Raw genomic sequence first — 72089 nt, forward strand, 5'->3', positions numbered from 1 at the left:
TAAAGATGCAACAGCTTTGCATCGTATAACAGGAATAACTGCAAACAGTGTGATAGTACTGGTCATTACTACGTTCCGGGTAATCTAGGCTTCACTGTAGGGCGTTGCTCCACCAAATCGAATAGTTAGGGCCTTAGAAGTCAACGCCCGAAGCATAAAATACAATATAAATACAACAGCTTTTCCATCGTATAAAATGAATAATTGCAAACAGTCTGAAAGTAATGGTCATTTCTACGTTCCGGGCAACCTAGTCTGCACTCTAGGGTGTTGCTCCACCAGATGGAATAGCTAGAGCCTTAGAAGTCAACGCCCGAAGCATAAAATGCAAAATAAATATAACTGCTTTTCCATCGTATGAAACGAATAACAGCAACCAGTCTGAAAGTACTGGACATTTCTACGTTCCGGGTAACCTAGGTTTCACACTAGGGCGTTGCTCCACCAGATCGAATAGCTAGGGACTTAGAAGTCATCGCCAGGGGCATAAAATACAATATAAGTACAACAGCTTTGCCATCGTATAAAATGAATAATTGCAAACAGTGTGAAGGTAATGGCCATTTCTACGTTCCGAGCAACCTAGGCTTCACTCTAGGGCGTTGCTATACCAGATCGAATAGTTACGGCCTAAGATGTCAACGCCAGAAGCATAAAATACGATATAAATACAACAGCTTTTCCATCGTAGAAAACGATTAATGGCAACCAGTGTGAATGTTATGGTCATTTCTACGTTCCGGGCAACCTAGGCTTCAGTCTAGGGCCTTGCTCCACCAGATCGAATAGTTAGGGCCTTAGAAGTCAACGCCAGAAGCATAAAATACGATAAAGATGCAACAGCTTTCCATCGTATAACAGGAATAACTGCAAACAGTGTGATAGTACTGGTCATTTCTACGTTCCGGGTAACCTAGGCTTCAATCTAGGGCGTTGTTCCACCAGATCGAACTGTTAGGGCCTAAGAAGGCAACGCCAGGAGCATTAAATACAATATAAATACAACAGCCTTTCCATCGTATAAAATGAATAATTGCAAACAGTGTGAAAGTAATGGTCATTTCTACGTTCCGGTTAACCTAGGCTGCACTCTAGGGTGTTGCTCCACCAGATGGAATAGCTAGGACCTTAGAAGTCAACGCCCGAAGCATAAAATGCAAAATAAATATAACAGCTTTTCCATCGTATGAAACGAATAACAGCAACCAGTCTGAAAGTACTGGACATTTGTACGTTCCGGGTAACCTAGGTTTCACACTAGGGCGTTGCTCCACCAGATCGAATAGCTAGGGCCTTAGAAGTCAACGCCCGAAGCTTAAAATACAATATAAGTACAACAGCTTTGCCATCGTATAAAACGAATAATTGCAAACAGTGTGAAGGTAATGGCCATTTCTACGTTCCGAGCAACCTAGGCTTCACTCTAGGGCGTTGCTCCACCAGATCGAATAGTTAGGGCCTAAGAAGTCAACACCAGAAGTATAAAATACGATATAAATACAACAGCTTTTCCATCGTAGAAAACGATTAATGGCAACCAGTGTGAATGTTATGGTCATTTCTACGTTCCGGTCAACCTAGGCTTCACTCTAGGACGTTGCTCCACCAGATCGAATAGTTAGGGCCTATGAAGTCAACGCCAGAAGCTAAAATAGTATAAAGCTGCAACAGTTTTTCCATCGTATAACAGGAATAATTGCAACCAGTGTGAAGGTAATGGTATGTTCTACGTTCCGGGCAACCTAGGCTTCACTCTAGGGCGGTGCTCCACCAGATCAAATAGTTAGGGCCTAAGAAGTCAACGCCAGAAGCATAAATTACAATATAAGTACAACAGCTTTTCCATCGTATATAATGTATATTCGCAAACAGTGTGGAAGTAATGGTCACTTCTACGTTCCGAGCAACCTAGGCGTCACTCTAGGGTGTTGCTCCACCAGATGGAATTGCTAGGGACTGAGAATTCAATGCCAGAAGCATAAAATGCAATATAAATTTAACAGCTTTTCCATCGTATAAAAGGAATAATAGCAACCAGTGTGAAAGTTATGGTCATTTCAAAGTTCCGGGCAACCTAGGCATCACGCTAGGGTGTTGCTCCACCAGATAAAATAGCTAGGGCCTAAGAAGTCAACGCCAGAAGCATAAATTACAATATAAGTACAACAGCTTTTCCATCGTATGTAATGTATATTTACAACCAGTGTGGAAGTAATGGACATTTCTACGTTCCGGGCAACCTAGGCTTAACGCTAGGTTGTTGCTCCACCAGATGGAATAGCTAGGGCCTTAGAAGTCAACGCCCGAAGCATAAAATGCAAAATAAATATAACAGCTTTTCCATCGTATGAAACGAATAACAGCAACCAGTCTGAAAGTACTGGACATTTCTACGTTCCGGGTAACCTAGGTTTCACACTAGGGCGTTGCTCCACCAGATCGAATAGCTAGGGCCTTAGAAGTCAACGCCCGAAGCTTAAAATACAATATAAGTACAACAGCTTTGCCATCGTATAAAACGAATAATTGCAAACAGTGTGAAGGTAATGGCCATTTCTACGTTCCGAGCAACCTAGGCTTCACTCTAGGGCGTTGCTCCACCAGATCGAATAGTTAGGGCCTAAGAAGTCAACGCCAGAAGTATAAAATACGATATAAATACAACAGCTTTTCCATCGTAGAAAACGATTAATGGCAACCAGTGTGAATGTTATGGTCATTTCTACGTTCCGGTCAACCTAGGCTTCACTCTAGGACGTTGCTCCACCAGATCGAATAGTTAGGGCCTATGAAGTCAACGCCAGAAGCTAAAATAGAATAAAGCTGCAACAGTTTTTCCATCGTATAACGGGAATAATTGCAACCAGTGTGAAGGTAATGGTATGTTCTACGTTCCGGGCAACCTAGGCTTCACTCTAGGGCGGTGCTCCACCAGATCAAATAGTTAGGGCCTAAGAAGTCAACGCCAGAAGCATAAATTACAATATAAGTACAACAGCTTTTCCATCGTATATAATGTATATTCGCAAACAGTGTGGAAATAATGGTCACTTCTACGTTCTGGGCAACCTAGGCGTCACTCTAGGGTGTTGCTCCACCAGATGGAATTGCTAGGGACTGAGAATTCAATGCCAGAAGCATAAAATGCAATATAAATTTAACAGCTTTTCCATCGTATAAAAGGAATAATAGCAACCAGTGTGAAAGTTATGGTCATTTCAACGTTCCGGGCAACCTAGGCATCACGCTAGGGTGTTGCTCCACCAGATAAAATAGCTAGGGCCTAAGAAGTCAACGCCAGAAGCATAAATTACAATATAAGTACAACAGCTTTTCCATCGTATGTAATGTATATTTACAACCAGTGTGGAAGTAATGGACATTTCTACGTTCCGGGCAACCTAGGCTTAACGCTAGGGTATTGCTCCACCAGATGGAATATCTAGGGACTTAGAATTCAATGCCAGGAGCATAAAGTATAATATAAATACAACAGCTTTTCCATCGTATAAAATGAACAATTGCAAACAGTGTGAAAGTAATGGTCATTTCTACGTTCCGGGCAACCTAGGCTGCACTCTAGGGTGTTGCTCCACCAGATGGAATAGCTAGGGCCTTAGAAGTCAACGCCCGAAACATAAAATGCAATTTAAATATAACAGCTTTTCCATCGTATGAAACGAATAACGGCAACCAGTATGAAAGTACTGGTCATTTCTACGTTCCGGGTAACCTAGGTTTCACACTAGGGCGTTGCTCCACCAGATCGAATAGCTAGGGACTTAGAATTCAACGCCAGAAGGATAAAATACAATATAAGTACAACAGTTTTTCCATCTTATAAAATGAATAACTGTAACCAGTGTGAAAGTACTGGTCATTTCTACGTTCCGGGCAACCTAGGCTTCAATGTAGAGTGATGCTCCACCAGATGGAATAGGTAGTGCCTTAGAAGGCAACGCCAGAAGCATAATATACAAGATAAATATAACAGTTTTTCCAGCGTATAAAACGAATAATAGCAATCAGTGTGAAAGTTGAGGTCATTTCTACGTTCCGGGCAACCTAGGCTTCACTCTAGGGCGTTGCTCCACCAGATCAAACAGTTAGGGCCTTAGAAGTTAACGCCCGAAGCATAAAATACAAAACAAATAGAACAGTTTTTCCATCGTATAAAACGAATAATAGCAACCAGTTGAAAGTTATGGTCATTTCTACGTTCCGGGCAACCTAGGCTACACCCCAGGGCGTTGTTCCACCAGATCGAATAGTTAGTGCCTTAGAAGTCAATGCCAGAAGCATAAAATACAATATAAGTACAACAGTTTTTCCATCGTATGAAATGAATAATTTTAAACATTGCGAAAGTAATGGTCATATCTACGTTCCGGGCAACCTAGGCGTCACTCTAGTGCGTTGCTCCACCACATCTGATAGCTACGGCCTTAGACGTCAACGACAGAATCATAAAATGCAATAAAGATGCAACAGCTTTTCCATCGTATAAAACGAATAATTGCAACCAGTATGAAAGTTATTGTCATTTCTACTTTCCGGGCAACCTGGGCTTCACCATAGGGCGTTGCTCCAACAGATTGAATAGTTAGGACCTTAGAAGACAATGCCCGAAGCATAAAATGCAATAAAAATACAACAGTTTTTCCATCATATAACAGGAATAATTGCAACCAGTTCGAAAGTGATGGTCATTTCTACGTTACGGGAAACCTAGGCTTCACTCTAGGGCGTTGCTCCACCAGATCGAATAGTTAGTGCCTTCGAAGTCAACGCCAGAAGCATAAAATTCAATAAAGATGCAACAGCTTTTGCATCGTATAAAAGGAATAACTGCCAACAGTATGAAAGTACTGGTCATTTCTACGTTCCGGGTAACCTAGGTTTCTCTCTAGGGCGGTGCTCCACCAGATCAAATAGTTACGGCCTAAGAAGTCAACGCCAGAAGCATAAATTACAATATAAGTACAACAGCTTTTCCATCGTATATAATGTATATTTGCAAGCAGTGTGGAAGTAATGGTCATTCCACGTACCGGGCAACCTAGGCTTCTCGCTAGGGTGTTGCTCCACCAGATGGAATAGCTAGGGCCTTAGATGTCAGCGCCCGAAGCATAAAATGCAAAATAAATAGAACAGCTTTTCCATTGTATAAAACGGATAACTCCAACCAGTGTGAAAGTACTGGTCATTACTACGTTCCGGGTAACCTAGGTTTCACTCTAGGGCGTTGCTCCACCACATAGAATAGCTAGGCACTTAGAATTCACAGCCAGAAGGATAAAATACAATATAAGTACAACAGTTTTTCCATTGTATGAAATGAATATTTGCAAACATTGTGAAAGTAATGGTCATTTCTACGTTCCGGGCAACGCATGCGACACTCTAGGGCGTTGCCCCACCACATCTAATAGCTACGGCCTTCAATGTCAACGCCAGAAGCATAAAATACGATATAAATACAACAGCTTTTCCATCATATAACACGAATAATGGTAACCAGTGTGATAGTAATGGTCATTTCTACGTTCCGGGTAACCTAGGTTTCACACTAGGGCGTTGCTCCACCAGACCGAATAGCTAGGGACTTAGAACTCAACGCCAGAAGGATAAAATACGATATAAGTACAACAGTTTTTCCATCGTATGAAATGAATAATTGCAGACATTGTGGAAGTAATGGTCATTTCTACGTTCCGGGCAACCTACGCTGCACTCTAGGGTGTTGCTCCACCAGATGGAATAGATAGGGACTTAGAATTCAATGCCAGAAGCATAAAATGCAATATAAATATAACAGCTATTCCATCGTGTAAAACGAATAATAGCAACCAGTGTGAAAGTTATGGTCATTTCTACGTTCCGGGCAACCTAGGCTTCACTCTAGGGCGTTGCTCCACCAGATCGAATAGTTAGGGCCTTAGAAGTCAACGCCCGAAGCATAAAATGCAAAATAAATAGAACAGTTTTTCCATTGTATAAAACGAATAACTGTTACCAGTGTGAAAGTACTGGTCATTTCTACGTTCCGGGCAACCTAGGCTTCACTGTAGGGCGTTGCTCCACCAAATCGAATAGTTAGGGGCTTAGAAGTCAACGCCCGAAGCATAAAATACAATATAAGTACAACAGTTTTTCCATCGTATAAAATGAATGATTGCGAACATTGTGAAAGTAATGGTCATTTCTACGTGCCTGGCAACCTACGTGTCACTCTAGGGCGTTGCTGCTCCTCATCTGATACCTACGGCCTTAGAAGTTAACGCCGGAAGCATAAAATACGATCTAAATACTACAGCTTTGCCATCTTATAAAATGAATAATTGCAAACAGTGTGAATGTAATGGTCATTTCTACGTTCCGAGCAACCTAGGCTTCACTCTAGGGCGTTGCTCCACCAGATCCAGTAGCTAGGGACTAAGAATTCAACGCCAGAAGAATAAAATGCAATATAAGTACAACAGTTTTTCCATCGTATACAATGAGTAGTTGCTACCAGTGTGAAAGTTATGGTCATTTCTACGTCCCGTGCAACCTAGGCTTCACTGTAGAGTGATGCTCCACCAGATCGAATAGGTAGTGCCTTAGAAGGCAACGCCAGAAGCATAATATAGAACATAAACATAACAGTTTTTCGATCGTATAAAACGAATAATAGCAATCAGTGTGAAAGTTGTGGTCATTTCTACGTTCCGGGCTACCTAGGCTGCACTCTAGGGCGTTGCTCCACCAGATCGAATAGGTAGGGCCATAGAAGTCAACGCCAGAAGCATAAAACACAATAAAAATGCAACAGTTTTTCCATCGTATCGCATGACTAATTGCATCCAGTGCGAAAGTAATGATCATTTCTACGTTCCGGGCAACGTAGGCTTCACTCTAGGGCCTCGCTCCACCAGACCAAACAGTTAGGGCCTTAGAAGTCAACGCCCGAAGCATAAAATGCAAAATAAATATAACAGCTTTTCCATCGTATGAAACGAATAACAGCAACCAGTCTGAAAGTACTGGACATTTCTACGTTCCGGGTAACTTAGGTTTCACACTAGGGCGTTGCTCCACCAGATCGAATAGCTAGGGACTTAGAAGTCAACGCCAGGAGCATAAAATACAATATAAATACAACAGCTTTTCCATCGTATAAAATGAATAATTGCAGACATTGTGAAAGTAATGGTCATTTCTACTTCTCGGGCAACCTAGGCTTCACACTAGGGCGTTGTTCCACCAGATGGAATAGTTAATGCCTAAGAAGTCAACGCCAGAAGCTTAAAATACGATATAAATACAACAGCTTTTCCATCGTATAAAACGAATAATTGCAACCAGTGTGAAAGTAATGGTCATTTCTACGTTCCCGCCAACGTAGGTTTCACTCTACGGCGATGATCCACCAGAGGGAATAGTTAGGGCCTTAGAATTCAACGCCAGGAGGATAAAATACAATATAAGTACAACAGTTATTCCATCGTATAAAATGAGTAGTTGCAAACATTGTGAAAGTAATGGTCATTTCTACGTCCCGGGCAACCTAGGCGACACTCTAGGGCGTTGCTCTACCTGACCGAATAGTTAGGGCCTTAGAAGTCAACGCCAGAAGCATAAAATACGAAATAAATAAAACAGTTTTTCCATCGTATAAAACGGATAATTGCAACCAGTGTGAAAGTTAAGGTCATTTCTACGTTCCGCGCAGCCTAGGCTTCACCCGAGGGCGTTGTTCCACCAGCTGGAATAGTTAGGGCCTAAGAGGTCAACGCCAGAAGCATAAAATACGATATAAATAGAACAGCTTTTCCATCGCATAAAACGAATAATTGCAACCAGTGTAGAAGTTATGGTCATTTCTACGTTCCGGGCAACCTAGGCTTCACTCTAGGGCGTTGCTCGACCAGATCGAATAGCTAGGGCCTTAGAAGTCAACGCCCGAAGCATAAAACACAAAATAAATAAAATAGTTTTTCCATCGCATAAAACGAATAATTGCAACCAGGATGAAAGTTATGGTCATTTCTACTTTCCGGGCAACCTAGGCTTCACTCTAGGGCGTTGCTCCACCAGATCGAATACTTAGGGCCTTAGAAGTCAACGCCAGAAGCATAAAATACAAAATAAATAAAACAGTTTTTCCATCGTATAAAACGAATAATTGCTACCAGTGTGAACGTTATGGTCATTTCTACATTCCGCGCAACCTAGACTTCACTCTAGTGCGTTGCTCCACCAGATCGAATAGTTAGGTCCTTAGAAGTCAACGCCAGATGCATAAAATACGATATAAATACAACAGCTTTTCCATCGTATAAAACGAATAATTGCAACCAGTGCGGAAGTTATGGTCATTTCTACATTCCGCGCAACCTAGGCTTCACCCTAGTGCGTTACTCCACCAGATCGAATAGTTAGGTCCTTAGAAGTCAACGCCAGATGCATAAAATACGATATAAATACAACAGCTTTTCCATCGTATAAAACGAATAATTGCAACCAGTGTGGAAGTTACGGTCATTTCTACGTTCCGGGCAACCTAGGCTACACTCTAGGGCGTCCCTCGACCAGATAGAATAGCTAGGGCCTTAGAAGTCAACGCCCGAAGCATAAAATACAAAATAAATAGAATAGTTTTTCCATCGTATAAAACGAATAATTGCAACCAGAGTGAAGGTAATGGTCTTTTCTACGTTCCGGGCAATCCAGGCTTCACCCAAGGGCGTTGTTCCACCAGATGGAATAGTTAGGGCCTATGAAGTCAACGCCGGAAGCATAAAATACGATACAAATACAACAGCTTTTCCATCGTATAAGACGAATAATTGCAACCAGTGTGAATGTAATGGTCATTTCTACGTTCCGGGCAACCTAGGCTACACTGTAGGGCGTTGCTCCACCAGATCGATTAATTAGAGCCTTAGAAATCAACGCCAGAAGCATAAAATACAATAAAGATGCAACATTTTTTCCATCGTAAAACAGGAATAATTGCAACCAGTGTGAAGGTAATGGTCTTTTCTACGTTCCGGGCAACCAAGGCTTCACTCTAGGGCGGTGCACCACCAGATCAAATAGTTAGGGCCTAAGACGTCAACGCCAGAAGCATAAAATACAACATAAATACAACTGATTTTCCATCGTATATAATGTATATTTGCAAACAGTGTGAAAGGAATGGTCATTTCTACGTACCGGGCAACCTAGGCTACACTCACGGGCGTTGCTCCACCAAATCGAATAGCTAGGGCCTTAGAAGTCAACGCCAGAAGCATAAAATACGATATAAATACAACAGCTTTTCCATCGTATAAAACGAATAATTGCAACCAGTGTGGAAGTTATGGTCATTTCTACGTTCCGGGCAACCTAGGCTTCACTCTAGGGCGTCGCTCGACTAGATAGAATAGCTAGGGCCTTAGAAGTCAATGCCCGAAGCATAAAATACAAATTAAATAGAACAGTTTTTCCATCGTATAAAACGAATAATTGCTACCAGTGTGAAAGTTATGGTCATTGCTACGTTTCGCGCAACCTAGGCTTCACCCAAGGGCGTTGTTCCACCAGATGGAATAGTTAGGGCCTAAGAAGTCAACGCCGGAAGCATAAAATAAGATATTAATACAACAGCTTTTCCATCGTATAAGACGAATAATTGCAACCAGTGTGAATGTAATGGTCATTTCTACGTTCCGGGCAACCTAGGCTTCACTCTAGGGCGTTGCTCCACCAGATCGAATAGTTAGGGCCTAAGAAGTCAACGCCAGAAGAATAAAATACAATATAAGTACAAATGCTTTTCCATCGTATAAAATGAATAATTGCAAACATTGTGAAAGTAATGGTCATTTCTCCGTTCCGGGCAACCTAGGCTTCACTCTAGGGCGTTGCACCAACAGATTGAATAGTTAGGCCCTTAGAAGTCAACGCCCGACGCATAAAACACAAAATAAATAGAACGGTTTTTCCATTGTATAAAACGAATAATAGCTACCAGTGTAAAAGTTATGGTCATTTCTACGTTCCGGGCATCCTAGGCTTCACCCTAGGACGTTGTTCCACCAGATCGAACAGTTAGGGCCTAAGAAGTCAACGCCAGAAGCATAAAATACAATATAAATATAACAGTTTTTCCATCGTATAAAACGAATGATAGCAACCAGTGTGAAAGTTATGGTCGTTTCTACGTTCCGGGCAACCTAGGCTTCACTCTGGGGCGTTGCGCCACCAGATCAAATAGTTAGGGCCTAAGAAGTCAACGCCAGAAGCATAGAACACTATATAAATACAACAGTTTTTCCATCATATAAAACGCATAATTGCAACCAGGATGAAAGTTATGGTCATTTCTACTTCCCGGGCAACCTAGGCTTCACTCTAGGGCGTTGCTCCACCAGATCGAACAGCTAGGGCCTAAGAAGTCAGCGCCAGAAGCATAAAATACAATATAAATATAACAGTTTTTCCATCGTATAAAACGAATGATAGCAACCAGTGTGAAAGTTATGGTCATTTCTACGTTCCGGGCAACCTAGGCTTCACACTAGTGCGTTGCTCCAATAGATCTAATAGTTAGGTCCTTAGAAGTCAACGCCAGAAGCATAAAATATGATATAAATACAACAGGGTTTCCATGATATAAAATGAATAATTGCAACCCGTGTGGAAGTTATGGTCATTTCTACGTTCCGGGCAACCTAGGCTTCACTCTAGGGCGTTGCTCGACCAGATCGAATAGCTAGGGCCTTAGAAGTCAACGCCTGAAGTATAAAATACAATAAAAATACAACAGTCTTTCCATCCTATAACAGGAATAATTGCAACCCGTGTGAAGGTGATGGTCATTTCTACGTTCCAGGTTACCTAGGCTTCACCCTAGGGCGTTGTTCCACCAGATGGAATAGTTAGGGACTAAGAAGTCAACGCCAGAAGCATAGAACACTATATAAATACAACAGTTTTTCCATCATATAAAACGCATAATTGCAACCAGGATGAAAGTTATGGTCATTTCTACTTCCCGGGCAACCTAGGCTTCACTCTAGGGCGTTGCTCCACCAGATCGAATAGTTAGGGCCTTAGAAGTCAACGCCAGAAGCATAAAATACAAAATAAATAAAACAGTTTTTCCATCGTATAAAACGAATAATTGCTACCAGTGTGAACGTTATGGTCATTTCTACGTTCCGCGCAACCTAGGCTTCACTCTAGGGCGTTTCTCCACCAGATCGAATAGTTAGGTCCTTAGAAGTCAACGCCCGAAGCATAAAATACGATATAAATACAACAGTTTTTCCATCGTATAAAACGAATAATTGCAACCAGTGTGAAGGTAATGGTCTTTTCTACGTTCCGGGCAACCTAGGCTTCACTTTCGGGCGGTGCTCCACCAGATCAAATTGTTAGGGCCTAAGAAGTCAACGCCAGAAGCATAAAATACAACATAAATACAACAGACTTTCCATCGTATATAATGTATATTTGCAAACATTGTGAAAGTAATGGTCATTTCTACGTTCCGGGGAACCTAGGCGTCACTCTAGGGCGTTGCGACACCAGATCGAATAGATAGGGCCTTAGAAGTCAACGCCCGAAGCATAAAATACAAAATAAATCAAACAGTTTTTCCATCGTATAAAACGAATAATTGCAACCAGTATGAAAGTTAACATCATTTCTACTTTCCGGGCAACATAGGCTTCACCCTTGGTCGTTGCGCCAACAGATTGAATAGTTAGGGCCTTAGAAATCAACGCCCGAAGCATAAAATACAAAATAAATAGAACAGTCTTTCCATCGTATAAAACGAGTAATTGCTACCGGCGTGAAAGTTACGGTCATTTCTCCGTTCCGGACAACCTAGGCCCCACTCTAGGGCGCTGCTCCACCAGATCGAATAGTTAGGGCCTTAGAAGTCAACGCCAGAAGCATAGAATACAAAATAAATAAAACTGTTTTTCCATCGTATAAAACGAATAATTGCTACCAGTGTGAAAGTGATGGTCATTTCTACGTTCCAGGTAACCTAGGCTTCACCCTAGGGCGTGGTTCCACCAGATGGAATAGTTAGGGACTAAGAAGTCAACGCCAGAAGCATAAAACACTATATAAATACAACAGTTTTTCCATCATATAAAACGAATAATTGCAACCAGGATGAAAGTTATGGTCATTTCTACTTTCCGGGCAACCTAGGCTTCACTCTTGGGCGTTGCTCCACCAGATCGAATAGTTAGGGCCTTAGAAGTCAACGCCAGAAGCACAAAATACAAAATAAATAGAACAGTTTTTCCATCGTATAAAACGAATAATTGCAACCAGTGTGAAGGTAATGGTCTTTTCTACGTTCCGGGCAACCTAGGCTTCACTCTAGGGCGTTGCGCCACCAGATCGAATAGTTAGGGCCTTAGAAGTCAACGCGCGAAGCATAAAATACAAAATAAATAAAACAGTTTTTCCATCGTATAAAACGAATGATTGCAGCCAGTATGAAAGTTAACGTCATTTCAACTTTCCGGGCAACTTAGGCGTCGCTCTAGGGCGTTGCTCCACCACATCTAATAGCTACGGCCTTAGAAGTCAACCCCAGATGAATAAAATACAATAAAGATGCCACAGCTTTTCCATCGTATAAAACGAATAATTGCAGCCAGTGTGAAAGTTATGGTCATTTCTACTTTCCGGGCATCCTAGGCTTCACCCTATGACGTTGTTCCACCAGATCGAACAGTTAGGGCCTAAGAAGTCAGCGCCAGAAGCATAAAATACAATATAAATATAACAGTTTTTCCATCGTATAAAACGAATGATAGCAACCAGTGTGAAAGTTATGGTCATTTCTACGTTCCGGGCAACCTAGGCTTCACACTAGTGCGTTGCTCCAATAGATCTAATAGTTAGGTCCTTAGAAGTCAACGCCAGAAGCATAAAATATGATATAAATACAACAGGGTTTCCATCATATAAAATGAATAATTGCAACCCGTGTGGAAGTTATGGTCATTTCTACGTTCCGGGCAACCTAGGCTTCACTCTAGGGCGTTGCTCGACCAGACCGAATAGCTAGGGCCTTAGAAGTCAACGCCTGAAGTATAAAATACAATAAAAATACAACAGTCTTTCCATCCTATAACAGGAATAATTGCAACCCGTGTGAAAGTGATGGTCATTTCTACGTTCCAGGTTACCTAGGCTTCACCCTAGGGCGTTGTTCCACCAGATGGAATAGTTAGGGACTAAGAAGTCAACGCCAGAAGCATAGAACACTATATAAATACAACAGTTTTTCCATCATATAAAACGCATAATTGCAACCAGGATGAAAGTTATGGTCATTTCTACTTCCCGGGCAACCTAGGCTTCACTCTAGGGCGTTGCTCCACCAGATCGAATAGTTAGGGCCTTAGAAGACAACGCCAGAAGCATAAAATACAAAATAAATAAAACAGTTTTTCCATCGTATAAAACGAATAATTGCTACCAGTGTGAACGTTATGGTCATTTCTACGTTCCGCGCAACCTAGGCTTCACTCTAGGGCGTTTCTCCACCAGATCGAATAGTTAGGTCCTTAGAAGTCAACGCCCGAAGCATAAAATACAAAATAAATCAAACAGTTTTTCCATCGTATAAAACGAATAATTGCAACCAGTGTGAAGGTAATGGTCTTTTCTACGTTCCGGGCAACCTAGGCTTCACTTTCGGGCGGTGCTCCACCAGATCAAATTGTTAGGGCCTAAGAAGTCAACGCCAGAAGCATAAAATACAACATAAATACAACAGATTTTCCATCGTATATAATGTATATTTGCAAACATTGTGAAAGTAATGGTCATTTCTACGTTCCGGGGAACCTAGGCGTCACTCTAGGGCGTTGCGACACCAGATCGAATAGATAGGGCCTTAGAAGTCAACGCCCGAAGCATAAAATACAAAATAAATCAAACAGTTTTTCCATCGTATAAAACGAATAATTGCAACCAGTATGAAAGTTAACATCATTTCTACTTTCCGGGCAACATAGGCTTCACCCTTGGTCGTTGCGCCAACAGATTGAATAGTTAGGGCCTTAGAAATCAACGCCCGAAGCATAAAATACAAAATAAATAGAACAGTCTTTCCATCGTATAAAACGAGTAATTGCTACCGGCGTGAAAGTTACGGTCATTTCTCCGTTCCGGACAACCTAGGCCCCACTCTAGGGCGCTGCTCCACCAGATCGAATAGTTAGGGCCTTAGAAGTCAACGCCAGAAGCATAGAATACAAAATAAATAAAACTGTTTTTCCATCGTATAAAACGAATGATAGCAACCAGTGTGAAAGTTATGGTCATTTCTACGTTCCGGGCAACCTAGGCTTCACACTAGTGCGTTGCTCCAATAGATCTAATAGTTAGGTCCTTAGAAGTCAACGCCAGAAGCATAAAATATGATATAAATACAACAGGGTTTCCATCATATAAAATGAATAATTGCAACCCGTGTGGAAGTTATGGTCATTTCTACGTTCCGGGCAACCTAGGCTTCACTCTAGGGCGTTGCTCGACCAGACCGAATAGCTAGGGCCTTAGAAGTCAACGCCTGAAGTATAAAATACAATAAAAATACAACAGTCTTTCCATCCTATAACAGGAATAATTGCAACCCGTGTGAAAGTGATGGTCATTTCTACGTTCCAGGTTACCTAGGCTTCACCCTAGGGCGTTGTTCCACCATATGGAATAGTTAGGGACTAAGAAGTCAACGCCAGAAGCATAGAACACTATATAAATACAACAGTTTTTCCATCATATAAAACGCATAATTGCAACCAGGATGAAAGTTATGGTCATTTCTACTTCCCGGGCAACCTAGGCTTCACTCTAGGGCGTTGCTCCACCAGATCGAATAGTTAGGGCCTTAGAAGACAACGCCAGAAGCATAAAATACAAAATAAATAAAACAGTTTTTCCATCGTATAAAACGAATAATTGCTACCAGTGTGAACGTTATGGTCATTTCTACGTTCCGCGCAACCTAGGCTTCACTCTAGGGCGTTTCTCCACCAGATCGAATAGTTAGGTCCTTAGAAGTCAACGCCCGAAGCATAAAATACAAAATAAATCAAACAGTTTTTCCATCGTATAAAACGAATAATTGCAACCAGTGTGAAGGTAATGGTCTTTTCTACGTTCCGGGCAACCTAGGCTTCACTTTCGGGCGGTGCTCCACCAGATCAAATTGTTAGGGCCTAAGAAGTCAACGCCAGAAGCATAAAATACAACATAAATACAACAGATTTTCCATCGTATATAATGTATATTTGCAAACATTGTGAAAGTAATGGTCATTTCTACGTTCCGGGGAACCTAGGCGTCACTCTAGGGCGTTGCGACACCAGATCGAATAGATAGGGCCTTAGAAGTCAACGCCCGAAGCATAAAATACAAAATAAATCAAACAGTTTTTCCATCGTATAAAACGAATAATTGCAACCAGTATGAAAGTTAACATCATTTCTACTTTCCGGGCAACATAGGCTTCACCCTTGGTCGTTGCGCCAACAGATTGAATAGTTAGGGCCTTAGAAATCAACGCCCGAAGCATAAAATACAAAATAAATAGAACAGTCTTTCCATCGTATAAAACGAGTAATTGCTACCGGCGTGAAAGTTACGGTCATTTCTCCGTTCCGGACAACCTAGGCCCCACTCTAGGGCGCTGCTCCACCAGATCGAATAGTTAGGGCCTTAGAAGTCAACGCCAGAAGCATAGAATACAAAATAAATAAAACTGTTTTTCCATCGTATAAAACGAATAATTGCTACCAGTGTGAAAGTGATGGTCATTTCTACGTTCCAGGTAACCTAGGCTTCACCCTAGGGCGTGGTTCCACCAGATGGAATAGTTAGGGACTAAGAAGTCAACGCCAGAAGCATAAAACACTATATAAATACAACAGTTTTTCCATCATATAAAACGAATAATTGCAACCAGGATGAAAGTTATGGTCATTTCTACTTTCCGGGCAACCTAGGCTTCACTCTTGGGCGTTGCTCCACCAGATCGAATAGTTAGGGCCTTAGAAGTCAACGCCAGAAGCATAAAATGCAAAATAAATAAAACAGTTTTTCCATCGTATAAAACGAATAATTGCTACCAGTGTGAAAGTTATGGCCATTTCTACGTTCCGCGCAACCTAGGCTTCACCCTAGGGCGTTGTTCCACCAGATGGAATAGCTAGGGCCTTAGAAGTCAACGCCTGAAGTATAAAATACAATAAAAATACAACAGTCTTTCCATCCTATAACAGGAATAATTGCAACCCGTGTGAAAGTGATGGTCATTTCTACGTTCCAGGTTACCTAGGCTTCACCCTAGGGCGTTGTTCCACCAGATGGAATAGTTAGGGACTAAGAAGTCAACGCCAGAAGCATAGAACACTATATAAATACAACAGTTTTTCCATCATATAAAACGCATAATTGCAACCAGGATGAAAGTTATGGTCATTTCTACTTCCCGGGCAACCTAGGCTTCACTCTAGGGCGTTGCTCCACCAGATCGAACAGTTAGGGCCTAAGAAGTCAGCGCCAGAAGCATAAAATACAATATAAATATAACAGTTTTTCCATCGTATAAAACGAATGATAGCAACCAGTGTGAAAGTTATGGTCATTTCTACGTTCCGGGCAACCTAGGCTTCACACTAGTGCGTTGCTCCAATAGATCTAATAGTTAGGTCCTTAGAAGTCAACGCCAGAAGCATAAAATATGATATAAATACAACAGGGTTTCCATCATATAAAATGAATAATTGCAACCCGTGTGGAAGTTATGGTCATTTCTACGTTCCGGGCAACCTAGGCTTCACTCTAGGGCGTTGCTCGACCAGATCGAATAGCTAGGGCCTTAGAAGTCAACGCCTGAAGTATAAAATACAATAAAAATACAACAGTCTTTCCATCCTATAACAGGAATAATTGCAACCCGTGTGAAGGTGATGGTCATTTCTACGTTCCAGGTTACCTAGGCTTCACCCTAGGGCGTTGTTCCACCAGATGGAATAGTTAGGGACTAAGAAGTCAACGCCAGAAGCATAGAACACTATATAAATACAACAGTTTTTCCATCATATAAAACGCATAATTGCAACCAGGATGAAAGTTATGGTCATTTCTACTTCCCGGGCAACCTAGGCTTCACTCTAGGGCGTTGCTCCACCAGATCGAATAGTTAGGGCCTTAGAAGTCAACGCCAGAAGCATAAAATACAAAATAAATAAAACAGTTTTTCCATCGTATAAAACGAATAATTGCTACCAGTGTGAACGTTATGGTCATTTCTACGTTCCGCGCAACCTAGGCTTCACTCTAGGGCGTTTCTCCATCAGATCGAATAGTTAGGTCCTTAGAAGTCAACGCCCGAAGCATAAAATACGATATAAATACAACAGTTTTTCCATCGTATAAAACGAATAATTGCAACCAGTGTGAAGGTAATGGTCTTTTCTACGTTCCGGGCAACCTAGGCTTCACTTTCGGGCGGTGCTCCACCAGATCAAATTGTTAGGGCCTAAGAAGTCAACGCCAGAAGCATAAAATACAACATAAATACAACAGACTTTCCATCGTATATAATGTATATTTGCAAACATTGTGAAAGTAATGGTCATTTCTACGTTCCGGGGAACCTAGGCGTCACTCTAGGGCGTTGCGACACCAGATCGAATAGATAGGGCCTTAGAAGTCAACGCCCGAAGCATAAAATACAAAATAAATCAAACAGTTTTTCCATCGTATAAAACGAATAATTGCAACCAGTATGAAAGTTAACATCATTTCTACTTTCCGGGCAACATAGGCTTCACCCTTGGTCGTTGCGCCAACAGATTGAATAGTTAGGGCCTTAGAAATCAACGCCCGAAGCATAAAATACAAAATAAATAGAACAGTCTTTCCATCGTATAAAACGAGTAATTGCTACCGGCGTGAAAGTTACGGTCATTTCTCCGTTCCGGACAACCTAGGCCCCACTCTAGGGCGCTGCTCCACCAGATCGAATAGTTAGGGCCTTAGAAGTCAACGCCAGAAGCATAGAATACAAAATAAATAAAACTGTTTTTCCATCGTATAAAACGAATAATTGCTACCAGTGTGAAAGTGATGGTCATTTCTACGTTCCAGGTAACCTAGGCTTCACCCTAGGGCGTGGTTCCACCAGATGGAATAGTTAGGGACTAAGAAGTCAACGCCAGAAGCATAAAACACTATATAAATACAACAGTTTTTCCATCATATAAAACGAATAATTGCAACCAGGATGAAAGTTATGGTCATTTCTACTTTCCTGGCAACCTAGGCTTCACTCTTGGGCGTTGCTCCACCAGATCGAATAGTTAGGGCCTTAGAAGTCAACGCCAGAAGCATAAAATGCAAAATAAATAAAACAGTTTTTCCATCGTATAAAACGAATAATTGCTACCAGTGTGAAAGTTATGGCCATTTCTACGTTCCGCGCAACCTAGGCTTCACCCTAGGGCGTTGTTCCACCAGATGGAATAGCTAGGGCCTTAGAAGTCAACGCCTGAAGTATAAAATACAATAAAAATACAACAGTCTTTCCATCCTATAACAGGAATAATTGCAACCCGTGTGAAAGTGATGGTCATTTCTACGTTCCAGGTTACCTAGGCTTCACCCTAGGGCGTTGTTCCACCAGATGGAATAGTTAGGGACTAAGAAGTCAACGCCAGAAGCATAGAACACTATATAAATACAACAGTTTTTCCATCATATAAAACGCATAATTGCAACCAGGATGAAAGTTATGGTCATTTCTACTTCCCGGGCAACCTAGGCTTCACTCTAGGGCGTTGCTCCACCAGATCGAACAGTTAGGGCCTAAGAAGTCAGCGCCAGAAGCATAAAATACAATATAAATATAACAGTTTTTCCATCGTATAAAACGAATGATAGCAACCAGTGTGAAAGTTATGGTCATTTCTACGTTCCGGGCAACCTAGGCTTCACACTAGTGCGTTGCTCCAATAGATCTAATAGTTAGGTCCTTAGAAGTCAACGCCAGAAGCATAAAATATGATATAAATACAACAGGGTTTCCATCATATAAAATGAATAATTGCAACCCGTGTGGAAGTTATGGTCATTTCTACGTTCCGGGCAACCTAGGCTACACTCTAGGGCGTTGCTCGACCAGATCGAATAGCTAGGGCCTTAGAAGTCAACGCCTGAAGTATAAAATACAATAAAAATACAACAGTCTTTCCATCCTATAACAGGAATAATTGCAACCCGTGTGAAGGTGATGGTCATTTCTACGTTCCAGGTTACCTAGGCTTCACCCTAGGGCGTTGTTCCACCAGATGGAATAGTTAGGGACTAAGAAGTCAACGCCAGAAGCATAGAACACTATATAAATACAACAGTTTTTCCATCATATAAAACGCATAATTGCAACCAGGATGAAAGTTATGGTCATTTCTACTTCCCGGGCAACCTAGGCTTCACTCTAGGGCGTTGCTCCACCAGATCGAATAGTTAGGGCCTTAGAAGTCAACGCCAGAAGCATAAAATACAAAATAAATAAAACAGTTTTTCCATCGTATAAAACGAATAATTGCTACCAGTGTGAACGTTATGGTCATTTCTACGTTCCGCGCAACCTAGGCTTCACTCTAGGGCGTTTCTCCACCAGATCGAATAGTTAGGTCCTTAGAAGTCAACGCCCGAAGCATAAAATACGATATAAATACAACAGTTTTTCCATCGTATAAAACGAATAATTGCAACCAGTGTGAAGGTAATGGTCTTTTCTACGTTCCGGGCAACCTAGGCTTCACTTTCGGGCGGTGCTCCACCAGATCAAATTGTTAGGGCCTAAGAAGTCAACGCCAGAAGCATAAAATACAACATAAATACAACAGACTTTCCATCGTATATAATGTATATTTGCAAACATTGTGAAAGTAATGGTCATTTCTACGTTCCGGGGAACCTAGGCGTCACTCTAGGGCGTTGCGACACCAGATCGAATAGATAGGGCCTTAGAAGTCAACGCCCGAAGCATAAAATACAAAATAAATCAAACAGTTTTTCCATCGTATAAAACGAATAATTGCAACCAGTATGAAAGTTAACATCATTTCTACTTTCCGGGCAACATAGGCTTCACCCTTGGTCGTTGCGCCAACAGATTGAATAGTTAGGGCCTTAGAAATCAACGCCCGAAGCATAAAATACAAAATAAATAGAACAGTCTTTCCATCGTATAAAACGAGTAATTGCTACCGGCGTGAAAGTTACGGTCATTTCTCCGTTCCGGACAACCTAGGCCCCACTCTAGGGCGCTGCTCCACCAGATCGAATAGTTAGGGCCTTAGAAGTCAACGCCAGAAGCATAGAATACAAAATAAATAAAACTGTTTTTCCATCGTATAAAACGAATAATTGCTACCAGTGTGAAAGTGATGGTCATTTCTACGTTCCAGGTAACCTAGGCTTCACCCTAGGGCGTGGTTCCACCAGATGGAATAGTTAGGGACTAAGAAGTCAACGCCAGAAGCATAAAACACTATATAAATACAACAGTTTTTCCATCATATAAAACGAATAATTGCAACCAGGATGAAAGTTATGGTCATTTCTACTTTCCTGGCAACCTAGGCTTCACTCTTGGGCGTTGCTCCACCAGATCGAATAGTTAGGGCCTTAGAAGTCAACGCCAGAAGCATAAAATGCAAAATAAATAAAACAGTTTTTCCATCGTATAAAACGAATAATTGCTACCAGTGTGAAAGTTATGGCCATTTCTACGTTCCGCGCAACCTAGGCTTCACCCTAGGGCGTTGTTCCACCAGATGGAATAGCTAGGGCCTTAGAAGTCAACGCCTGAAGTATAAAATACAGTAAAAATACAACAGTCTTTCCATCCTATAACAGGAATAATTGCAACCCGTGTGAAAGTGATGGTCATTTCTACGTTCCAGGTTACCTAGGCTTCACCCTAGGGCGTTGTTCCACCAGATGGAATAGTTAGGGACTAAGAAGTCAACGCCAGAAGCATAAAATACGATATAAATACAACAGCTTTTCCATCGTATAAAACGAATAATTGCAACCAGTGTGGAAGTTATGGTCATTTCTACGTTCCGGGCCACCTAGGCTTCACTCTAGGGCGTTGCTCCACCAGATCGAATAATTAGGGCCTTAGAAATCAACGCCAGAAGCATAAAATACAATAAAGATGCAACAGTTTTTCCATCGTAAAACAGGAATAATTGCAACCAGTGTGAAGGTAATGGTCTTTTCTACGTTCCGGGCAACCAAGGCTTCACTCTAGGGCGGTGCACCACCAGATCAAATAGTTAGGGCCTAAGACGTCAACGCCAGAAGCATAAAATACAACATAAATACAACTGATTTTCCATCGTATATAATGTATATTTGCAAACAGTGTGAAAGGAATGGTCATTTCTACGTACCGGGCAACCTAGGCTCCACTCACGGGCGTTGCTCCACCAAATCGAATAGCTAGGGCCTTAGAAGTCAACGCCAGAAGCATAAAATACGATATAAATACAACAGCTTTTCCATGGTATAAAATCAATAATTGCAACCAGTGTGGAAGTTATGGTCATTTCTACGTTCCGGGCAACCTAGGCTTCACTCTAGGGCGTCGCTCGACCAGATAGAATAGCTAGGGCCTTAGAAGTCAATGCCCGAAGCATAAAATACAAATTAAATAGAACAGTTTTTCCATCGTATAAAACGAATAATTGCTACCAGTGTGAAAGTTATGGTCATTGCTACGTTCCGCGCAACCTAGGCTTCACCCAAGGGCGTTGTTCCACCAGATGGAATAGTTAGGGCCTAAGGAGTCAACGCCGGAAGCATAAAATACAAAATAAATAAAACAGTTTTTCCATCGTATAAAACGAATAATTGCTACCAGTGTGAACGTTATGGTCATTTCTACATTCCGCGCAACCTAGACTTCACTCTAGTGCGTTGCTCCACCAGATCGAATAGTTAGGTCCTTAGAAGTCAACGCCAGATGCATAAAATACGATATAAATACAACAGCTTTTCCATCGTATAAAACGAATAATTGCAACCAGTGCGGAAGTTATGGTCATTTCTACATTCCGCGCAACCTAGGCTTCACCCTAGTGCGTTACTCCACCAGATCGAATAGTTAGGTCCTTAGAAGTCAACGCCAGATGCATAAAATACGATATAAATACAACAGCTTTTCCATCGTATAAAACGAATAATTGCAACCAGTGTGGAAGTTACGGTCATTTCTACGTTCCGGGCAGCCTAGGCTACACTCTAGGGCGTCGCTCGACCAGATAGAATAGCTAGGGCCTTAGAAGTCAACGCCCGAAGCATAAAATACAAAATAAATAGAATAGTTTTTCCATCGTATAAAACGAATAATTGCAACCAGAGTGAAGGTAATGGTCTTTTCTACGTTCCGGGCAATCCAGGCTTCACCCAAGGGCGTTGTTCCACCAGATGGAATAGTTAGGGCCTATGAAGTCAACGCCGGAAGCATAAAATACGATACAAATACAACAGCTTTTCCATCGTATAAGACGAATAATTGCAACCAGTGTGAATGTAATGGTCATTTCTACGTTCCGGGCAACCTAGGCTACACTGTAGGGCGTTGCTCCACCAGATCGAATAATTAGGGCCTTAGAAATCAACGCCAGAAGCATAAAATACAATAAAGATGCAACAGTTTTTCCATCGTAAAACAGGAATAATTGCAACCAGTGTGAAGGTAATGGTCTTTTCTACGTTCCGGGCAACCAAGGCTTCACTCTAGGGCGGTGCACCACCAGATCAAATAGTTAGGGCCTAAGACGTCAACGCCAGAAGCATAAAATACAACATAAATACAACTGATTTTCCATCGTATATAATGTATATTTGCAAACAGTGTGAAAGGAATGGTCATTTCTACGTACCGGGCAACCTAGGCTCCACTCACGGGCGTTGCTCCACCAAATCGAATAGCTAGGGCCTTAGAAGTCAACGCCAGAAGCATAAAATACGATATAAATACAACAGCTTTTCCATCGTATAAAACGAATAATTGCAACCAGTGTGGAAGTTATGGTCATTTCTACGTTCCGGGCAACCTAGGCTTCACTCTAGGGCGTCGCTCGACTAGATAGAATAGCTAGGGCCTTAGAAGTCAATGCCCGAAGCATAAAATACAAATTAAATAGAACAGTTTTTCCATCGTATAAAACGAATAATTGCTACCAGTGTGAAAGTTATGGTCATTGCTACGTTCCGCGCAACCTAGGCTTCACCCAAGGGCGTTGTTCCACCAGATGGAATAGTTAGGGCCTAAGAAGTCAACGCCGGAAGCATAAAATAAGATATTAATACAACAGCTTTTCCATCGTATAAGACGAATAATTGCAACCAGTGTGAATGTAATGGTCATTTCTACGTTCCGGGCAACCTAGGCTTCAATCTAGGGCGTTGCTCCACCAGATCGAATAGTTAGGGCCTAAGAAGTCAACGCCAGAAGAATAAAATACAATATAAGTACAAATGCTTTTCCATCGTATAAAACGAATAATTGCAAACATTGTGAAAGTAATGGTCATTTCTCCGTTCCGGGCAACCTAGGCTTCACTCTAGGGCGTTGCACCAACAGATTGAATAGTTAGGCCCTTAGAAGTCAACGCCCGACGCATAAAACACAAAATAAATAGAACGGTTTTTCCATTGTATAAAACGAATAATAGCTACCAGTATGAAAGTTAACATCATTTCTACTTTCCGGGCAACATAGGCTTCACCCTTGGTCGTTGCGCCAACAGATTGAATAGTTAGGGCCTTAGAAATCAACGCCCGAAGCATAAAATACAAAATAAATAGAACAGTCTTTCCATCGTATAAAACGAGTAATTGCTACCGGCGTGAAAGTTACGGTCATTTCTCCGTTCCGGACAACCTAGGCCCCACTCTAGGGCGCTGCTCCACCAGATCGAATAGTTAGGGCCTTAGAAGTCAACGCCAGAAGCATAGAATACAAAATAAATAAAACTGTTTTTCCATCGTATAAAACGAATAATTGCTACCAGTGTGAAAGTGATGGTCATTTCTACGTTCCAGGTAACCTAGGCTTCACCCTAGGGCGTGGTTCCACCAGATGGAATAGTTAGGGACTAAGAAGTCAACGCCAGAAGCATAAAACACTATATAAATACAACAGTTTTTCCATCATATAAAACGAATAATTGCAACCAGGATGAAAGTTATGGTCATTTCTACTTTCCGGGCAACCTAGGCTTCACTCTTGGGCGTTGCTCCACCAGATCGAATAGTTAGGGCCTTAGAAGTCAACGCCAGAAGCATAAAATGCAAAATAAATAAAACAGTTTTTCCATCGTATAAAACGAATAATTGCTACCAGTGTGAAAGTTATGGCCATTTCTACGTTCCGCGCAACCTAGGCTTCACCCTAGGGCGTTGTTCCACCAGATGGAATAGCTAGGGCCTTAGAAGTCAACGCCTGAAGTATAAAATACAGTAAAAATACAACAGTCTTTCCATCCTATAACAGGAATAATTGCAACCCGTGTGAAAGTGATGGTCATTTCTACGTTCCAGGTTACCTAGGCTTCACCCTAGGGCGTTGTTCCACCAGATGGAATAGTTAGGGACTAAGAAGTCAACGCCAGAAGCATAAAATACGATATAAATACAACAGCTTTTCCATCGTATAAAACGAATAATTGCAACCAGTGTGGAAGTTATGGTCATTTCTACGTTCCGGGCCACCTAGGCTTCACTCTAGGGCGTTGCTCCACCAGATCGAATAATTAGGGCCTTAGAAATCAACGCCAGAAGCATAAAATACAATAAAGATGCAACAGTTTTTCCATCGTAAAACAGGAATAATTGCAACCAGTGTGAAGGTAATGGTCTTTTCTACGTTCCGGGCAACCAAGGCTTCACTCTAGGGCGGTGCACCACCAGATCAAATAGTTAGGGCCTAAGACGTCAACGCCAGAAGCATAAAATACAACATAAATACAACTGATTTTCCATCGTATATAATGTATATTTGCAAACAGTGTGAAAGGAATGGTCATTTCTACGTACCGGGCAACCTAGGCTCCACTCACGGGCGTTGCTCCACCAAATCGAATAGCTAGGGCCTTAGAAGTCAACGCCAGAAGCATAAAATACGATATAAATACAACAGCTTTTCCATCGTATAAAATCAATAATTGCAACCAGTGTGGAAGTTATGGTCATTTCTACGTTCCGGGCAACCTAGGCTTCACTCTAGGGCGTCGCTCGACCAGATAGAATAGCTAGGGCCTTAGAAGTCAATGCCCGAAGCATAAAATACAAATTAAATAGAACAGTTTTTCCATCGTATAAAACGAATAATTGCTACCAGTGTGAAAGTTATGGTCATTGCTACGTTCCGCGCAACCTAGGCTTCACCCAAGGGCGTTGTTCCACCAGATGGAATAGTTAGGGCCTAAGGAGTCAACGCCGGAAGCATAAAATACAAAATAAATAAAACAGTTTTTCCATCGTATAAAACGAATAATTGCTACCAGTGTGAACGTTATGGTCATTTCTACATTCCGCGCAACCTAGACTTCACTCTAGTGCGTTGCTCCACCAGATCGAATAGTTAGGTCCTTAGAAGTCAACGCCAGATGCATAAAATACGATATAAATACAACAGCTTTTCCATCGTATAAAACGAATAATTGCAACCAGTGCGGAAGTTATGGTCATTTCTACATTCCGCGCAACCTAGGCTTCACCCTAGTGCGTTACTCCACCAGATCGAATAGTTAGGTCCTTAGAAGTCAACGCCAGATGCATAAAATACGATATAAATACAACAGCTTTTCCATCGTATAAAACGAATAATTGCAACCAGTGTGGAAGTTACGGTCATTTCTACGTTCCGGGCAGCCTAGGCTACACTCTAGGGCGTCGCTCGAACAGATAGAATAGCTAGGGCCTTAGAAGTCAACGCCCGAAGCATAAAATACAAAATAAATAGAATAGTTTTTCCATCGTATAAAACGAATAATTGCAACCAGAGTGAAGGTAATGGTCTTTTCTACGTTCCGGGCAATCCAGGCTTCACCCAAGGGCGTTGTTCCACCAGATGGAATAGTTAGGGCCTATGAAGTCAACGCCGGAAGCATAAAATACGATACAAATACAACAGCTTTTCCATCGTATAAGACGAATAATTGCAACCAGTGTGAATGTAATGGTCATTTCTACGTTCCGGGCAACCTAGGCTACACTGTAGGGCGTTGCTCCACCAGATCGAATAATTAGGGCCTTAGAAATCAACGCCAGAAGCATAAAATACAATAAAGATGCAACAGTTTTTCCATCGTAAAACAGGAATAATTGCAACCAGTGTGAAGGTAATGGTCTTTTCTACGTTCCGGGCAACCAAGGCTTCACTCTAGGGCGGTGCACCACCAGATCAAATAGTTAGGGCCTAAGACGTCAACGCCAGAAGCATAAAATACAACATAAATACAACTGATTTTCCATCGTATATAATGTATATTTGCAAACAGTGTGAAAGGAATGGTCATTTCTACGTACCGGGCAACCTAGGCTCCACTCACGGGCGTTGCTCCACCAAATCGAATAGCTAGGGCCTTAGAAGTCAACGCCAGAAGCATAAAATACGATATAAATACAACAGCTTTTCCATCGTATAAAACGAATAATTGCAACCAGTGTGGAAGTTATGGTCATTTCTACGTTCCGGGCAACCTAGGCTTCACTCTAGGGCGTCGCTCGACTAGATAGAATAGCTAGGGCCTTAGAAGTCAATGCCCGAAGCATAAAATACAAATTAAATAGAACAGTTTTTCCATCGTATAAAACGAATAATTGCTACCAGTGTGAAAGTTATGGTCATTGCTACGTTCCGCGCAACCTAGGCTTCACCCAAGGGCGTTGTTCCACCAGATGGAATAGTTAGGGCCTAAGAAGTCAACGCCGGAAGCATAAAATAAGATATTAATACAACAGCTTTTCCATCGTATAAGACGAATAATTGCAACCAGTGTGAATGTAATGGTCATTTCTACGTTCCGGGCAACCTAGGCTTCAATCTAGGGCGTTGCTCCACCAGATCGAATAGTTAGGGCCTAAGAAGTCAACGCCAGAAGAATAAAATACAATATAAGTACAAATGCTTTTCCATCGTATAAAACGAATAATTGCAAACATTGTGAAAGTAATGGTCATTTCTCCGTTCCGGGCAACCTAGGCTTCACTCTAGGGCGTTGCACCAACAGATTGAATAGTTAGGCCCTTAGAAGTCAACGCCCGACGCATAAAACACAAAATAAATAGAACGGTTTTTCCATTGTATAAAACGAATAATAGCTACCAGTATGAAAGTTAACATCATTTCTACTTTCCGGGCAACATAGGCTTCACCCTTGGTCGTTGCGCCAACAGATTGAATAGTTAGGGCCTTAGAAATCAACGCCCGAAGCATAAAATACAAAATAAATAGAACAGTCTTTCCATCGTATAAAACGAGTAATTGCTACCGGCGTGAAAGTTACGGTCATTTCTCCGTTCCGGACAACCTAGGCCCCACTCTAGGGCGCTGCTCCACCAGATCGAATAGTTAGGGCCTTAGAAGTCAACGCCAGAAGCATAGAATACAAAATAAATAAAACTGTTTTTCCATCGTATAAAACGAATAATTGCTACCAGTGTGAAAGTGATGGTCATTTCTACGTTCCAGGTAACCTAGGCTTCACCCTAGGGCGTGGTTCCACCAGATGGAATAGTTAGGGACTAAGAAGTCAACGCCAGAAGCATAAAACACTATATAAATACAACAGTTTTTCCATCATATAAAACGAATAATTGCAACCAGGATGAAAGTTATGGTCATTTCTACTTTCCGGGCAACCTAGGCTTCACTCTTGGGCGTTGCTCCACCAGATCGAATAGTTAGGGCCTTAGAAGTCAACGCCAGAAGCATAAAATGCAAAATAAATAAAACAGTTTTTCCATCGTATAAAACGAATAATTGCTACCAGTGTGAAAGTTATGGCCATTTCTACGTTCCGCGCAACCTAGGCTTCACCCTAGGGCGTTGTTCCACCAGATGGAATAGCTAGGGCCTTAGAAGTCAACGCCTGAAGTATAAAATACAGTAAAAATACAACAGTCTTTCCATCCTATAACAGGAATAATTGCAACCCGTGTGAAAGTGATGGTCATTTCTACGTTCCAGGTTACCTAGGCTTCACCCTAGGGCGTTGTTCCACCAGATGGAATAGTTAGGGACTAAGAAGTCAACGCCAGAAGCATAAAATACGATATAAATACAACAGCTTTTCCATCGTATAAAACGAATAATTGCAACCAGTGTGGAAGTTATGGTCATTTCTACGTTCCGGGCCACCTAGGCTTCACTCTAGGGCGTTGCTCCACCAGATCGAATAATTAGGGCCTTAGAAATCAACGCCAGAAGCATAAAATACAATAAAGATGCAACAGTTTTTCCATCGTAAAACAGGAATAATTGCAACCAGTGTGAAGGTAATGGTCTTTTCTACGTTCCGGGCAACCAAGGCTTCACTCTAGGGCGGTGCACCACCAGATCAAATAGTTAGGGCCTAAGACGTCAACGCCAGAAGCATAAAATACAACATAAATACAACTGATTTTCCATCGTATATAATGTATATTTGCAAACAGTGTGAAAGGAATGGTCATTTCTACGTACCGGGCAACCTAGGCTCCACTCACGGGCGTTGCTCCACCAAATCGAATAGCTAGGGCCTTAGAAGTCAACGCCAGAAGCATAAAATACGATATAAATACAACAGCTTTTCCATCGTATAAAATCAATAATTGCAACCAGTGTGGAAGTTATGGTCATTTCTACGTTCCGGGCAACCTAGGCTTCACTCTAGGGCGTCGCTCGACCAGATAGAATAGCTAGGGCCTTAGAAGTCAATGCCCGAAGCATAAAATACAAATTAAATAGAACAGTTTTTCCATCGTATAAAACGAATAATTGCTACCAGTGTGAAAGTTATGGTCATTGCTACGTTCCGCGCAACCTAGGCTTCACCCAAGGGCGTTGTTCCACCAGATGGAATAGTTAGGGCCTAAGGAGTCAACGCCGGAAGCATAAAATACAAAATAAATAAAACAGTTTTTCCATCGTATAAAACGAATAATTGCTACCAGTGTGAACGTTATGGTCATTTCTACATTCCGCGCAACCTAGACTTCACTCTAGTGCGTTGCTCCACCAGATCGAATAGTTAGGTCCTTAGAAGTCAACGCCAGATGCATAAAATACGATATAAATACAACAGCTTTTCCATCGTATAAAACGAATAATTGCAACCAGTGCGGAAGTTATGGTCATTTCTACATTCCGCGCAACCTAGGCTTCACCCTAGTGCGTTACTCCACCAGATCGAATAGTTAGGTCCTTAGAAGTCAACGCCAGATGCATAAAATACGATATAAATACAACAGCTTTTCCATCGTATAAAACGAATAATTGCAACCAGTGTGGAAGTTACGGTCATTTCTACGTTCCGGGCAGCCTAGGCTACACTCTAGGGCGTCGCTCGACCAGATAGAATAGCTAGGGCCTTAGAAGTCAACGCCCGAAGCATAAAATACAAAATAAATAGAATAGTTTTTCCATCGTATAAAACGAATAATTGCAACCAGAGTGAAGGTAATGGTCTTTTCTACGTTCCGGGCAATCCAGGCTTCACCCAAGGGCGTTGTTCCACCAGATGGAATAGTTAGGGCCTATGAAGTCAACGCCGGAAGCATAAAATACGATACAAATACAACAGCTTTTCCATCGTATAAGACGAATAATTGCAACCAGTGTGAATGTAATGGTCATTGCTACGTTCCGGGCAACCTAGGCTACACTGTAGGGCGTTGCTCCACCAGATCGAATAATTAGGGCCTTAGAAATCAACGCCAGAAGCATAAAATACAATAAAGATGCAACAGTTTTTCCATCGTAAAACAGGAATAATTGCAACCAGTGTGAAGGTAATGGTCTTTTCTACGTTCCGGGCAACCAAGGCTTCACTCTAGGGCGGTGCACCACCAGATCAAATAGTTAGGGCCTAAGACGTCAACGCCAGAAGCATAAAATACAACATAAATACAACTGATTTTCCATCGTATATAATGTATATTTGCAAACAGTGTGAAAGGAATGGTCATTTCTACGTACCGGGCAACCTAGGCTCCACTCACGGGCGTTGCTCCACCAAATCGAATAGCTAGGGCCTTAGAAGTCAACGCCAGAAGCATAAAATACGATATAAATGCAACAGCTTTTCCATCGTATAAAACGAATAATTGCAACCAGTGTGGAAGTTATGGTCATTTCTACGTTCCGGGCAACCTAGGCTTCACTCTAGGGCGTCGCTCGACTAGATAGAATAGCTAGGGCCTTAGAAGTCAATGCCCGAAGCATAAAATACAAATTAAATACAACAGTTTTTCCATCGTATAAAACGAATAATTGCTACCAGTGTGAAAGTTATGGTCATTGCTACGTTCCGCGCAACCTAGGCTTCACCCAAGGGCGTTGTTCCACCAGATGGAATAGTTAGGGCCTAAGAAGTCAACGCCGGAAGCATAAAATAAGATATTAATACAACAGCTTTTCCATCGTATAAGACGAATAATTGCAACCAGTGTGAATGTAATGGTCATTTCTACGTTCCGGGCAACCTAGGCTTCAATCTAGGGCGTTGCTCCACCAGATCGAATAGTTAGGGCCTAAGAAGTCAACGCCAGAAGAATAAAATACAATATAAGTACAAATGCTTTTCCATCGTATAAAACGAATAATTGCAAACATTGTGAAAGTAATGGTCATTTCTCCGTTCCGGGCAACCTAGGCTTCACTCTAGGGCGTTGCACCAACAGATTGAATAGTTAGGCCCTTAGAAGTCAACGCCCGACGCATAAAACACAAAATAAATAGAACGGTTTTTCCATTGTATAAAACGAATAATAGCTACCAGTGTAAAAGTTATGGTTATTTCTACGTTCCGGGCATCCTAGGCTTCACCCTAGGACGTTGTTCCACCAGATCGAACAGTTAGGGCCTAAGAAGTCAACGCCAGAAGCATAAAATACAATATAAATATAACAGTTTTTCCATCGTATAAAACGAATGATAGCAACCAGTGTGAAAGTTATGGTCGTTTCTACGTTCCGGGCAACCTAGGCTTCACTCTGGGGCGTTGCGCCACCAGATCAAATAGTTAGGGCCTAAGAAGTCAACGCCAGAAGCATAAAATACAACATAAATACAACAGATTTTCCATCGTATATAATGTATATTTGCAAACAGTGTGAAAGTAATGGTCATTTCTATGTTCCGGGCAACCTAGGCCCCACTCTCGGGCGTTGCTCCACCAAACCGAATAGCTAGGGCCTTAGAAGTCAACGCCAGAAGCATAAAATACAATAAAGATGCAAAAGTTTTTCCATCGTATAACAGGAATAACTGCAAACAGTGTGAAAGTAATGGTCATTTCCATGTTCCGGGCAACCTAGTCTTCACTCTAGGGCGTTGCTCCACCAGATCGAATAATTAGGGCCTAAGAAGTCAACGCCAGAACAATAAAACACAATATAAGTACAAAAGCTTTTCCATCGTATAAAATGTATAATTGCAAACATTGTGAAAGTAATGGTCATTTCTACGTTCCGGGCAACCTAGGCGTCACTCTAGGGCGTTGCTCCACCACATCTAATAGCTACGGCCTTAGAAGTCAACCCCAGATGAATAAAATACAATAAAGGTGCAACAGCTTTTCCATCGTATAAAACGAATAATTGCAACCAGTGTGAAAGTTATGGTCATTTCTACTTTCCAGGCATCCTAGGCTTCACCCTAGGACGTTGTTCCACCAGATCGAACAGTTAGGGCCTAAGAAGTCAACGCCAGAAGCATAAAATACAATATAAATATAACAGTTTTTCCATCGTATAAAACGAATGATAGCAACCAGTGTGAAAGTTATGGTCATTTCTACGTTCCGGGCAACCTAGGCTTCACTCTAGGGCGTTGCGCCACCAGATCGAATAGCTAGGGCCTTAGAAGTCAACGCCCGAAGCACAAAATACAAAATAACTAAAACAGTTTTTCCATCGTATAAAACGAATAATTGCAACCAGTGTGAAGGTAATGGTCTTTTCTACGTTCCGGGCAACCTAGGCTTCACTTTCGGGCGGTGCTCCACCAGATCAAATTGTTAGGGCCTAAGAAGTCAACGCCAGAAGCATAAAATACAACATAAATAGAACAGATTTTCCATCGTATATAATGTATATTTGCAAACATTGTGAAAGTAATGGTCATTTCTACGTTCCGGGCAACCTAGGCGTCACTCTAGGGCGTTGCGACACCAGATCGAATAGATAGGGCCTTAGAAGTCAACGCCCGAAGCATAAAATACAAAATAAATCAAACAGTTTTTCCATCGTATAAAACGAATAATTGCAACCAGTATGAAAGTTAACGTCATTTCTACTTTCCGGGCAACATAGGCTTCACCCTTGGTCGTTGCGCCAACACATTGAATAGTTAGGGCCTTAGAAATCAACGCCCGAAGCATAAAATACAAAATAAATAGAACAGTTTTTCCATCGTATAAAACGAATAATTGCTACCGGCGTGAAAGTTATGGTCATTTCTCCGTTCCGGGCAACCTAGGCCCCACTATAGGGCGCTGCTCCACCAGATCGAATAGTTAGGGCCTTAGAAGTCAACGCCAGAAGCATAAAATACAAAATAAATAAAACTGTTTTTCCATCGTATAAAACGAATAATTGCTACCAGTGTGAAAGTGATGGTCATTTCTACGTTCCAGGTAACCTAGGCTTCACCCTAGGGCGTTGTTCCACCAGATGGAATAGTTAGGGACTAAGAAGTCAACGCCAGAAGCATAAAACACTATATAAATACAACAGTTTTTCCATCATATAAAACGAATAATTGCAACCAGGATGAAAGTTATGGTCATTTCTACTTTCCGGGCAACCTAGGCTTCACTCTTGGGCGTTGCTCCACCAGATCGAATAGTTAGGGCCTTAGAAGTCAACGCCAGAAGCATAAAATGCAAAATAAATAAAACAGTTTTTCCATCGTATAAAACGAATAATTGCTACCAGTGTGAAAGTTATGGCCATTTCTACGTTCCGCGCAACCTAGGCTTCACCCTAGGGCGTTGTTCCACCTGATGGAATAGTTAGGGCCTAAGAAGTCAACGCCAGAAGCATAAAATACGATATAAATACAACAGCTTTTCCATCGTATAAAACGAATATTTGCAACCAGTGTGAAAGTTATGGTCATTTCTACTTTCCGGGCTTCCTAGGCTTCACCATAGGACGTTGTTCCACCAGATCAAACAGTTAGGGCCTTAGAAGTCAACGCACGAAGCATAAAACACAAAATAAATAGATCAGTTTTTCCATGGTATAAAACGAATAATTGCTACCAGTGTAAAAGTTATGGTCATTTCTACGTTCCGTGCAACCTAGACTTAACTCTGAGGCATTGCTCCAGCAGATCGAATAGTTAGGACCTAAGAAGTCAACGCCAGAAGCATAAAATACAATATAAATACAACAGCTTTTCCAATGTATAAAACGAATAATTGCTACCAGTGTAGAAGTTATGATCATTTCTTCGTTCCGGGCAACCTAGGCTTCACCCTAGGGCGTTGCTGCACTAGATCGAATAGTTAGGGCCATAGAACTCAACGCCAGAAGCATAAAATACGATATAAATACAACAGCTTTTCAATCGTATAAAAGGAATAATTGCAAACAGTGTGAAAGTAATGGTCATTTCTACGTTCCGGGCAACCTAGGCTTCACCTTAGGGCGTTGCTCCACCAGATTAAACAGTTAGGGCCTTAGAAGTCAACGCCCGAAGCATAAAATACAAAATAAATAGAACAGTTTTTCCATTGTATAAAACGAATAATTGCTACCAGTGTAAAAGTTATGGTCATTTCTACGTTTCAGGCAACCTAGGCTTCACCCTAGGGCGTTGTTCCACCAGATCGAATAGTTAGGGCCTAAGAAGTGAACGCCAGAAGCATAAAATACAATATAAATACAACAGTTCTTCCATCGTATAAAACGAATAATTGCAACCAGTGTGAAAGTTATGGTTATTTCTACATTCCGAGCAACCTAGGCTTCACTCTAGGGCGTTGTTCCACCAGCTCGAATAGTTAGGGCCTAAGAAGTGAACGCCAGAAGCATTAAATACAATAAAAATCCAACAGTTTTTCCATCGTATAACAGGAATAATTGCAACCCGTGTGAAAGTGATGGTCATTTCTACGTTCCGGGCAGCCTAGGCTTCACCCTAGGGCGTTGTTCCACAAGATCGAATAGCTAGGGCCTAACAAGTGAACGCCAGAAGCATAAAATACAATATAAATACAACACTTTTTCCATCGTATAAAACGAATAATTGCAACCAGTGTGAAAGTAATGGTCATTTCTACATTCCGAGCAACCTAGGCTTCACTCTAGGGCGTTGCACCAACAGATTGAATAGTTAGGGCCTTAGAAGTCAACGCCCGAAGCATAAAATGCAATAAAAATACAACAGTTATTCCATCGTATAACAGGATTAATTGCAACCAGTTTGAAAGTGATGGCCATTTCTACGTTCCGGGCAACCTAGGCTTCACTCTAGGGCGTTGCTCCACTAGATCGAATAGCTAGGGCCTTAGAAGTCAACGCCAGAAGCATAAAATACGATATAAATACAACAGCTTTTCCATCCTATAACAGGAATAATTGCAACCCGTGTGAGAGTGATGGTCATTTCTACGTTCCGGGCAACCTAGGCTTCACCCTAGGGCGTTGTTCCACCAGATCGAATAGTTAGGGACTAACAAGTGAACGCCAGAAGCATAAAATACAATATAAATACAACAGTTTGTCCATCGTATAAATCGAATAATTGCAACCAGCGTGAAAGTAATGGTCATTTCTACGTTCCGGGCAGCCTAGGCTTCACTCTAAGGCGTTGCTCCACTAGATCGAATAGCTAGGGCCTTAGAAGACGACCCCAGAAGCATAAAATACGATATAAATGCAACAGCTTTTCCATCGTATAAAAGGAATAATTGCAAACAGTGTGAAAGTAATGGTCATTTCTACGTTCCGGGCAACCTAGGCTTCACTCTAGGGCGTTGCTCCACCAGATCAAACAGTTAGGGCCTTAGAAGTCAACGCCCGAAGCAAAAAATACAAAATAAATAGAACAGTTTTTCCATTGTATAAAACGGATAATTGCTACCAGTGTAAAAGTTATGATCATTTCTACGTTCCGAGCAACCTAGGCTTCACTCTAGGGCGTTGCTCCACCAGATCGAATAGTTAGGGCCTAAGAAGTCAACGCCAGAAGAATAAAATACAATATAAGTACAAATGCTTTTCCATCGTATAAAATGAATAATTGCAAACATTGTGAAAGTAATGGTCATTTCTCCGTTCCGGGCAACCTAGGCTTCACTCTAGGGCGTTGCACCAACAGATGGAATAGTTAGGCCCTTAGAAGTCAACGCCCGACGCATAAAACACAAAATAAATAGAACGGTTTTTCCATTGTATAAAACGAATAATAGCTACCAGTGTAAAAGTTATGGTCATTTCTACGTTCCGAGCATCCTAGGCTTCACCCTAGGACGTTGTTCCACCAGATCGAACAGTTAGGGCCTAAGAAGTCAACGCCAGAAGCATAAAATACAATAAAGATGCAACAGTTTTTCCATCGTAAAACAGGAATAATTGCAACCAGTGTGAAGGTAATGGTCTTTTCTACGTTCCGGGCAACCAAGGCTTCACTCTAGGGCGGTGCACCACCAGATCGAATAGTTAGGGCCTAAGACGTCAACGCCAGAAGCATAAAATACAACATAAATACAACTGATTTTCCATCGTATATAATTTATATTTGCAAACAGTGTGAAAGGAATGGTCATTTCTACGTACCGGGCAACCTAGGCTCCACTCACGGGCGTTGCTCCACCAAATCGAATAGCTAGGGCCTTAGAAGTCAACGCCAGAAGCATAAAATACGATATAAATACAACAGCTTTTCCATCGTATAAAATCAATAATTGCAACCAGTGTGGAAGTTATGGTCATTTCTACGTTCCGGGCAACCTAGGCTTCACTCTAGGGCGTCGCTCGACCAGATAGAATAGCTAGGGCCTTAGAAGTCAATGCCCGAAGCATAAAATACAAATTAAATAGAACAGTTTTTCCATCGTATAAAACGAATAATTGCTACCAGTGTGAAAGTTATGGTCATTGCTACGTTCCGCGCAACCTAGGCTTCACCCAAGGGCGTTGTTCCACCAGACGGAATAGTTAGGGCCTAAGAAGTCAACGCCGGAAGCATAAAATACGATATTAATACAACAGCTTTTCCATCGTATAAGACGAATAATTGCAACCAGTGTGAATGTAATGGTCATTTCTACGTTCCGGGCAACCTAGGCTTCACTCTAGGACGTTGTTCCACCAGATCGAACAGTTAGGGCCTAAGAAGTCAACGCCCGAATCATAAAATACAGAATAAATAGAACAGTTTTTCCATCGTATAAAACGAATAATTGCAACCAGTGTGAAGGTAATGGTCTTTTCTACGTTCCGGGCAACCTAGGCTTCACTTTCGGGCGGTGCTCCACCAGATCAAATTGTTAGGGCCTAAGAAGTCAACGCCAGAAGCATAAAATACAACATAAATAGAACAGATTTTCCATCGTATATAATGTATATTTGCAAACATTGTGAAAGTAATGGTCATTTCTACGTTCCGGGCAACCTAGGCGTCACTCTAGGGCGTTGCGACACCAGATCGAATAGATAGGGCCTTAGAAGTCAACGCCCGAAGCATAAAATACAAAATAAATCAAACAGTTTTTCCATCGTATAAAACGAATAATTGCAACCAGTATGAAAGTTAACGTCATTTCTACTTTCCGGGCAACATAGGCTTCACCCTTGGTCGTTGCGCCAACACATTGAATAGTTAGGGCCTTAGAAATCAACGCCCGAAGCATAAAATACAAAATAAATAGAACAGTTTTTCCATCGTATAAAACGAATAATTGCTACCGGCGTGAAAGTTATGGTCATTTCTCCGTTCCGGGCAACCTAGGCCCCACTATAGGGCGCTGCTCCACCAGATCGAATAGTTAGGGCCTTAGAAGTCAACGCCAGAAGCATAAAATACAAAATAAATAAAACTGTTTTTCCATCGTATAAAACGAATAATTGCTACCAGTGTGAAAGTGATGGTCATTTCTACGTTCCAGGTAACCTAGGCTTCACCCTAGGGCGTTGTTCCACCAGATGGAATAGTTAGGGACTAAGAAGTCAACGCCAGAAGCATAAAACACTATATAAATACAACAGTTTTTCCATCATATAAAACGAATAATTGCAACCAGGATGAAAGTTATGGTCATTTCTACTTTCCGGGCAACCTAGGCTTCACTCTTGGGCGTTGCTCCACCAGATCGAATAGTTAGGGCCTTAGAAGTCAACGCCAGAAGCATAAAATGCAAAATAAATAAAACAGTTTTTCCATCGTATAAAACGAATAATTGCTACCAGTGTGAAAGTTATGGCCATTTCTACGTTCCGCGCAACCTAGGCTTCACCCTAGGGCGTTGTTCCACCTGATGGAATAGTTAGGGCCTAAGAAGTCAACGCCAGAAGCATAAAATACGATATAAATACAACAGCTTTTCCATCGTATAAAACGAATATTTGCAACCAGTGTGAAAGTTATGGTCATTTCTACTTTCCGGGCTTCCTAGGCTTCACCATAGGACGTTGTTCCACCAGATCAAACAGTTAGGGCCTTAGAAGTCAACGCACGAAGCATAAAACACAAAATAAATAGATCAGTTTTTCCATGGTATAAAACGAATAATTGCTACCAGTGTAAAAGTTATGGTCATTTCTACGTTCCGTGCAACCTAGACTTAACTCTGAGGCATTGCTCCAGCAGATCGAATAGTTAGGACCTAAGAAGTCAACGCCAGAAGCATAAAATACAATATAAATACAACAGCTTTTCCAATGTATAAAACGAATAATTGCTACCAGTGTAGAAGTTATGATCATTTCTTCGTTCCGGGCAACCTAGGCTTCACCCTAGGGCGTTGCTGCACTAGATCGAATAGTTAGGGCCATAGAACTCAACGCCAGAAGCATAAAATACGATATAAATACAACAGCTTTTCAATCGTATAAAAGGAATAATTGCAAACAGTGTGAAAGTAATGGTCATTTCTACGTTCCGGGCAACCTAGGCTTCACCTTAGGGCGTTGCTCCACCAGATTAAACAGTTAGGGCCTTAGAAGTCAACGCCCGAAGCATAAAATACAAAATAAATAGAACAGTTTTTCCATTGTATAAAACGAATAATTGCTACCAGTGTAAAAGTTATGGTCATTTCTACGTTTCAGGCAACCTAGGCTTCACCCTAGGGCGTTGTTCCACCAGATCGAATAGTTAGGGCCTAAGAAGTGAACGCCAGAAGCATAAAATACAATATAAATACAACAGTTCTTCCATCGTATAAAACGAATAATTGCAACCAGTGTGAAAGTTATGGTTATTTCTACATTCCGAGCAACCTAGGCTTCACTCTAGGGCGTTGTTCCACCAGCTCGAATAGTTAGGGCCTAAGAAGTGAACGCCAGAAGCATTAAATACAATAAAAATCCAACAGTTTTTCCATCGTATAACAGGAATAATTGCAACCCGTGTGAAAGTGATGGTCATTTCTACGTTCCGGGCAGCCTAGGCTTCACCCTAGGGCGTTGTTCCACAAGATCGAATAGCTAGGGCCTAACAAGTGAACGCCAGAAGCATAAAATACAATATAAATACAACACTTTTTCCATCGTATAAAACGAATAATTGCAACCAGTGTGAAAGTAATGGTCATTTCTACATTCCGAGCAACCTAGGCTTCACTCTAGGGCGTTGCACCAACAGATTGAATAGTTAGGGCCTTAGAAGTCAACGCCCGAAGCATAAAATGCAATAAAAATACAACAGTTTTTCCATCGTATAACAGGATTAATTGCAACCAGTTTGAAAGTGATGGCCATTTCTACGTTCCGGGCAACCTAGGCTTCACTCTAGGGCGTTGCTCCACTAGATCGAATAGCTAGGGCCTTAGAAGTCAACGCCAGAAGCATAAAATACGATATAAATACAACAGCTTTTCCATCCTATAACAGGAATAATTGCAACCCGTGTGAGAGTGATGGTCATTTCTACGTTCCGGGCAACCTAGGCTTCACCCTAGGGCGTTGTTCCACCAGATCGAATAGTTAGGGACTAACAAGTGAACGCCAGAAGCATAAAATACAATATAAATACAACAGTTTGTCCATCGTATAAATCGAATAATTGCAACCAGCGTGAAAGTAATGGTCATTTCTACGTTCCGGGCAGCCTAGGCTTCACTCTAAGGCGTTGCTCCACTAGATCGAATAGCTAGGGCCTTAGAAGACGACCCCAGAAGCATAAAATACGATATAAATGCAACAGCTTTTCCATCGTATAAAAGGAATAATTGCAAACAGTGTGAAAGTAATGGTCATTTCTACGTTCCGGGCAACCTAGGCTTCACTCTAGGGCGTTGCTCCACCAGATCAAACAGTTAGGGCCTTAGAAGTCAACGCCCGAAGCAAAAAATACAAAATAAATAGAACAGTTTTTCCATTGTATAAAACGGATAATTGCTACCAGTGTAAAAGTTATGATCATTTCTACGTTCCGAGCAACCTAGGCTTCACCCTAGGGCGTTGTTCCACCAAATCGAATAGTTAGGGCCTAAGAAGTGAACGCCAGAAGCATAAAATACAATATAAATACAACAGCCTTTCCATCGCATAAAAGGAATAATTGTACCCAGTGTGAAAGTAATGGTCATTTCTACGTTCCGGGCAACCTAGGCTTCACTCTAGGGCGTTGCTCCACCAGATCAAACAGTTAGGGCCTTAGAAGTCAACGCCCGAAGCATAAAACACACAATAAATGGAACAGTTTTTCCATGGTATAAAACGAATAATTGCTACCAGTGTAAAAGTTATGGTCATTTCTACGTTCCGTGCAACCTAGGCTTCACTCTAGGGCGGTGCTCCACCATATCGAATAGCTACGGCCTTAGAAGCCTACGCCTGAAGCATAAAATACAATAAAAATACAACGGTCTTTTCATCGTATAACAGGAATAATTGCATCAAGCGTGAAAGTAATGATCATTTCGGCGTTTCGGGCGTCCTAGACTTAACTCTGAGGAATTGCTCCAGCGGATCGAATAGTTAGGGCCTAAGAAGTCAACGCCAGAAGCATAAAATACAATATAAATACAACAGCTTTGCCATCGTACAAAATGAACAATTGCAAACAGTGAGAAAGATATGGACATTTCTACGTTCCGGGCAACCTACGCTTCACTCTATGGCGTTCTTCCACCACTTCGAATAGCTACGGCCTCAGAAGTCAACGCCTGAAGCATAAAATACAATAAAAATGCAACAGTCTTTCCATCCTATAACAGGAATAATTGCAACCCGTGTGAAAGTGATGGTCATTTCTACGTTCCGGGCAGCCTAGGCTTCACCCTAGGGCGCTGTTCCACCAGATCGAATAGTTAGGGCCTAACAAGTGAACGCCAGAAGCATAAAATACAATATAAATGCAACAGTTTTTCCATCGTATAAAACGAATAATTGCAACCAGTGTGAAGGTAATGGTCTTTTCTACGTTCCGGGCAACCTAGGCTTCACTTTCGGGCGGTGCTCCACCAGATCAAATTGTTAGGGCCTAAGAAGTCAACGCCAGAAGCATAAAATACAACATAAATAGAACAGATTTTCCATCGTATATAATGTATATTTGCAAACATTGTGAAAGTAATGGTCATTTCTACGTTCCGGGCAACCTAGGCGTCACTCTAGGGCGTTGCGACACCAGATCGAATAGATAGGGCCTTAGTAGTCAACGCCCGAAGCATAAAATACAAAATAAATCAAACAGTTTTTCCATCGTATAAAACGAATAATTGCAACCAGTATGAAAGTTAACGTCATTTCTACTTTCCGGGCAACATAGGCTTCACCCTTGGTCGTTGCGCCAACAGATTGAATAGTTAGGGCCTTAGAAATCAACGCCCGAAGCATAAAATACAAAATAAATAGAACAGTTTTTCCATCGTATAAAACGAATAATTGCTACCGGCGTGAAAGTTATGGTCATTTCTCCGTTCCGGGCAACCTAGGCCCCACTATAGGGCGCTGCTCCACCAGATCGAATAGTTAGGGCCTTAGAAGTCAACGCCAGAAGCATAAAATACAAAATAAATAAAACTGTTTTTCCATCGTATAAAACGAATAATTGCTACCAGTGTGAAAGTGATGGTCATTTCTACGTTCCAGGTAACCTAGGCTTCACCCTAGGGCGTTGTTCCACCAGATGGAATAGTTAGGGACTAAGAAGTCAACGCCAGAAGCATAAAACACTATATAAATACAACAGTTTTTCCATCATATAAAACGAATAATTGCAACCAGGATGAAAGTTATGGTCATTTCTACTTTCCGGGCAACCTAGGCTTCACTCTTGGGCGTTGCTCCACCAGATCGAATAGTTAGGGCCTTAGAAGTCAACGCCAGAAGCATAAAATGCAAAATAAATAAAACAGTTTTTCCATCGCATAAAACGAATAATTGCTACCAGTGTGAAAGTTATGGCCATTTCTACGTTCCGCGCAACCTAGGCTTCACCCTAGGGCGTTGTTCCACCTGATGGAATAGTTAGGGCCTAAGAAGTCAACGCCAGAAGCATAAAATACGATATAAATACAACAGCTTTTCCATCGTATAAAACGAATATTTGCAACCAGTGTGAAAGTTATGGTCATTTCTACTTTCCGGGCTTCCTAGGCTTCACCATAGGACGTTGTTCCACCAGATCAAACAGTTAGGGCCTTAGAAGTCAACGCACGAAGCATAAAACACAAAATAAATAGAACAGTTTTTCCATGGTATAAAACCAATAATTGCTACCAGTGTAAAAGTTATGGTCATTTCTACGTTCCGTGCAACCTAGACTTAACTCTGAGGCATTGCTCCAGCAGATCGAATAGTTAGGGCCTAAGAAGTCAACGCCAGAAGCATAAAATACAATATAAATACAACAGCTTTTCCAATGTATAAAACGAATAATTGCTACCAGTGTAGAAGTTATGATCATTTCTTCGTTCCGGGCAACCTAGGCTTCACCCTAGGGCGTTGCTCCACTAGATCGAATAGTTAGGGCCATAGAAGTCAACGCCAGAAGCATAAAATACGATATAAATACAACAGCTTTTCAATCGTATAAAAGGAATAATTGCAAACAGTGTGAAAGTAATGGTCATTTCTACGTTCTGGGCAACCTAGGCTTCACCCTAGGGCGTTGCTCCACCAGATTAAACAGTTAGGGCCTTAGAAGTCAACGCCCGAAGCATAAAATACGATATAAATACATCAGCTTTTCCATCGTATAAAATGAATGATTGCAAACAGTGTGAAAGTAGTGGTCATTTCTACGTTCCGAGCAATCTAGGCCTCAATCTAGGGCGGTGCTCCACCATATCGAATAGCTACGGCCTTAGAAGCCTACGCCTGAAGCATAAAATACAATAAAAATACAACGGTCTTTTCATCGTATAACAGGAATAATTGCATCAAGCGTGAAAGTAATGATCATTTCGGCGTTTCGGGCGTCCTAGACTTAACTCTGAGGAATTGCTCCACCGGATCGAATAGTTAGGGCCTAAGAAGTCAACGCCAGAAGCATAAAATACAATATAAATACAACAGCTTTGCCATCGTACAAAATGAACAATTGCAAACAGTGAGAAAGATATGGACATTTCTACGTTCCGGGCAACCTACGCTTCACTCTATGGCGTTCTTCCACCACTTCGAATAGCTACGGCCTCAGAAGTCAACGCCTGAAGCATAAAATACAATAAAAATGCAACAGTCTTTCCATCCTATAACAGGAATAATTGCAACCCGTGTGAAAGTGATGGTCATTTCTACGTTCCGGGGAGCCTAGGCTTCACCCTAGGGCGCTGTTCCACCAGATCGAATAGTTAGGGCCTAACAAGTGAACGCCAGAAGCATAAAATACAATATAAATGCAACAGTTTTTCCATCGTAAAGAACGTATAATTGCAACCAGTGTGAAAGTTATGGTTATTTCTACATTCCGAGCAACCTAGGCTACACTCTAGGGCGTTGCTCCACCAGATCAAACAGTTAGGTCCTTAGAAGTCAACGCCCGAAGCATAAAATACAAAATAAATAGAACAGTTTTTCCATCGTATAAAACGAATAATTGCTACCAGTGTGAAAGTTATCGTCATTTCTACTTTCCGGGCAACCTAGATTTCACCCTAGGGCGCTGTTCCACCAGATGGAATAGTTAGGGCCTAAGAAGTCAACGCCAGAAGCATAAAATACAAAATAAATAGAACAGTTTTTCCATTGTATAAAATGAATAATTGCTACCAGTGTAAAATTGATGGTCATTTCTACGTTCCGGGCAACCTAGGCTTCATCCTAGGGCATTGTTCCATCAGATCGAACAGTTAGGCCCTAAGAAGTGAACGCCAGAAGCATAAAATACAATATAAATACAACAGTTTTTCCATCGTAGAAAACGAATAATTGCAGCCAGTGTGAAAGTTATGGTCATTTGTATATTCCGAGCAACCTAGGCTTCACTCTAGGGCGGTGCTCCACCATATCGAATAGCTACGGCCTTAGAAGCCTACGCCTGAAGCATATAATACAATAAAAATACAACGGTCTTTTCATCGTATAACAGGAATAATTGCAACAAGCGTGAAAGTAATGATCATTTCGGCGTTTCGGGCATCCTAGACTTAACTCTGAGGCATTGCTCCACCAGACCGAATAGCTAGGGCCTGAGAAGTCAACGCCAGAAGCATAAAATACAATATAAGTACAACAGTTTTTCCATTGTATAAAACGAATAATTGCAACCAGTGTAAAAGTTATGGTCATTTCTACGTTCCGGGCAACCTAGGCTTCACCCTAGGGCGTTGTTCCACCAGATCGAATAGTTAGGGCCTAAGAAGTGAACGCCAGAAGCATAAAATACAATATAAATACAACAGTTTTTCTATCGTATAAAACGAATAATTGCAGCCAGTGTGAAAGTTATGGTCATTTCTACATTCCGAGCAACCTAGGTTTCACTCTAGGGCGTTGCTCCAACAGATTGAATAGTCAGGGCCTTATAAGTCAACGCCCGAAGCATAAAATGCAATAAAAATACAACTGTTTTTCCATCGTATAACAGGATTAATTGCTACCAGTTTGAAAGTGATGGTCATTTCTACGTTCCGGGCAACCTAGACTTCACTCTAGGGCGTTGCTCCACCAGATCGAATTGTTAGGGCCAAAGAAGTCAACGCCCGAAGAATAAAATACAAAATAAATAGAACAGTTTTTCCATCGTATAAAAGGAATAATTGCAAACAGTGTGAAAGTAATGGTCATTTCTACGTTCCGGGCAACCTAGGCTTCACTCTACGGCTTTGTTCCGCCAGATCGAATAGTTAGGGCCTAAGAAGTCAACACCAGAAGAATAAAATACAAAATAAATACAACAGCCTTTACACCGTATAAAACGAATAATTGCAACCTGTGTGAAGGTTATGGCCATATCTACGTTCCGGGCAACCTAGGCTTCACTGTAGGGCGTTGCTCCACCAGATCGAAGTGTTAGGGACTAAGAAGTCAACGCCCGAAGCATAAAATACAATGGAAATACAACAGTTTTTCCATCGTATAAAACGAATAATTGCAACCATTATGAAACTTATGGTCGTTTCTACGTTCCGGGCAACCTAGGCTTCACTCTAGGGCGTTGCTCCACCAGATCGAATAGTTAAGTCCTTAGAAGTCAACGCCAGAAGCATAAAATACGATATTAATACAGCAGCTTTTCCATCGTATAGAAGGGATAATTGCAAACAGTGTGAAAGTAATGGTTATATCTACGTTCCGGGCAACCTAGGCTTCACTCTAGGGCGTTGCTCCACGAGATCGAATTGTTAGGGCCAAAGAAGTCAACGCCCGAAGCATAAAATACAAAATAAATAGAACAGTTTTTCCATTGTATAAATCGAATAATTGCTACCAGTGTAAAAGTTATGGTCATTTCTACGTTCCGGGCAACCTAGGCTTCACCCTAGGGCGTTGTTCCACAAGATCGAATAGTTAGGGCCTAAGAAGTGAACGCCAGAAGCATAAAATGCAATAAAAATACAACAGTCTTTCCATCCTATAACAGGAATAATTGCAATCCGTGTGAAAGTGATGGTCATTTGTACGTTCCAGGCAACCTAGGCTTCACTCTAGGGCGTTGCTCCACGAGATCGAATTGTTAGGGCCAAAGAAGTCAACGGCCGAAGCATAAAATACAAAATAAATAGAACAGTTTTTCCATTGTATAAAATGAATTATTGCTACCAGTGTAAAAGTTATGGTCATTTCTACGTTCCGGGCAACCTAGGCTTCATCCTAGGGCATTGTTCCATCAGATCGAACAGTTAGGCCCTAAGAAGTGAACGCCAGAAGCATAAAATACAATATAAATACAACAGTTTTTCCATCGTAGAAAACGAATAATTGCAGCCAGTGTGAAAGTTATGGTCATTTGTATATTCCGAGCAACCTAGGCTTCACTCTAGGGCGGTGCTCCACCATATCGAATAGCTACGGCCTGAGAAGCCCACGCCTGAAGCATAACATACAATAAAGATACAACGGTCTTTTCATCTATAACAGGAATAATTGCAACAAGCGTGATAGTAATGATCATTTCGGCGTTTCGGGCATCCTAGACTTAACTCTGAGGCATTGCTCCACCAGATCGAATAGCTAGGGCCTAAGAAGTCAACGCCAGAAGCATAAAATACAATATAAATACAACAGTTTTTCCAGTGTATAAAATGAATAATTGCTACCAGTGTAAAAGTTATGGTCATTTCTACGTTCCGGGCAACCTAGGCTTCACCCTAGGGCGTTGTTCCACCAGATCGAATAGTTAGGGCCTAAGAAGTGAACGCCAGAAGCATAAAATACAATATAAATACAACAGTTTTTCTATCGTATAAAACGAATAATTGCAGCCAGTGTGAAAGTTATGGTCATTTCTACATTCCGAGCAACCTAGGCTTCACTCTAGGGCGTTGCTCCAACAGATTGAATAGTCAGGGCCTTATAAGTCAACGCCCGAAGCATAAAATGCAATAAAAATACAACAGTTTTTCCATCGTATAACAGGATTAATTGCAACCAGTTTGAAAGTTATGGTCATTTCTACGTTCCGGGCAACCTAGGCTTCACCCTAGGGCGTTGTTCCACCAGATCGAATAGTTAGGGCCTAAGAAGTGAACGCCAGAAGCATAAAATGCAATAAAAATACAACAGCCTTTCCATCCTATAACAGGAATAATTGCAATCCGTGTGAAAGTGATAGTCATTTGTACGTTCCAGGCAACCTAGGCTTCACTCTAGGGCGTTGCTCCACCAGATCGAATTGTTAGGGCCAAAGACGTCAACGCCCGAAGAATAAAATACAAAATAAATAGAACAGTTTTTCCATCGTATAAAAGGAATAATTGCAGTGTGAAAGTAATGGTCATTTCTACGTTCCGGGCAACCTAGGCTTCACTCTACGGCTTTGTTCCGCAGGATCGAATAGTTAGGGCCTAAGAAGTCAACACCAGAAGAATAAAATACAAAATAAATACAACAGCCTTTACACCGTATAAAACGAATAATTGCAACCTGTGTGAAGGTTATGGCCATATCTACGTTCCGGGCAACCTAGGCTTCACTGTAGGGCGTTGCTCCACCAGATCGAAGTGTTAGGGACTAAGAAGTCAACGCCCGAAGCATAAAATACAATGGAAATGCAACAGTTTTTTCATCGTATAAAACGAATAATTGCAACCATTATGAAACTTATGGTCATTTCTACGTTCCGGGCAACCTAGGCTTCACTCTAGGGCGTTGCTCCACCAGATCGAATAGTTAAGTCCTTAGAAGTCAACGCCAGAAGCATAAAATACGATATTAATACAGCAGCTTTTCCATCGTATACAAGGGATAATTGCAAACAGTGTGAAAGTAATGGTTATATCTACGTTCCGGGCAACCTAGGCTTCACTCTAGGGCGTTGCTCCACGAGATCGAATTGTTAGGGCCAAAGAAGTCAACGCCCGAAGCATAAAATACAAAATAAATAGAACAGTTTTTCCATTGTATAAAACGAATAATTGCTACCAGTGTAAAAGTTATGGTCATTTCTACGTTCCGGGCAACCTAGGCTTCACCCTAGGGCGTTGTTCCACAAGATCGAATAGTTAGGGCCTAAGAAGTGAACGCCAGAAGCATAAAATGCAATAAAAATACAACAGTCTTTCCATCCTATAACAGGAATAATTGCAATCCGTGTGAAAGTGATGGTCATTTGTACGTTCCAGGCAACCTAGGCTTCACTCTAGGGCGTTGCTCCACGAGATCGAATTGTTAGGGCCAAAGAAGTCAACGCCCGAAGCATAAAATACAAAATAAGTAGAACAGTTTTTCCATTGTATAAAACGAATAATTGCTACCAGTGTAAAAGTTATGGTCATTTCTACGTTCCGGGCAACCTAGGCTTCATCCTAGGGCATTGTTCCATCAGATCGAACAGTTAGGCCCTAAGAAGTGAACGCCAGAAGCATAAAATACAATATAAATACAACAGTTTTTCCATCGTAGAAAACGAATAATTGCAGCCAGTGTGAAAGTTATGGTCATTTGTATATTCCGAGCAACCTAGGCTTCACTCTAGGGCGGTGCTGCACCATATCGAATAGCTACGGCCTTAGAAGCCTACGCCTGAAGCATAACATACAATAAAAATACAACGGTCTTTTCATCGTATAACAGGAATAATTGCAACAAGCGTGAAAGTAATGATCATTTCGGCGTCTCGGGCATCCTAGACTTAACTCTGAGGCATTGCTCCACCAGATCGAATAGTTAGGGCCTAAGAAGTGAACGCCAGAAGCATAAAATACTTTATAAATACAACAGTTTTTCCATCGTATAAAACGAATAATTGCAACCAGTGTGAAAGTTATGGTTATATCTACATTCCGAGCAACCTAGGCTTCACTCTAGGGCGTTGTTCCACCAGCTCGAATAGTTAGGGCCTAAGAAGGGAACGCTAGAAGCATTAAATACAATAAAAATACAACAGTCTTTCCATCTTATAACAGGAATAATTGCAACCCGTTTGAAAGCGATGGTCATTTGTACGTTCCAGGGAACCTAGGCTTCACTCTAGGGCGTTGCTCCACCAGATCGAATTGTTAGGGCCAAAGAAGTCAACGCCCGAAGCATAAAATACAAAATAAATAGAACAGTTTTTAAATTGTGTAAAATGAATAATTGCTACCAGTGTAAAAGTGATGGTCATTTCTACGTTCCGGGCAACCTAGGCTTCACCCTAGGGCGTTGTTCCACCAGCTCGAATAGTTAGGGCCTAAGAAGGGAACGCTAGAAGCATTAAATACAATAAAAATACAACAGTCTTTCCATCTTATAACAGGAATAATTGCAACCCGTTTGAAAGCGATGGTCATTTGTACGTTCCAGGGAACCTAGGCTTCACTCTAGGGCGTTGCTCCACCAGATCGAATTGTTAGGGCCAAAGAAGTCAACGCCCGAAGCATAAAATACAAAATAAATAGAACAGTTTTTAAATTGTGTAAAATGAATAATTGCTACCAGTGTAAAAGTGATGGTCATTTCTACGTTCCGGGCAACCTAGGCTTCACCCTAGGGCGTTGTTCCACCAGATCGAATAGTCAGGGCCTAAGAAGTGAACGCCAGAAGCATAAAATGCAATAAAAATACAACAGTCTTTCCATCTTATAACAGGAATAATTGCAACCCGTTTGAAAGCGATGGTCATTTGTACGTTCCAGGGAACCTAGGCTTCACTCTAGGGCGTTGCTCCACCAGATCGAATTGTTAGGGCCAAAGAAGTCAACGCCCGAAGCATAAAATACAAAATAAATAGAACAGTTTTTCCATTGTATAAAATGAATAATTGCTACCAGTGTAAAAGTGATGGTCATTTCTACGTTCCGGGCAACCTAGGCTCCATCCTAGGGCATTGTTCCATCAGATCGAACAGTTAGGCCCTAGGAAGTGAACGACAGAAGCATAAAATACAATATAAATACAACAGTTTTTCCATCGTAGAAAACGAATAATTGCAGCCAGTGTGAAAGTTATAGTCATTTGTATATTCCGAGCAACCTAAGCTTCACTCTAGGGCGGTGCTCCACCATATCGAATAGCTACGGCCTTAGAAGCCTACGCCTGAAGCATAAAATACGATATAAATACAACAGCTTTTCCATGGTATAAAAGGAATAATTGCAAACAGTGTGAAAGTAATGGTCACTTCTACGTTCCGGGCAACCTAGGCTTCACTCTACGGCGTTGTTCCACCAGATCGAATAGTTAGGGCCTAAGAAGTCAACACCAGAAGAATAAAATACAAAATAAATACAAAAGCCTTTACACCGTATAAAACGAATAATTGCAACATGCGTGAAAGTAATGATCATTTCGGCGTTTCGGGCATCCTAGACTTAACTCTGAGGCATTGCTCCACCAGATTGAATAGTTAGGGCCTAAGGAGTCAACGCCAGAAGCGTAAAATACAATATAAATGCAAGAGCTTTGCCACCGTATAAAATGAATAATTGCAACCAGTGTGAAAGTTATGGTCATTTCTACGTTCCGTGCAACCGAGGCTTCACTCTAGGGCGTTGCTCCACCAGATCAAACAGTTAGGGCCTTAGAAGCCAACGCCCGAAGCATTAAATACAAAATAAATAGAACAGTTTTTCCATTGTATAAAACGAATAATTGCTACCAGTGTAAAAGTTATGGTCATTTCTACGTTCCGGGCAACCTAGGCTTCACCCTGGGGCATTGTTCCATCAGATCGAATAGTTAGTCCCTAAGAAGTGAACGCCAGAAGCATAAAATACAATATAAATACAACAGTTTTTCCATCGCAGAAAACGAATAATTGCAACCAGTGTTAAAGTTATGGTCATTTCTATATTCCGAGCAACCTAGGCTTCACTCTAGGGCGTTGCTCCACCAGATCGAATAGTTAGGTCCTTAGAAGTCAACGCCAGAAGCATAAAATACGATATAAATACAACAGCTTTTCCATGGTATAAAAGGAATAATTGCAAACAGTGTGAAAGTAATGGTCATTTCTACGTCCCGGGCAACCTAGGCTTCACTCTACGGCGTTGTTCCACCAGATCGAATAGTTAGGGCCTAAGAAGTCAACACCAGAAGAATAAAATACAAAATAAATACAAAAGCCTTTACACCGTATAAAACGAATAATTGCAACCTGTGTGAAGGTTATGGTCATATCTACGTTCCGGGCAACCTAGGCTTCACTGTAGGGCGTTGCTCCACCAGATCGAAGTGTTAGGGCCTAAGAAGTCAACGCCCGAAGCATAAAATACGATATAAATACAACAGCTTTCCCATCGTATTAAATAAATAACTGCAAACTGTGTGAAAGTAGTGGTCATTTCTGCGTTCCGAGCAACCTAGGCTTCACTCTAGGGCGGTGCTCCACCATATCGAATTGCTACGGCCTTAGAAGCCTACGCCTGAAGCATAAAATACAATAAAAATACAACAGTCTTTTCATCGTATAACCAGAGTAATAGCAACATGCGTGAAAGTAATGATCATTTCGGCGTTTCTGGCATCCTAGACTTAACTGTGAGGCATTGCCCCACCAGATTGAATAGTTAGGGCCTAAGGAGTCAACGCCAGAAGCGTAAAATACAATATAAATGCAAGAGCTTTGCCACCGTATAAAATGAATAATTGCAAACCGTGTGAAAGATATGGACATTTCTACGTTCCGGGCAATCTAGGCTTCACTCTATGACGTTCTTCCACCACATCGAATAGCTACGGCCTCAGAAGTCAACGCCTGAAGCATAAAATACAATATAAATATAACAGTTTTTCCATCGTATAAAACGAATAATAGCAACCAGTGTGAAAGTTATGGTCATTTCTACGTTCCGGGCAACCGAGGCTTCACTCTAGGGCGTTGCTCCACCAGATCAAACAGTTAGGGCCTTAGAAGCCAACGCTCGAAGCATTAAATACAAAATAAATAGAACAGTTTTTCCATTGTATAAAACGAATAATTGCTACCAGTGTAAAAGTTATTGTCATTTCTACGTTCCGGGCAACCTAGGCTTCACCCTAGGGCGTTGTTCCACCAGATCGAATAGTTAGGGCCTAAGGAGTGAACGCCAGAAGCATAAAATACAATATAAATACAACAGTTTTTCTATCGTATAAAACGAATAATTGCAGCCAGTGTGAAAGTTATGGTCATTTCTACATTCCGAGCAACCTAGGCTTCACTCTAGGGCGTTGCTCCAACAGATTGAATAGTCAGGGCCTTATAAGTCAACGCCCGAAGCATAAAATGCAATAAAAATACAACAGTTTTTCCATCGTATAACAGGATTAATTGCAACCAGTTTGAAAGTGATGGTCATTTCTACGTTCCGGGCAACCTAGACTTCACTCTAGGGCGTTGCTCCACTAGATCGAATAGCTAGGGCCTTAGAAGTCAACGCCAGAGGCATAAAATACAATATAAATACAACAGCTTTTCCATTGTAAAAAACGAATAATTGCAACCAGTGTGAAAGTTATGGTCATTTGTACGTTCTAGGGAACATAGGCTTCGCTCTAGGGCGTTGCTCCACCAGATCGGATTGTTAGGGCCAAAGAAGTAAACGCCAGAAGCATAATATACAAAATAAATAGAACAGTTTTTCCATTGTATAAAACGAATAATTGCTACCAGTGTAAAAGTTATGGTCATTTCTACGTTCCGGGCAACCCAGGCTTCACCCTGGGGCATTGTGTCATCAGATCGAATAGTCAGGCCCTAAGAAGTGAACGCCAGAAGCATAAAATACAATATAAATACAACAGTTTTTCCATCATATAAACCGAATAATTGCAACCAGTATGAAAGTTATGGTCATTTCTACTTTCCGGGCAACCTAGGCTTCACTATAGGGCGTTGCTCCACCAGATGGAATAGTTAGGGCCTAAGAAGTCAACGCCAGAAGCATAAAATACAATATAAATCCAACAGTTTTTCCATCGTATAAAACGAATAATTGCTACCCGTATGGAAGTGATGGTCATTTCTACGTTCCGGGCAACCTAGGCCTCACTCTAGGGTGTTGTTCCACCAGATTGAATAGTTAGGGCCTAAGAAATCAACGCCAGAAGCATAAAATACAATATAAATATAACAGTTCTTCCATCGTATAAAACGAATAATAGCAACCAGCGTGAAAGTTATGGTCATTTCTACGTTCAGGGCAACCTAGGCTTCACCCCAGGGCGTTGTTCCACCAGATTGAATAGTTAGGGCCTAAGAAGTGAACGCCAGCAGCATAAAATACAATATAAATACAACAGTTCTTCCATCATATAAAACGAATGATTGCAACCAGTATGAAAGTTATGGTCATTTCTTCGTTCCGAGCAACCTAGGCTTCACTCTATGGCGTTCATCCACCACATCGAATAGCTACGGCCTCAGAAGTCAACGCCCGAAGCATAAAATGCAATAAAAGTACAACAGTGTTTCCATCATATAACAGGAATAATTGCAACCAGTTTGAAAGTGATGGCCGATTCTACGTTCCGGGCAACCTAGGCTTCACTCTAGGGCGTTGCTCCTACAGATTGAATAGTTAGGACCTTAGAAGTCAACGCCAGGAGCATAAAATACAATATAAATACAACAGCTTTTCCATCATATAAAACGAATAATGGTAACCAGTGTGAAAGTTATGGTCATTTCTACGTGCCGGTCAACCTAGGCTTCACTCTAGGACGTTGCTCCACCAGATCGAATGGTTTGGGCCTATGCAGTCAACGCCAGAAGCATAAAATACAATAAAGGTGCAACAGTTTTTCCATCGTATAACAGGAATAATTGCAACCAGAGTGAAGGTAATGGTATGTTCTACGTTCCGGGCAACCTAGGCTTCACTCTAGGGCAGTGCTCCACCAGATCAAATAGTTAGGGCCTAAGAAGTCAACGCCAGAAGCATAAATTACAATATAAGTACAACAGCTTTTCCATCGTATATAATGTATATTTGCAAACAGTGTGGAAGTAATGGTCACTTCTACGTTCCGGGCAACCTAGGCTTCACTCTAGGGTGTTGCTCCACCAGATGGAATTGCTAGGGTCTGGGAATTCAATGCCAGAAGCATAAAGTGCAATATAAATTTAACAGCTTTTCCATCGTATAAAAGGAATAATAGCAACCAGTGTGAAAGTTATGGTCATTTCTACTTCCCGGGCAACCTAGGCTTCACTCTAGGGCGTTGCTCCACCAGGTCTAATAGTTAGGGCCTTAGAAGTCAACGCCCCAAGCATAAAGTGCAAAATAAATAGAACAGTTTTTCCATTGTATAAAACGAATAACTGCAACCAGTGTGAAAGTACTGATCATTTCTACGTTCCGGGCAACCTAGGCTTCACTCTAGGGCGGTGCTCCACCAGGTCAAATAGTTACGGCCTAAGAAGTCAACGCCAGAAGCATAAATTACAATATAAGTACAGCAGCTTTTCCATCGTATATAAAGTATATTTGCAAACAGTGTGGAAGTAATGGTCATTTCTACGTGCCTGGCAACCTACGCGTCTCTCTAGGGCGTTGCTGCTCCACATCTGATAGCTACGGCCTTAGAAGTTAACGCCGGAAGCATAAAATACAACATAAATACAACAGCTTTGCCATCGTATAAAATGAATAATTGCAAACAGTGTGAAGGTAATGGTCATTTCTACGTACCGAGCAACCTAGGCTTCACTCTAGGGCGTTGCTCCACCAGATCGAATAGCTAGGGACTTAGAATTCAATGCCAGAAGCATAATATGCAATAGAAATCTAACAGCTTTTCCATCGTATAAAACGAATAATAGCAACCAGTGTGAAGGTTATGGTCATTTCTACTTCCCGGGCAACCTAGGCTTCACCCTAGGGCGTTGTTCCACCAGATGGAATAGTTAGGGCCTAAGAAGTCAACGCCAGAAGCATAAAATACGATATAAATACAACAGATTTTCCATCGTATAAAACGAATAATGGTAACCAGTGTGAAAGTTATGGTCATTTCTACGTTCCGGTCAACCTAGACTTCACTCTAGGAAGTTGCTCCACCAGAAAGAATAGTTAGGGCCTGTGAAGTCAACGCCAGAAGCATTAAAAACAATAAAGGTGCAACAGTTTTTCCATCGTATAACAGGAATAATTGCAACCAGTGTGAAGGTAATGGTATGTTCTTCGTTCCGGGCAACCTAGGCTTCACCCTAGGGCGGTGCTCCACCAGATCAAATAGTTACGGCCTAAGAAGTCAACGCCAGAAGCATAAATTACAATATAAGTACAACAGCTTTTCCATTGTATATAATGTATATTTGCAAACAGTGTGGAAGTAATGGTCATTTCTACGTTCCGGGCAACCTAGGCTGCACTCTAGGGTGTTGCTCCACCAGATGGAATTGCTAGGGACTTAGAATTCAACGCCCGAAGCATAAAATGCAAAATAAATGGAACACTTTTTCCATTGTATAAAACGAATAACTGCAACCAGTCTGAAAGTACTAGTCATTTCTACGTTCCGGGTAACCTAGGCTTCACTCTAGGACGTTGCTCCACCAGATCGAATAGTTAGGGCCTATGAAGTCAACGCCAGAAGCTAAAATACAATAAAGGTGCAACAGTTTTTCCATCGTATAACAGGAATAACTGCAAACAGTGTGATAGTACTGGTCATTACTACGTTCCGTGTAATCTAGGCTTCACTCTAGGGCGTTGCTCCACCATATCGAATAGTTAGTGCCTTAGAAGTCAACGCCAGAAGCATAAAATACAATATAAATACAACAGTTTTTCCATCGTATAAAACGAATAATTGCTACCCGTATGGAAGTGATGGTCATTTCTACGTTCCGGGCAACCTAGGCCTCAGTCTAGGGTGTTGTTCCACCAGATTGAATAGTTAGGGCCTAAGAAATCAACGCCAGAAGCATAAAATACAATATAAATATAACAGTTTTTCCATCGTATAAAACGAATAATAGCAACCAGCGTGAAAGCTATGGTCATTTCTACGTTCCGGGCAGCCTAGGCTTCACCCCAGGGCGTTGTTCCACCAGATCGAATAGTTAGGGCCGAAGAAGTGAACGCCAGCAGCATAAAATACAATATAAATACAACAGTTTTTCCATCATATAAAACGAATAATTGCAACCAGTATGAAAGTTCTGGTCATTTCTACGTTCCGGGCAACCTAGGCTTCACCCTATGGCGTTCTTCCACCACATCGAATAGCTAGGGCCTCAGAAGTCAACGCCTGAAGCGTAAAATACAATAAAAATACAACAGTCTTTCCATCCTATAACAGGAATAATTGCAACCCGTGTGAAGGTGATGGTCATTTCTACGTTCCGGGCAGCCTCGGCTTCACTCTAGGGCGTTGCTCCACCAGATCAAACAGTTAGGGCCTTAGAAGTCAACGCCCGAAGCATAAAATACAAAATAAATAGAACAGTTTTTCCATCGTATAAAACGAATAATAGCAACCAGTGTGAAAGTTATGGTCATTTCTACGTTCCGGGCAACCTAGGCTTCACCCCAGGGCGTCGTTCCACCAGACTGAATAGTTAGGGCTTAAGAAGTGAACGCCAGCAGCATAAAATACAATATAAATACAACAGTTCTTTCATCGTATAAAACGAATAATAGCAACCAGCGTGAAAGTTATGGTCATTTCTACGTTTCGGGCAACCTAGGCTTCACCCCAGGGCGTTGTTCCACCAGATAGAATAGCCAGGGACTTAGAATTCAACGCCAGAAGGATAAAATACAATATAAGTACAACAGTTTTTCCATCGTATAAAATGAATATTTGCAAACATTGTGAAAGTAATGGTCATTTCTACGTTCCGGGCAACCCATGCGACACTCTAGGGCGTTGCTCCACCACATCTAATAGCTACGGCCTTCAAAGTCAATGCCAGAAGCATAAAATACGATATAAATACAACAGCTCATCCATCGTATAAAATGAATATTTGCAAACAGTGTGAAGGTAATGGTCATTTCTACGTTCCGTGCAACCTAGGCTTCACTCTAGGGCGTTGCTCCACCAAATCGAATAGTTAGGGCCTTAGAAGTCAACGCCAGAAGCATAAAATACGATATAAGTACGACAGTTTATCCATCGTATGAAATGAATAATTGCAGACATTGTGAAAGTAATGGTCATTTCTACGTTCCGGGCAACCTAGGCTGCACTCTAGGGTGTTGCTCCACCAGATGGAATAGATAGGGACTTAGAATTCAATGCCAGAAGCATAAAATGCAATATAAATATAACAGCTTTTCCATCGTATAAAACGAATAAAAGCAACCAGTGTGAAAGTTATGGTCATTTCCACTTTCCGGGCCACCTAGGCTTCACTCTAGGGCGTTGCTCCACCAGTTCGAATAGTTAGGGCCTTAGAAGTCAACGCCCGAAGCATAAAATACAATATAAATACCACAGATTTGCCATCTTATAAAATGAATAATTGCAACCAGTGTGAATGTTATGGTTATTTCTACGTTCCGGGAAACCTAGGCTTCTGTCTAGGGCCTTCTCCCACCAGATCGAATAGTTAGTGCCTTAGAAGTCAACGCCAGAAGCATAAAATTCTATAAAGATGCAACACCTTTGCATCGTATAACAGGAATAACTGCAAACAGTGTGATATTACTGGTCATTACTACGTTCCGGGTAATCTAGGCTTCACTGTAGGGCGTCGCTCCACCAATTCGAATAGTTAGGGCCTTAGAAGTCAACGCCCGAAGCATAAAATACAATATAAATACAACAGCTTTTCCATCGTATAAAATGAATAATTGCAAACAGTCTGAAAGTAATGGTCATTTCTACGTTCCGGTTAACCTAGGCTGCACTCTAGGGTGTTGCTCCACCAGATGGAATAGCTAGGGCCTTAGAAGTCAACGCCCGAAGCATAAAATGCAAAATAAATATAACAGCTTTTCCATCGTATGAAACGAATAATTGCAAACAGTGTGAAGGTAATGGCCATTTCTACGTTCCGAGCAACCTAGGCTTCACTCTAGGGCGTTGCTATACCAGATCGAATAGTTAGGGCCTAAGAAGTCAACGCCAGAAGCATAAAATACGATATAAATACAACAGCTTTTCCATCGTAGAAAACGAATAATGGCAACCAGTGTGAATGTTATGGTCATTTCTACGTTCCGGGCAACCTAGGCTTCAGTCTAGGGCCTTGCTCCACCAGATCGAATAGTTAGGGCCTTAGAAGTCAACGCCAGAAGCATAAAATACGATAAAGATGCAACAGCTTTCCATCGTATAACAGGAATAACTGCAAACAGTGTGATAGTACTGGTCATTTCTACGTTCCGGGTAACCTAGGCTTCAATCTAGGGCGTTGTTCCACCAGATCGAACTGTTAGGGCCTAAGAAGGCAACGCCAGGAGCATTAAATACAATATAAATACAACAGCTTTTCCATCGTATAAAATGAATAATTGCAAATAGTGTGAAAGTAATGGTCATTTCTACGTTCCGGTTAACCTAGGCTGCACTCTAGGGTGTTGCTCCACCAGATGGAATAGCTAGGGCCTTAGAAGTCAACGCCCGAAGCATAAAATGCAAAATAAATATAACAGCTTTTCCATCGTATGAAACGAATAACAGCAACCAGTCTGAAAGTACTGGACATTTCTACGTTCCGGGTAACCTAGGTTTCACACTAGGGCGTTGCTCCACCAGATCGAATAGCTAGGGCCTTAGAAGTCAACGCCCGAAGCTTAAAATACAATATAAGTACAACAGCTTTGCCATCGTATAAAACGAATAATTGCAAACAGTGTGAAGGTAATGGCCATTTCTACGTTCCGAGCAACCTAGGCATCACTCTAGGGCGTTGCTCCACCAGATCGAATAGTTAGGGCCTAAGAAGTCAACGCCAGAAGTATAAAATACGATATAAATACAACAGCTTTTCCATCGTAGAAAACGATTAATGGCAACCAGTGTGAATGTTATGGTCATTTCTACGTTCCGGTCAACCTAGGCTTCACTCTAGGACGTTGCTCCACCAGATCGAATAGTTAGGGCCTATGAAGTCAACGCCAGAAGCTAAAATAGAATAAAGCTGCAACAGTTTTTCCATCGTATAACAGGAATAATTGCAACCAGTGTGAAGGTAATGGTATGTTCTACGTTCCGGGCAACCTAGGCTTCACTCTAGGGCGGTGCTCCACCAGATCAAATAGTTAGGGCCTAAGAAGTCAACGCCAGAAGCATAAATTACAATATAAGTACAACAGCTTTTCCATCGTATATAATGTATATTCGCAAACAGTGTGGAAGTAATGGTCACTTCTACGTTCCGAGCAACCTAGGCGTCACTCTAGGGTGTTGCTCCACCAGATGGAATAGATAGGGACTTAGAATTCAATGCCAGAAGCATAAAATATAATATAAATATAACAGCTATTCCATCGTATAAAACGAATAATAGCAACCAGTGTGAAAGTTATGGTCATTTCAACGTTCCGGGCAACCTAGGCATCACGCTAGGGTGTTGCTCCACCAGATAAAATAGCTAGGGCCTAAGAAGTCAACGCCAGAAGCATAAATTACAATATAAGTACAACAGCTTTTCCATCGTATGTAATGTATATTTACAACCAGTGTGGAAGTAATGGACATTTCTACGTTCCGGGCAACCTAGGCTTAACGCTAGGTTGTTGCTCCACCAGAGGGAATAGCTAGGGCCTTAGAAGTCAACGCCCGAAGCATAAAATGCAAAATAAACATAACAGCTTTTCCATCGTATGAAACGAATAACAGCAACCAGTCTGAAAGTGCTGGACATTTCTACGTTCCGGGTAACCTAGGTTTCACACTAGGGCGTTGCTCCACCAGATCGAATAGCTAGGGCCTTAGAAGTCAACGCCCGAAGCTTAAAATACAATATAAGTACAACAGCTTTGCCATCGTATAAAACGAATAATTGCTAACAGTGTGAAGGTAATGGCCATTTCTACGTTCCGAGCAACCTAGGCTTCACTCTAGGGCGTTGCTCCACCAGATCGAATAGTTAGGGCCTAAGAAGTCAACGCCAGAAGTATAAAATACGATATAAATACAACAGCTTTTCCATCGTAGAAAACGATTAATGGCAACCAGTGTGAATGTTATGGTCATTTCTACGTTCCGGTCAAACTAGGCTTCACTCTAGGACGTTGCTCCACCAGATCGAATAGTTAGGGCCTATGAAGTCAACGCCAGAAGCTAAAATAGGATAAAGCTGCAACAGTTTTTCCATCGTATAACAGGAATAATTGCAACCAGTGTGAAGGTAATGGTATGTTCTACGTTCCGGGCAACCTAGGCTTCACTCTAGGGCGGTGCTCCACCAGATCAAATAGTTAGGGCCTAAGAAGTCAACGCCAGAAGCATAAATTACAATATAAGTACAACAGCTTTACCATCGTATATAATGTATATTCGCAAACCGTGTGGAAGTAATGGTCACTTCTACGTTCCGGGCAACCTAGGCCTCACTCTAGGGTGTTGTTCCACCAGATTGAATAGTTAGGGCCTAAGAAATCAACGCCAGAAGCATAAAATACAATATAAATATAACAGTTTTTCCATCGTATAAAACGAATAATAGCAACCAGCGTGAAAGTTATGGTCATTTCTACGTTCAGGGCAACCTAGGCTTCACCCCAGGGCGTTGTTCCACCAGATTGAATAGTTAGGGCCTAAGAAGTGAACGCCAGCAGCATAAAATACAATATAAATACAACAGTTCTTCCATCATATAAAACGAATGATTGCAACCAGTATGAAAGTAATGGTCATTTCTTCGTTCCGAACAACCTAGGCTTCACTCTATGGCGTTCATCCACCACATCGAATAGCTACGGCCTCAGAAGTCAACGCCCGAAGCATAAAATGCAATAAAAGTACAACAGCTTTACCATCGTATATAATGTATATTCGCAAACCGTGTGGAAGTAATGGTCACTTCTACGTTCCGGGCAACCTAGGCTTCACTCTAGGGTGTTGCTCCACCAGATGGAATTGCTAGGGTCTGGGAATTCAATGCCAGAAGCATAAAGTGCAATATAAATTTAACAGCTTTTCCATCGTATAAAAGGAATAATAGCAACCAGTGTGAAAGTTATGGTCATTTCAACGTTCCGGGCAACCTAGGCATCACGCTAGGGTGCTGCTCCACCAGATGGAATTGCTAGGGACTTAGATTTCTATGCCAGAAGCATAATATGCAATATAAATATAACAGCTTTTCCATCGTATAAAACGAATAATAGCAACCAGTGTGAATGTTATGGTCATTTCTACTTCCCGGGCAACCTAGGCTTCACTCTAGGGCGTTGCTCCACCAGGTCTAATAGTTAGGGCCTTAGAAGTCAACGCCCCAAGCATAAAATGCAAAATAAATAGAACAGTTTTTCCATTGTATAAAACGAATAACTGCAACCAGTGTGAAAGTACTGATCATTTCTACGTTCCGGGCAACCTAGGCTTCACTCTAGGGCGGTGCTCCACCAGGTCAAATAGTTACGGCCTAAGAAGTCAACGCCAGAAGCATAAATTACAATATAAGTACAGCAGCTTTTCCATCGTATATAAAGTATATTTGCAAACAGTGTGGAAGTAATGGTCATTTCTACGTGCCTGGCAACCTACGCGTCTCTCTAGGGCGTTGCTGCTCCACATCTGATAGCTACGGCCTTAGAAGTTAACGCCGGAAGCATAAAATACAATATAAATACAACAGCTTTGCCATCGTATAAAATGAATAATTGCAAACAGTGTGAAGGTAATGGTCATTTCTACGTACCGAGCAACCTAGGCTTCACTCTAGGGCGTTGCTCCACCAGATCGAATAGCTAGGGACTTAGAATTCAATGCCAGAAGCATAATATGCAATATAAATATAACAGCTTTTCCATCGTACAAAACGAATAATAGCAACCAGTGTGAAAGTTATGGTCATTTCTACTTCCGGGCAACCTAGGCTTCACTCTAGGGCGTTGCTCCACCAGATGGAATAGTTAGGGCCTAAGAAGTCAACGCCAGAAGCATAAAATACGATATAAATACAACAGCTTTTCCATCGTATAAAACGAATAATGGTAACCAGTGTGAAAGTTATTGTCATTTCTACGTTCCGGTCAACCTAGGCTTCACTCTAGGACGTTGCTCCACCAGATCGAATAGTTAGGGCCTATGAAGTCAACGCCAGAATCTAAAATACAATAAAGGTGCAACAGTTTTTCCATCGTATAACAGGAATAACTGCAAACAGTGTGATAGTACTGGTCATTACTACGTTCCGTGCAATCTAGGCTTCACTATAGGGCGTCGCTCCACCAGATCGAATAGTTAGTGCCTTAGAAGTCAACGCCAGAAGCATAAAATATGATATAAATACAACAGGGTTTCCATCATATAAAACGAATAATTGCAACCCGTGTGGAAGTTATGGTCATTTCTACGTTCCGGGCAACCTAGGCTTCACTCTAGGGCGTTGCTCGACCAGATCGAATAGCTAGGGCCTTAGAAGTCAACGCCTGAAGTATAAAATACAATAAAAATACAACAGTCTTTCCATCCTATAACAGGAATAATTGCAACCCGTGTGAAAGTGATGGTCATTTCTACGTTCCAGGTTACCTAGGCTTCACCCTAGGGCGTTGTTCCACCAGATGGAATAGTTAGGGACTAAGAAGTCAACGCCAGAAGCATAGAACACTATATAAATACAACAGTTTTTCCATCATATAAAACGCATAATTGCAACCAGGATGAAAGTTATGGTCATTTCTACTTCCCGGGCAACCTAGGCTTCACTCTAGGGCGTTGCTCCACCAGATCGAATAGTTAGGGCCTTAGAAGTCAACGCCAGAAGCATAAAATACAAAATAAATAAAACAGTTTTTCCATCGTATAAAACGAATAATTGCTACCAGTGTGAACGTTATGGTCATTTCTACGTTCCGCGCAACCTAGGCTTCACTCTAGGGCGTTTCTCCACCAGATCGAATAGTTAGGTCCTTAGAAGTCAACGCCCGAAGCATAAAATACGATATAAATACAACAGTTTTTCCATCGTATAAAACGAATAATTGCAACCAGTGTGAAGGTAATGGTCTTTTCTACGTTCCGGGCAACCTAGGCTTCACTTTCGGACGGTGCTCCACCAGATCAAATTGTTAGGGCCTAAGAAGTCAACGCCAGAAGCATAAAATACAACATAAATACAACAGATTTTCCATCGTATATAATGTATATTTGCAAACATTGTGAAAGTAATGGTCATTTCTACGTTCCGGGGAACCTAGGCGTCACTCTAGGGCGTTGCGACACCAGATCGAATAGATAGGGCCTTAGAAGTCAACGCCCGAAGCATAAAATACAAAATAAATCAAACAGTTTTTCCATCGTATAAAAGGAATAATTGCAACCAGTATAAAAGTTAACATCATTTCTACTTTCCGGGCAACATAGGCTTCACCCTTTGTCGTTGCGCCAACAGATTGAATAGTTAGGGCCTTAGAAGTCAACGCCAGAAGCATAAAATGCAAAATAAATAAAACAGTTTTTCCATCGTATAAAACGCATAATTGCAACCAGGATGAAAGTTATGGTCATTTCTACTTCCCGGGCAACCTAGGCTTCACTCTAGGGCGTTGCTCCACCAGATCGAATAGTTAGGGCCTTAGAAGTCAACGCCAGAAGCATAAAATACAAAATAAATAAAACAGTTTTTCCATCGTATAAAACGAATAATTGCTACCAGTGTGAACGTTATGGTCATTTCTACGTTCCGCGCAACCTAGGCTTCACTCTAGGGCGTTTCTCCACCAGATCGAATAGTTAGGTCCTTAGAAGTCAACGCCCGAAGCATAAAATACGATATAAATACAACAGTTTTTCCATCGTATAAAACGAATAATTGCTACCAGTGTGAACGTTATGGTCATTTCTACGTTCCGCGCAACCTAGGCTTCACTCTAGGGCGTTTCTCCACCAGATCGAATAGTTAGGTCCTTAGAAGTCAACGCCCGAAGCATAAAATACGATATAAATACAACAGTTTTTCCATCGTATAAAACGAATAATTGCAACCAGTGTGAAGGTAATGGTCTTTTCTACGTTCCGGGCAACCTAGGCTTCACTTTCGGACGGTGCTCCACCAGATCAAATTGTTAGGGCCTAAGAAGTCAACGCCAGAAGCATAAAATACAACATAAATACAACAGATTTTCCATCGTATATAATGTATATTTGCAAACATTGTGAAAGTAATGGTCATTTCTACGTTCCGGGGAACCTAGGCGTCACTCTAGGGCGTTGCGACACCAGATCGAATAGATAGGGCCTTAGAAGTCAACGCCCGAAGCATAAAATACAAAATAAATCAAACAGTTTTTCCATCGTATAAAAGGAATAATTGCAACCAGTATAAAAGTTAACATCATTTCTACTTTCCGGGCAACATAGGCTTCACCCTTTGTCGTTGCGCCAACAGATTGAATAGTTAGGGCCTTAGAAGTCAACGCCAGAAGCATAAAATGCAAAATAAATAAAACAGTTTTTCCATCGTATAAAACGCATAATTGCAACCAGGATGAAAGTTATGGTCATTTCTACTTCCCGGGCAACCTAGGCTTCACTCTAGGGCGTTGCTCCACCAGATCGAATAGTTAGGGCCTTAGAAGTCAACGCCAGAAGCATAAAATACAAAATAAATAAAACAGTTTTTCCATCGTATAAAACGAATAATTGCTACCAGTGTGAACGTTATGGTCATTTCTACGTTCCGCGCAACCTAGGCTTCACTCTAGGGCGTTTCTCCACCAGATCGAATAGTTAGGTCCTTAGAAGTCAACGCCCGAAGCATAAAATACGATATAAATACAACAGTTTTTCCATCGTATAAAACGAATAATTGCAACCAGTGTGAAGGTAATTGTCTTTTCTACGTTCCGGGCAACCTAGGCTTCACTTTCGGACGGTGCTCCACCAGATCAAATTGTTAGGGCCTAAGAAGTCAACGCCAGAAGCATAAAATACAACATAAATACAACAGATTTTCCATCGTATATAATGTATATTTGCAAACATTGTGAAAGCTATGGTCATTTCTCCGTTCCGGGCAACCTAGGCCCCACTCTAGGGCGCTGCTCCACCAGATCGAATAGTTAGGGCCTTAGAAGTCAACGCCAGAAGCATAGAATACAAAATAAATAAAACTGTTTTTCCATCGTATAAAACGAATAATTGTTACCAGTGTGAAAGTGATGGTCATTTCTACGTTCCAGGTAACCTAGGCTTCACCCTAGGGCGTGGTTCCACCAGATGGAATAGTTAGGGACTAAGAAGTCAACGCCAGAAGCATAAAACACTATATAAATACAACAGTTTTTCCATCATATAAAACGAATAATTGCAACCAGGATGAAAGGTATGGTCATTTCTACTTTCCGGGCAACATAGGCATCACCCTTGGGCGTTGCACCAACAGATTGAATATTTAGGGCCTTAGAAGTCAACGCCCGAAGCATAAAATACAAAATAAATAGAACAGTTTTTCCATCGTATAAAACGAATAATTGCAACCAGTGTGAAGGTAATGGTCTTTTCTACGTTCCGGGCAACCTAGGCTTCACTCTAGGGCGTTGCGCCACCAGATCGAATAGTTAGGGCCTTAGAAGTCAACGCCCGAAGCATAAAATACAAAATAAATAAAACAGTTTTTCCATCGTATAAAACGAATGATTGCAGCCAGTATGAAAGTTAACGTCATTTCAACTTTCCGGGCAACTTAGGCGTCACTCTGGGGCGTTGGTCAACCACATCTAATAGCTACGGCCTTAGAAGTCAACCCCAGATGAATAAAATACAATAAAGATGCCACAGCTTTTCCATCGTATAAAACGAATAATTGCTACCAGTGTGAAAGTTATGGCCATTTCTACGTTCCGCGCAACCTAGGCTTCACCCTAGGGCGTTGTTCCACCAGATGGAATAGTTAGGGCCTAAGAAGTCAACGCCAGAAGCATAAAATACGATATAAATACAACAGCTTTTCCATCGTATAAAACGAATAATTGCAACCAGTGTGGAAGTTATGGTCATTTCTACGTTCCGGGCCACCTAGGCTTCACTCTAGGGCGTTGCTCGACCAGTTAGAATAGCTAGGGCCTTAGAAGTCAACGCCCGAAGCATAAAATACAAAATCAATAGAACAGTTTTTCAATCGTATAAAAGGAATAATTGCAACCAGTGTGAAGGTAATGGTCTTTTCTTTGTTCCGGGCAACCTACGCTTCACTCTAGGGCGGTGCTCCACCAGATCAAATAGTTAGGGCCTAAGAAGTCAACGCCAGAAGCATAAAATACAACATAAATACAACAGATTTTCCATCGTATATAATGTATATTTGGAAACAGTGTGAAAGTAATGGTCATTTCTATGTACCCGGCAACCTAGGCCCCGCTCTCGGGCGTTGCTCCACCACATCTAATAGCTACGGCCTTAGAAGTCAACCCCAGATGAATAAAATACAATAAAGATGCAACAGCTGTTCCATCGTATAAAACGAATATTTGCAACCAGTGTGAAAGTTATGGTCATTTCTACTTTCCGGGCTTCCTAGGCTTCACCATAGGACGTTGTTCCACCAGATCGAACAGTTAGGGCCTAAGAAGTCAACGCCAGAAGCATAAAATACAATATAAATATAACAGTTTTTCCATCGTATAAAACGAATGATAGCAACCAGTGTGAAAGTTATGGTCATTTCTACGTTCCGGGCAACCTAGGCTTCACTCTAGGGCGTTGCGCCACCAGATCGAATAGTTAGGGCCTTAGATGTCAACGCCCGAAGCACAAAATACAAAATAACTAAAACAGTTTTTCCATCGTATAAAACGAATAATTGCAACCAGTATGAAAGTCAACGTCATTTCTACTTTCCGGGCAACATAGGCTTCACCCTTGGTCGTTGCGCCAACAGATTGAATAGTTAGGGCCTTAGAAATCAACGCCCGAAGCATAAAATACAAAATAAATAGAACAGTTTTTCCATCGTATAAAACGAATAATTGCAACCAGTGCGGAAGTTACGGTCATTTCTACGTTGCGGGCAACCTGGGCTTCACTCTAGGGCGTTGCTCGACCATATTGAATAGCTAGGGCCTTAGAAGTCAACGCCAGAAGCATCAAATACAAAATAAATAAAACAGTTTTTCCATCGTATAAAACGAATAATTGCAACCAGTGTGAAGGTAATGGTCTTTTCTACGTTCCGGGCAACCTGGGCTTCACTCTCGGGCGGCGCTCCACCAGATCAAATAGTTAGGGCCTAAGAAGTCAACGCGAGAAGCATAAAATGCAACATAAATACAACAGATTTTCCATCGTATATAATGTATATTTGCAAACAGTGTGAAAGAAATGGTCATTTCTATGTCCCGGGCAAGCTAGGCCCCACTCTCGGCCGTTGCTCCAACAAATCGAATAGCTAGGGCCTTTGAAGTCAACGCCAGAAGCATAAAATACAATAAAGATGCAAAAGTTTTTCCATCGTATAACAGGAATAACTGCAAACAGTGTGAAAGTAATGGTCATTTCCATGTTCCGGGCAACCTAGTCTTCACTCTAGGGCGTTGTTCCACCAGATCGAATAATTAGGGCCTAAGAAGTCAACGCCAGAAGAATAAAATACAATATAAGTACAAAAGCTTTTCCATCGTATAAAATGAATAATTGCAAACATTGTGAAAGTAATGGTCATTTCTACGTTCCGGGCAACCTAGGCGTCACTCTAGGGCGTTGCTCCACCACATCTAATAGCTAAGGCCTTAGAAGTCAACACCAGATGAATAAAATACAATAAAGGCGCAACAGCTTTTCCATCGTATAAAACGAATAATTGCAACCAGTGTGAAAGTTATGGTCATTTCTACTTTCCGGGCATCCTAGGCTTCACCCTAGGACGTTGTTCCACCAGATCGAACAGTTAGGGCCTAAGAAGTCAACGCCAGAAGCATAAAATACAATATAAATATAACAGTTTTTCCATCGTATAAAACGAATGATAGCAACCAGTGTGAAAGATATGGCCATTTCTACGTTCCGGACAACCTAGGCTTCACTCTAGGGCGTTGCGCCACCAGATCGAATAGCTAGGGCCTTAGAAGTCAACGCCAGAAGCATAAAATACAAAATAAATAAAACTGTTTTTCCATCGTATAAAACGAATAATTGCTACCAGTGTGAAAGTGATGGTCATTTCTACGTTCCAGGTAACCTAGGCTTCACCCTAGGGCGTTGTTCCACCAGATGGAATAGTTAGGGACTAAGAAGTCAACGCCAGAAGCATAAAACACTATATAAATACAACAGTTTTTCCATCATATAAAACGAATAATTGCAACCAGGATGAAAGTTATGGTCATTTCTACTTTCCGGGCAACCTAGGCTTCACTCTTGGGCGTTGCTCCACCAGATCGAATAGTTAGGGCCTTAGAAGTCAACGCCAGAAGCATAAAATGCAAAATAAATAAAACAGTTTTTCCATCGTATAAAACGAATAATTGCTACCAGTGTGAAAGTTATGGCCATTTCTACGTTCCGCGCAACCTAGGCTTCACCCTAGGGCGTTGTTCCACCAGATGGAATAGTTAGGGCCTAAGAAGTCAACGCCAGAAGCATAAAATACGATATAAATACAACAGCTTTTCCATCGTATAAAACGACTAATTGCAACCAGTGTGGAAGTTATGGTCATTTCTACGTTCCGGGCCACCTAGGCTTCACTCTAGGGCGTTGCTCGACCAGTTAGAATAGCTAGGGCCTTAGAAGTCAACGCCCGAAGCATAAAATACAAAATCAATAGAACAGTTTTTCAATCGTATAAAAGGAATAATTGCAACCAGTGTGAAGGTAATGGTCTTTTCTTCGTTCCGGGCAACCTACGCTTCACTCTAGGGCGGTGCTCCACCAGATCAGATAGTTAGGGCCTAAGAAGTCAACGCCAGAAGCATAAAATACAACATAAATACAACAGATTTTCCATCGTATATAATGTATATTTGCAAACATTGTGAAAGTAATGGTCATTTCTACGTTCCGGGCAACCTAGGCGACACTCTAGGGCGTTGCGACACCAGATCGAATAGATAGGGCCTTAGAAGTCATTGCCCGAAGCATAAAATACAAAATAAATCAAACAGTTTTTCCATCGTATAAAACGAATAATTGCAACCAGTATGAAAGTTAACGTCATTTCTACTTTCCGGGCAACATAGGCTTCACCCTTGGTCGTTGCGCCAACAGATTGAATAGTTTGGGCCTTAGAAATCAACGCCCGAAGCATAAAATACAAAATAAATAGAACAGTTTTTCCATCGTATAAAACGAATAATTGCAACCAGTGCGGAAGTTACGGTCATTTCTACGTTGCGGGCAACCTGGGCTTCACTCTAGGGCGTTGCTCGACCAGATCGAATAGCTAGGGCCTTAGAAGTCAACGCCAGAAGCATCAAATACGAAATAAATAAAACAGTTTTTCCATCGTATAAAACGAATAATTGCAACCAGTGTAAAGGTAATGGTCTTTTCTACGTTCCAGGCAACCTGGCCTTCACTCTCGGGCGGCGCTCCACCAGATCAAATAGTTAGGGCCTAAGAAGTCAACGCGAGAAGCATAAAATACAACATAAATACAACAGATTTTCCATCGTATATAATGTATATTTGCAAACAGTGTGAAAGAAATGGTCATTTCTATGTCCCGGGCAAGCTAGGCCCCACTCTCGGCCGTTGCTCCAACAAATCGAATAGCTAGGGCCTTTGAAGTCAACGCCAGAAGCATAAAATACAATAAAGATGCAAAAGTTTTTCCATCGTATAACAGGAATAACTGCAAACAGTGTGAAAGTAGTGGTCATTTCCATGTTCCGGGTAACCTAGTCTTCACTCTAGGGCGTTGTTCCACCAGATCGAATAATTAGGGCCTAAGAAGTCAACGCCAGAAGAATAAAATACAATATAAGTACAAAAGCTTTTCCATCGTATAAAATGAATAATTGCAAACATTGTGAAAGTAATGGTCATTTCTACGTTCCGGGCAACCTAGGCGTCACTCTAGGGCGTTGCTCCACCACATCTAATAGCTAAGGCCTTAGAAGTCAACCCCATATGAATAAAATACAATAAAGGTGCAACAGCTTTTCCATCGTATAAAACGAATAATTGCAACCAGTGTGAAAGTTATGGACATTTCTACTTTCCGGGCATCCTAGGCTTCACCCTAGGACGTTGTTCCACCAGATCGAACAGTTAGGGCCTAAGAAGTCAACGCCAGAAGCATAAAATACAATATAAATATAACAGTTTTTCCATCGTATAAAACGAATGATAGTAACCAGTGTGAAAGTTATGGCCATTTCTGCGTTCCGCGCAACCTAGGCTTCACCCTAGGGCGTCGTTCCACCAGATGGAATAGTTAGGGCCTAAGAAGTCAACGCCAGAAGCATAAAATACGACATAAATACAACAGCTTTTCCATCGTATAAAACGAATAATTGCTACCAGTGTGGAAGTTATGGTCATTTCTACGTTCCGGGCAACCTAGGCTTCACTCTAGGGCGGTGCTCCACCAGGTCAAATAGTTAGGGCCTAAGAAGTGAACGCCAGAAGCATAAAATACAACATAAATACAACAGATTTTCCATCGTATAAAACGAATGATAACAACCAGTGTGAAAGTTATGGTCATTTCTACGTTCCGGGCAACCTAGGCTTCACTCCGGGGCGTTGCGCCACCAGATCAAATAGTTAGGGCCTAAGAAGTCAACGCCAGAAGCATAAAATACAACATAAATACAACAGATTTTCCATCGTAGTTAATGTATATTTGCAAACAGTGTGAAAGTAATGGTCATTTCTATGTACAGGGCAACCTGGGCCCCACTCTCGGGCGTTGCTCCACCAAATCGAATAGCTAGGGCCTTAGAAGTCAACGCCCGAAGCATAAAATACAAAATAAATAAAACAGTTTTTCCATCGTATAAAACGAATAATTGCAACCAGTATGAAAATTAACGTCATTTCTACTTTCCGGGCAACATAGGCTTCACCCTTGGTCCTTGCACCAACAGATTGAATAGTTAGGGCCTTAGAAGTCAACGCCCGAAGCATAAAATACAAAATAAATAGAACAGTTTTTCCATCATATAAAACGCATAATTGCAACCAGGATGAAAGTTATGGTCATTTCTACTTTCCGGGCAACCTAGGCTTCACCCTAGGGCGTTGCTCCACCACATCGAATAGTTAGAGCCTTAGAAGTCAACGCCAGAAGCATAAAATACAAAATAAATAAAACAGTTTTTCCATCGTATAAAACGAATAATTGCTACCAGTGTGAACGTTATGGTCATTTCTACGTTCCGCGAAACCCAGGCTTCACTCTAGGGCGTTTCTCCACCAGATCAAATAGTTAGGTCCTTAGAAGTCAACGCCAGAAGCATAAAATACGATATAAATGCAACAGCTTTTCCATCGTATAAAACGAATAATTGCAACCAGTGTGGAAGTTATGGTCATTTCTACGTTCCGGGCTACCTAGGCTTCACTCTAGGGCATTGCTCGACCAGATCGAATAGCTAGGGCCTTAGAAGTCAACGCCTGAAGTATGAAATACAATAAAAATACAACAGTCTTTCCATCCTATAACAGGAATAATTGTAACCCGTGTGAAAGTGATGGTCATTTCTACGTTCCAGGCAACCTAGGCTTCACCCTAGGGCGTTGTTCCACGAGATGGAAAGTTAGGGACTAAGAAGTCAACGCCAGAAGCATAAAACACTATATAAATACAACAGTTTTTCCATCATATAAAACGAATAATTGCAACCAGGATGAAAGTTATGGTCATTTCTACTTTCCGGGCAACCCAGGCTTCACCCTTGGTCGTTGCACCAACAGATTGAATAGTTAGGGCCTTAGAAGTCAACGCCCGAAGCATAAAATACAAAATAAATAGAACAGTTTTTCCATCGTATAAAACGAATAATTGCTACCGGTGTGAAAGTAATGGTCATTTCTACGTTCCAGGCAACCTAGGCGTCACTCTAGGGCGTTGCTCCACCACATCGAATAGTTAGATCCTTAGAAGTCAACGCCAGGGGCATAAAATACGATATAAATACAACAGTTTTTCCATCGCATAAAACGAATAATTGCAACCAGTATGAAACTTATGGTCATTTCTACGTTCCGGGCAACCTGGGCGTCACTCTACGGCGTTGTTCCTCCACATCTAATAGCTACGGCTTTAGAAGTCAACGCCAGAAGCATAAAATACAATAAAGATGCAACAGTTTTTCCATCGAATAACAGGAATAACTGCAAACAGTGTGAAAGTACTGGTCATTTCTACGTTCCGGGTAACCTAGGTTTCATTCTAGGGCGTAGCTCCACCAGATCGAATAGCTAGGGACATAGAATTCAACGCCAGAAGAATAAAATACAATATAAGTACAACAGTGTTTCCATCCTATAAAATGAATAATTGCAAACATTGTGAAAGTAATGGT

The sequence above is a fragment of the Calliopsis andreniformis genome, unplaced genomic scaffold (assembly GCF_051401765.1).
Source record: "Calliopsis andreniformis isolate RMS-2024a unplaced genomic scaffold, iyCalAndr_principal scaffold0015, whole genome shotgun sequence".
Classification (NCBI taxonomy): domain Eukaryota; kingdom Metazoa; phylum Arthropoda; class Insecta; order Hymenoptera; family Andrenidae; genus Calliopsis; species Calliopsis andreniformis.